General features: G+C 35.0%; 7 protein-coding genes and 2 long non-coding RNA genes across 12 annotated transcripts in view; 2 read left to right on the top strand and 7 right to left on the bottom strand.

Annotated features, from left to right (window-relative positions):
• LOC105217057 (cell cycle checkpoint control protein RAD9A) overlaps positions 1-1124 on the bottom strand; it is a 2433-nt gene extending 1309 nt beyond the window's left edge. The window contains exons 1-3 of the mRNA XM_011191866.3: positions 1014-1124; positions 737-963; positions 266-417 (exon numbers count right to left, since the gene is read on the bottom strand). Coding sequence (XP_011190168.2) covers positions 266-417; positions 737-963; positions 1014-1047 — 413 coding nt within the window. The 5' untranslated portion in view covers positions 1048-1124. The remainder of the gene's footprint in view (positions 1-265; positions 418-736; positions 964-1013) is intronic.
• Positions 1125-1726: 602 nt separating this feature from the next.
• LOC105217054 (UDP-glucose:glycoprotein glucosyltransferase) lies at positions 1727-6662 on the top strand. The gene is made up of 2 exons (XM_011191862.3): positions 1727-2155; positions 2221-6662. Exons 1-2 carry the CDS (start codon positions 1903-1905, stop codon positions 6633-6635), a joined length of 4668 nt encoding a protein of 1555 aa, XP_011190164.2. The 5' UTR covers positions 1727-1902; the 3' UTR covers positions 6636-6662.
• A 91-nt stretch (positions 6663-6753) lies between these two features.
• On the bottom strand, positions 6754-8378 carry Ugt (uncharacterized). The gene is made up of 3 exons (XM_011191863.3): positions 7990-8378; positions 7822-7926; positions 6754-7000 (listed from the first exon to the last, which is right to left on the bottom strand). Exons 1-3 carry the CDS (start codon positions 8140-8142, stop codon positions 6905-6907), a joined length of 354 nt encoding a protein of 117 aa, XP_011190165.1. The 5' UTR covers positions 8143-8378; the 3' UTR covers positions 6754-6904.
• A 3077-nt stretch (positions 8379-11455) lies between these two features.
• On the bottom strand, positions 11456-21800 carry LOC114804554 (uncharacterized). 3 transcript variants are annotated; one of them, XR_008470945.1, is made up of 7 exons: positions 21279-21800; positions 20999-21232; positions 14554-20928; positions 13690-14499; positions 13358-13613; positions 12154-13286; positions 11456-12095 (listed from the first exon to the last, which is right to left on the bottom strand). It is a non-coding gene; the product is annotated as an uncharacterized LOC114804554 (long non-coding RNA). The 3 variants fall into 3 exon arrangements; XR_008470944.1 differs by having other exon boundaries at positions 20999-21223; XR_008470943.1 differs by having other exon boundaries at positions 20999-21800.
• A 3420-nt stretch (positions 21801-25220) lies between these two features.
• LOC105217051 (RNA-binding protein lark) lies at positions 25221-27684 on the top strand. Its single transcript, XM_011191859.3, has 4 exons — positions 25221-25412; positions 25688-26573; positions 26918-27153; positions 27210-27684. The coding sequence occupies exons 2-4, from the start codon at positions 25893-25895 to the stop codon at positions 27307-27309; spliced, it is 1017 nt and encodes a 338-aa protein (XP_011190161.1). The 5' UTR covers positions 25221-25412; positions 25688-25892; the 3' UTR covers positions 27310-27684.
• Positions 27685-30258: 2574 nt separating this feature from the next.
• LOC105217050 (delta-1-pyrroline-5-carboxylate dehydrogenase, mitochondrial) lies at positions 30259-32083 on the bottom strand. The gene has a single exon (XM_011191858.3). It carries the CDS (start codon positions 32081-32083, stop codon positions 30413-30415), a length of 1671 nt encoding a protein of 556 aa, XP_011190160.1. The 3' UTR covers positions 30259-30412.
• An 88-nt stretch (positions 32084-32171) lies between these two features.
• LOC105217049 (N-acetyltransferase eco) lies at positions 32172-36010 on the bottom strand. Its single transcript, XM_011191857.3, has 4 exons — positions 34499-36010; positions 32769-33928; positions 32586-32710; positions 32172-32528 (listed from the first exon to the last, which is right to left on the bottom strand). Exons 1-4 carry the CDS (start codon positions 35886-35888, stop codon positions 32327-32329), a joined length of 2877 nt encoding a protein of 958 aa, XP_011190159.2. The 5' UTR covers positions 35889-36010; the 3' UTR covers positions 32172-32326.
• A 2434-nt stretch (positions 36011-38444) lies between these two features.
• LOC128921596 (uncharacterized) lies at positions 38445-39017 on the bottom strand. The gene is made up of 3 exons (XR_008471027.1): positions 38937-39017; positions 38704-38875; positions 38445-38646 (listed from the first exon to the last, which is right to left on the bottom strand). It is a non-coding gene; the product is annotated as an uncharacterized LOC128921596 (long non-coding RNA).
• Positions 39018-59831: 20814 nt separating this feature from the next.
• Positions 59832-66608, bottom strand: LOC105217048 (trypsin-1). Of its 2 annotated transcripts, XM_054229742.1 has the most exons (5): positions 66344-66608; positions 64420-64529; positions 61107-61448; positions 60742-61040; positions 59832-60652 (listed from the first exon to the last, which is right to left on the bottom strand). In XM_054229742.1, the coding sequence occupies exons 3-5, from the start codon at positions 61369-61371 to the stop codon at positions 60491-60493; spliced, it is 726 nt and encodes a 241-aa protein (XP_054085717.1). In that variant the 5' UTR covers positions 61372-61448; positions 64420-64529; positions 66344-66608; the 3' UTR covers positions 59832-60490. The 2 variants fall into 2 exon arrangements, with proteins under 2 accessions (XP_054085717.1, XP_011190157.1); XM_011191855.2 differs by lacking the exon at positions 64420-64529 and having other exon boundaries at positions 59841-60652.
• Between the last annotated feature and the right edge of the window lie 4945 nt (positions 66609-71553).

Raw genomic sequence — 71553 nt, 5'->3', positions numbered from 1 at the left:
GTTAGTTTAGTTATCAGGGTGTCAAGAAATTATTATATACGGAATTTCATTGAAATTGATCGTGTAGTTCCTAAGTGAGCAACGAAATGCCTATTTTCTGAGTGCAACTTCTTTCTGCCATTTATTCTGTAAAATTTAGTGTTTCTAATGTTTTCCGTTAGAGAGTTAGCGCACTTTTAGCAAATTTCAACCTAAATTTCAACAACTTTGTTGCGAGAGTATAAAAACACGATTGTATTAAATTCAAGTTTTTACTTTAACATACGTGTTGCAACTGTTTTCTGGTGTCATTTCTGCGGTAATATTTTCCTCATCATCAACTGAAATAAACGTATTTTTTAATGTTTCATGTTGACATTTTAATTGTATCTGAAACTTTGTTCTGTCGCATAAAAGAGCCATATCGCATCGTTCCACCTACATTAAAAAAATGCACAAGTGAATTATAAATAAAATTATCACTTTTTGAATACTTAATACATTTATACTATAGTAATAAATAAATTACTAACTATTTATTAACTAAACAAAATATACAAACATTTATCGTACTTCCCTTTCATAAAATTTAAATTTAAATGAAACTTATTCTTTAAAATTTAAATGTAGGCTTTTAATAATTCTTCATAATTCAAGTAACGTTACTGTTCTGTTACTTTCTTTCCAATTTGATACTAAAGCGGAAATTAATTGTTCCTAGTTAACATTATTGCTTTGAAATTAGTTTGAATTATACCTGCTTTGTATTTCGAAATACAGTGAGACAAGCTCGCATATCAAGTTTACAATAACTTTCTTCATTTTGTTGGACTTCGTAACAGTCAAAGAAGCTTCTACTGAAACGATATGTACCAACAGCGGACTTAGTTGGATTTAGCGTGCGCAACTGCATTCCATCACCATCAGCCTCAATGAATAAATCTCCTCCGAACTTTGAAAGTGATTGCACAGCTTTAGCAAAAACTAAAAAATACATATGGTTAGACCAAGAATATCCAATCTTAAGTAAAAACCTTTTGTATTTCCGCCATCTAAAGTGCATTTCATTTGTAAAAACAATTCTCAACACTTTATACATCCAACAAAGTTCATGTAAATATTATTAATCGATAACTCATTATAGCTATTCAAAACTCCGATAGTTCTAACACCGTCGTTGTTCAATCGATTGCGATCGCATATAGTCTAATGCAAGCAACACACCTTGTAACGGTTCGTACGACACGTATATAATTGTCGTAGAACTACAATAAAACCCAAATATATTTTTTTTTTTACAAAATACTTATATAACATCAATAACTTAAGAAAAGTAATAACAAAAGCATTTTTTTTTTTTTTCAATTAAAAATTTTCCAAACTATTTTTAAAGGAATACAAATCTTTATACTTTTTAACAATGTTGTAAAACAGTTATAGGAACACTGTTATATACTCTTTAAATAGTTCTTCGAAAATCTCGGTACGCCCCACATAATAAACTTCTTTCTAAATTAGTTTTCAAAACTCATGTAATTTTTAACATTTAAGACAATAACATATTCATTACGAATATTTTAATGTTTTGAATTTAATCTAATTGAAGTTTTATTATCACCCCAGCTTAAGTGCATTTGTTTAATTATAAAACAAACACTTTCGTTGTTGTTATTCATATACCCTAAAAGAGCTACCCTAATAATCGTTTACTAAAATTATCTGAAGTTTCTACATGGTGGCAACGGTTTTTCATGCCACATCAGTTTTTAATTTACCAAGAAAATGTTGGACCCGGCTTTACGGATGGGCATTAGAATTTATTAAGTAGAGAACATATTTAAAATATTACATCGTTTAATTATTGATATCTAAAGTTTGGTCAAAATATTATGAAGTGCAAGAATTCTTGAAAACAAAACAAAAATGTGGAGACAAACTGCTTGCCGGACGCTGGTGTTTGTATTTATAATTTTTACATCGGTTGCACAGAATATTGCATCGGATCTCCCAAGTTCTCATTCCCAAAGTTACTCAGTTACAACGCTTATTAATGCTAAATGGCAACAAACACCATTGTATTTAGAAATTGCAGAATATTTAGCTGATGAAAATCCTGCTTTGTTCTGGGATTATGTGAATGAAATTTTGACTCAACAAAAGCCAATTAAAGAATATAGTAAATTAAAATTTATATTTCATTATGCAATTATGTACTCATATTTTTTAATCTTATCTTTTCAGCTTCAGATTCGAACCAGTATTTGGCAGCGATTAATGTTGCCCGTAATCGCCTTAATTTACTTCAGTTACCATTGCTTAAATTGGTCGTGTCATTGCACATTTTAACTCCTAGGATACAAACACATTTGCAAATATCGAATGATATATATGCAAAGTCTACATGTAAGGAAGATACCTTTGTCCAACTTGATACTGAAGTCATATGTAGCATTGATAAGTTGATAGAAAAACTCAATTCAAAAACCGAGTTTTTGGAAGAACCTGTTACATACAGTTTTGACCATGTTTATCCCGGATCGGAGAATAATTCACGAACTGTAATTTTGTATGGAGATTTCGCATCAAACAGTTTTCCCGCATTTCACAAAATATTGTCAAAAGAAGCACTTACTGGAAATATACGTTACGTTTTCAGACATTACTTTGCGAATAATACCATAAGTAAACCCGTACGTCTGTCCGGCTATGGTGTCGAGCTTCATCTTAAATCTACTGAATACAAAAGTCAGGATGATGCGCCGAAGACAAATGATGACACGTTCAAAAATGAAACAGATGAAGAATTTGAAGTTAAAGGTTTTGACTTCAAAATTCTCAAGAATAGATTTCCAAGTTTGACTGCCTCTTTAGACCAATTGCGTTACAATCTTTTAAAGGGCAACGAAGAAATCACCCAATTGAAAGCATGGGAGTTTCAAGACTTGGGATTACAAGCCGCCGTAGCTATTTCTGAAGTGCAAGGCGATGAGGCCTTGCAGGTTCTGCAATTTATTGCTCATAATTTCCCAATGCAAGCACATACACTTCTGCATCATAAAGTATCCGATGCATTACGAGCTGAAATTAAACACAATATCGAAGTTTTTGGACGCAGTTTAAATATAATTCCACCAGATGGTGCACTATTCATAAATGGTTTATTTTTTGATGCTGATACATTGGATCTTGGTGCTATAGTTGAAACAGTGCGCGCTGAAGTTCATGTGCTAGAGAGTCTGCATAAGAACAATATACGCGGTCCACTTGCAGCTGCGCTTCTCGCGCTGGATCTTTCTGGAGCAGCGAGCAAAGAATTCGCAATCGATATTAGAGATACAGCAGTAATGTGGATAAATGACATAGAGACCGACGCACAATATCGTCGTTGGCCATCAAGCGTAATGGACTTATTACGACCTGCCTTCCCAGGAATGTTACGAAACATACGTAAAAATATATTTAACTTGGTTTTAGTGGTTGATCCACTAAATTCTGGAAGTAGAAATATTATAAAATTGGCAGAGAGTTTTGTCATCCACCAAGCGCCAGTGAGACTTGGTCTAGTATTTGATATCCGTAGTGCCGAAAAAGATACTGCTAAAGACTATAATTCAATTATTTGTGCATACAATTATGTAACTCAAAATATGGATGGCCGATCAGCGTTAAGTTTTTTGACAGACGTGTTTGCAGCTGCAGATTCTACAGAAAAGGTGCGATACACACATATTCGTAGTCAATTCAAAAAAACCTTTAATAATTTATCTGGCGGCAAAATTGATGATATTTTGGGCGAAGATTCTGATTACGATTATGGAAAACAATTGTCGTTGGAATTCATTGAGCGTTTGGGATTTGCCAATTCCCCACAGGCGTTATTAAATGGTGTACCTATGCAGCAAAGTATATTGAACTCTGATAGTGAATTCGAAGAAGCAATTTTTTCGGAAATTATCCAGCAGACAAGTACTTTTCAGAAAGCAGTATATAAAGGCGATCTAACGGACACTGACTCAGTTATCGATTATCTTATGAATCAGGATCATGTTATGCCACGGTTAAATCAGCGTATTCTCAACACAGATACCTCGAAATTCCTGGACTTTTCCGGAACCGAATATAAGGACTTAATGAATGTTCAAGATCTAGCTCAGCTTTCAAATAGAGACATGACGGCAACTTTATTGTCCAATATAAAATATTTCGCCGCTAAACATGCTACTGAACGCATTGGTAGTTACGAATTAAACTTCTTAACTATCTGGGTTATTGCTGATATTGAACAAGTAGAAGGTCGGGAGCTGTTGGCGAATGCTCTTAAGTATCTTAAGTCTGGAAGTAGTGTGCGAATAGGATTTTTGCCTAATATTGAAGGTTCATCTGCCTCAAATAAAAACAATTTAAATCGTTTAGCGTGGGCTGCTACACAAACACTTCCCTCCGTTGAAGCTACAGACTTAGTTTTAAAATGGATTAAAAATCCCAATTCCATAAGTGAAATTCCAGATGCTATCAACGAAATACTTTCATCAACTGAGTTGCATATGAAAATGCTGCGAGTTTATGTGCAACGAATTTTCGGTTTGCCGAAGTCTGGCCGTTTAGTAGTTGGAAATGGTAAGATATTCGGCCCGTTGACAACAGATGAAAAGTTTAATATCGAAGACTTTGGGCTGGTTGATCGGTTCAATGCATTTCAATATGGCGATAAAATCCGAAATATATTAAAGCAAAGTGTCGAAAGTGACGCAGGTACTACTGATGATAGTGTAATTAATAGTGATACTTTACTGAAATTATATGCCAGCCTTGTGCCCAGACAATCAAAAACTCGTTTTAAGATACCCGATGACATTAAGAAACATAATTCAGTAGTTTCCTTATCACCTAAACAACCACTTATGCCACATTTTGATATATCTGCAGTTGTTGATCCTGCTTCGAGAAGTGCACAAAAGCTCGCTCCAATTCTTATTCTATTACGAAATATCCTCAACTGTGAGATGCATTTATATTTAACCCCCGTTGGGCAGCATAGTGATATGCCTGTTAAGAACTTTTATCGATATGTTGTGGAGTCGGAGGTTCAATTTCAAACGAACGGGAAGTTAGCAGAAGGTCCTATGGCAAAGTTCACAGGCTTACCTGTTAACTCGTTACTTACACAAAATTTACAGGTGCCTGAAAATTGGCTTGTAGAGGCTGTGCATTCTGTATATGACTTGGATAATATCAAATTAAGTGAAATCGGTGGCCCAGTCCATAGCGAATATGAGTTGGAGTATTTGTTATTAGAGGGTCATTGTTTCGATTCGAATTCCGGGGCACCTCCGCGTGGTCTCCAAATTACGCTCGGTACACAGAAATCTCCAGCTATTGTTGATACCATAGTTATGGCTAACCTAGGTTATTTCCAACTCAAAGCTAATCCAGGAGTTTGGGAACTGCGCTTGCGTGATGGTAAATCTGCTGATATCTATGATATTAGCCATGCCGAGGGTCTCAATACAATACATGAAAATCAATTAACAAAAGTGGTTATAAATTCTCTGCGTTCTCATGTGATAAAACTTAGAGTAACAAAGAAACCTGGTAAACAGAATGCTGATTTGCTTGGCGACGACGAAGAAGATGCAAAATCCGGTATCTGGAACTCTATTGCTAGTTCGTTTGGAGGCGGTAATTCACCCACTGCAGCTGGTAAAAATGGCATAGAGGATGCCGAAACAATTAATATATTTTCACTTGCTTCCGGTCATTTATACGAACGCCTTTTGCGCATCATGATGTTATCTGTGTTAAAGCATACAAAATCACCTGTTAAGTTTTGGTTCTTGAAAAACTACTTGTCACCACAATTTACCGATTTGCTACCTCATATGGCACGAGAATATGCTTTTCAATATGAACTTGTACAATATAAATGGCCACGGTGGCTTCATCAACAGACGGAGAAGCAACGCACGATATGGGGATATAAGATACTTTTCCTGGATGTTTTATTCCCCCTTAACGTTCGAAAGATAATTTTCGTAGATGCAGATGCCATTGTACGCACTGATATTAAGGAACTTTATGATATGGATTTAGGAGGGGCACCATATGCATACACACCTTTCTGTGATTCTAGAAAGGAAATGGAAGGATTCAGATTTTGGAAACAAGGTTACTGGCGTAGCCATCTGATGGGTAGACGATACCATATCTCGGCTTTGTATGTTGTTGACCTTAAACGATTCCGCAAAATTGCGGCCGGTGATCGTTTACGTGGCCAATATCAAGCTTTGAGCCAGGACCCAAACAGTCTGTCAAACTTAGATCAGGACTTGCCCAACAACATGATCCATCAGGTGGCCATCAAATCATTACCGGATGAATGGTTGTGGTGTCAAACGTGGTGCAGCGACAGCTCTTTTAAAAAAGCTAAAGTGATTGATTTATGTAACAATCCAATGACCAAGGAAGCTAAACTAACAGCAGCGCAACGTATAGTTCCTGAATGGAAGGATTATGATATGGAAATTAAAAATTTAATGATAAAAATCGAGGATCATGAAAATAGTGATCATTATGCCCAAGCCGGTTCAACAAGCGAAATTCCGAAATCAAGTAATGAAAATAATGATGAAGGAAACACGATACACGAAGAACTGTAATTTTCATTCCCACCCTGTCTTGTGATTGTAGTAGTCACAGCTTTTCAAATATTTTGATTATAAGTGATCCAATTAAGTTTTTATATGTTAGAGTAAATTTACTAAAATCAAATAGAAATAATATTATAAAAACAGAGTTTATTTTACTTCTAAAGGTATAATTTAGCAACAATTAATATGAAAAAACATTGTCTATACATTTTTGTTTACCTAATAAAAAAAAACAATATTACTTAACAAAAAATTTCATGTCTTTGCAACCGTCATTATTAAGTAAAGTACTTTTGAAGAGTTCCTTGCTCGTACATTTTTTTAACATCTGTGCCGCCTCCTATAAACTTTCCATTAATAAAGCACCTCGGCACCTGAAAACGGAAATAATAACGTCTTATTTAACGGTTCTATTTAAAGCAAAAAATACAACATACATCTACATAAATGGATTAAATTTTTGTTTTAATTTTTTGTAATAGAAAGAAAACTTTGTACAATAAACGTATTTTTGTTTGTCCTTCAGAAACTCAAAATGAGACATTCGATATAGTTACAGTTTTAACTACTAGAAATACCTTATAGGTTTCATGGTTGGATACAGCTAAAACCGTTATTTATCTGTACCCTTTAGACATTTGTACAAAGGCTATCACAACTTCCATAATTGAAGTAAATATGGATTACGATATTTGGAAATATTACATGTTATTCCATATAAAAATACCTCGAATTTAAAATAGGACTGTGACCTATGGTTTATTGTGTCCTTCCGATGTCTACATCAGCTCCATCAGTCCCAGCACTCTTACGAATTCCAAAATGGTGCTGGGAGTGAGGGAGTTGATGTGTGTGTGTGGCTAGGTCCCAATATTTTACTCCTGCTCCTTTGAAGCAGGTGTAGGGAAGTTTCCGCCTCCAAGTCACAGAAACGACAAATTTCTGATGAGACTATGCCCAGATTGTATAAATGCCTCCTGAGCTTACCGTGACTTGTATACAATCCCCAAAGAATTCTTAGTTTGTTTTTGGTAGGTTTATTACACACTTAAATCGTTTAGTGTTGTAACTTCCCAAAAGGCGTTTTGTTTGTTCGGGATAGTCTTTTGTGGATTAACATTATTTGTTACATAATTTTTTTTACCCAAAGAAAAAAATATAAATAATAATGATAGCTTGTAGAAGTCCAACTTACTGTTCTACCGCCTGTTAACTCTCCAAGGATGTTTTGAATTTCTTCAGCATCATTACGACTATCTAGTTCAACAACATGTGCGGCAACAGAAAGTTTGCGAAATTGCTGAAATTATTAAAGATGACTTTTTAATACCCAAATTAAGCTAATATAACTATTTTTACTAACCTCTTTGGCCATTGTACAATAAGGGCAGTAGCTCTTAGAAAATATTACAACTTTATTGTTCGCTATTATATCGCGAACCATTTCTGCTTGAGGACTGCTCATATTGACAATTAGTGGTGGTTTTCTTGGTAAAGCAGAAATGACTGAACCCATACATGAGCTGTTTACATCCACGTAAATTGCTTGGAAAATTTTGAAGTGACTAATATCTTCCAGAGAAATATAAATTCTTTGGAATTCCTCAGTATGCTATAACTTATATTGCCATATCCAAAAAAATATACACAAATAATTTGCAAAAAAATTACTTATAACCCTGCAAGACGAGTAGAGTTACTTATCTTATGGTGTAGGTTACCAGTAAAAAATATTGTATTATTTTTGTGGTCTCTCTTGTTCTAGCAGCAGGAAAAAAGTTACCATTTCTCCTCTGTTACGGCATGTCGGTGTGATTATGTTGCTCGCTCTCTCTCATTGATTTTAGTGCAAATTCTGCATATGTCTTTCTGCTCTAATTTTTCATTGTTTTGGAAAGGCATATGTCACTCTGTGGTTGGCAGAGCACTCTGTAGTAGTTTTTTATTTAATCAGCCATCTATCAGTGGAGATTGTTCGATTTATCATTTTCAAGATCACCCCTTAAGTGCCTTGGAGACGATCAAATAATTGCGTCAAACACTTTAAGTGTGTTGGTGTCGTCGGCTCTCGTCGGCTACACGTACGCTACACCGACCTGTTGTCGGTTCTGTTTGATGAAAATCAAAAATTTTTGATATTTCTATTTGACGGACGATAATTTGATCGTCTCCACTCATGTTTGACAAGCATGAGCTCATTTGCAGAGAAGATTTAAAGCTGAGAGGACATAGAAAAGTGAAATGAAGCGAAGCGGAAAAAATAAAATAAAATAAAATAAAATAAAATAAAATAAAATAAATAAATAAATAAATAAATAAATAAATAAATAAATAAATAAAATAAAATAAAATAAAATAAAATAATATAAAATAAAATAAATTAAAATAAAATAATAAAATAAATTAAAATAAAATAATAAAATAAAATAAAGTAAAATCAAAATATAATAAAATAATCTAAATAATATAAAATAATACAAAAATGGAGAATTTTTTTTTCATAAGAATTGCAGCACATGCCAATAACAGATAGTCATCATCCGACGATGACATGATGACCGTTCGTTACGAGCTCAAAACTAAACTGATGTTTGACGTGTTAATTTGAACGTTTGCGGGCAACACACGATTGAACATCACTAACACATATGCACTGTTTGACGCAATTATTTGATCGTCTCCAGGGCACTTTAGTCACAGGTATTGGTCATTTGTTGGGTCACCGTTTCGTTACTTAAATTTGGTTCATTGGTCTCCATGGTTTCATTCTATAGGTCACCAACTTTTTTGTTTAAAAATGAAAAATTGAAATTGTATGAGGTATTAATATTTTTAGTATTTTAATAATTATTATCGACTAGCAGACCCGGCCACACGTTTTTGTGGCTAAGGTATACATTCATTTAGTAAATCCTTCAATGTAGAGAAAAAATTCTTCCGCATAAAGACGAAAACGTTATAGCCGATAAATTTTAAAATGATTGATAGATAGATAGATCTGTGTTAAGCGTAAATCATCAGTATTTGTAAAACTTTGATTCTTTTAATCGTATATTGGAGAAAGTAACAAATGACCAAATTTCACAGTTGGCTTTATCTTGGCTTCGGTGACGATATGGATTACCTTCTTCACACCCAGTCTTGTTCTTTTGCAAATTTTGATGTTGATTTATGTTACGCAGCATGATGACAACTCACACTACTTTTAATTGCAAGTGAGTGGGGATAGTCCAGCAATTTAAAATACACCGTATACATAATTGAATACGTCATCCTGATTTGTAGCTGTGTCAACTCTAATTTAACGAAATTCTAAATTGTCGCATTAAGATCAAAGAGATCCTCGTTTTTTTTCCACTAATATAGGACATTCAAACAGTCATTTATGTTTATTATATTATGGTTTCATGTCAGGAAAAACACGATGAATAAGCTCCCCTTTCGAGGCCATGAAGTGACAGAAACCCGTTAAAAATGTTATTAATCCATCGAGGTGTCAACTGCGGCTACCATTTTCAACAATTTCTACAATCGCAATATGATATTGTTGGAAAAACACTCGTATGTTATTTGTTATTTGGCGATTCTTTATGTGTCGCCACAAATTAGATGATTTTAGGAATGTGATTAGTTCGTCAGCAACAGTTGATCCAGGAATAGTCTGGCGAAAATTACCTGCCAACAGAATCATGGCTTCACCAAAAATATTTTCGTCGTCGCGTAAATATTTTAAAGTCCTGTGCAGTACCTCCAGCGTCTTGAATATCTGGAAAATCTTCTTTATAGCTCTTTTTTTGGGCGATTTTGCAGACTGGTGTTTCGTTGATTTGCAATTTAGGAGTAATTTCTAGGCCGAATTGTCGTTTGTCTGCCAACTAACAGGTGCCAAGTTGATCCTATTCCTATTATAACAGGGCGTTGAAAATGAGTGAAATCGGTTCAGGAATTACCTCAACCCTCATGTACTATATATGCTGATTTCCGTTATTCTATTGGACTTTATTTCAAATTGTGTGTAATAAAATCACATCAATAAATTGCGAGAGTATAAAAGTTCGGTTGTCTTTCCCTACTTGTTAGAAATTGTTTTGGGCTATCGATACAGCCTTATACAATTGAACAATGATAAAAAATATTTTAACAAAGCAAAAATGAAAACTTTCAAAGTATTATTATTTTTATACTCTCGCAACAAAGTTGCTAAGAGAGTATTATAGTTTTGTTCACATAACGGTTGTTTGTAACACCCAAAACTAAAAGTGAAGATATCGGTACAGAACTTTTCACAAATACTATGTTTATAGTGCGGCAGCCCCATTCTAAAAATCGCCGAAATCGGACCATAGGTTTTCAAGGTCCCATATATCGAACACAAGGACCTCGGTGCTTCTAACCTAATATTATGGTTTCCAACTTTCAATGGATTTTATACAATATATATGACGAATATGTGGGTCAAATTGTGTATTATATAATATAAATAAAGTTAAATAAATAAATTGCGAGAGTATAAAATGTTCGGTTACACCCGAACTTAGCCCTTCCTTACTTGTTTGTTTTGTTTTTTTTTTATAATTTTGTTGTCAATTCAAATAAAATCATCTTCTTGTTATCTTCCTCACAATTTTTCGATATATACTTAATTTCTAATCCTTCCTTGGCCTTCCATAAATATTTTAAAACTAAAATTAGCCAGATCGGTTTGGCCCTTCTCGACTTTTTTCGAGACTAACGACACAAATGTTTGTATGGGTGATTTGAAAATTGTGGATTCATGCAATTTTTCTAATTTTTCTCTCCGTAAGAACCATCCCGGTACCTCTAAAAACATTCTAAACAAAGAAGTTGCGAAATCGTTTCAGCGGTTCTCGAGTTATGCGCTTAGCAACACATTTTGCGATTCATTTTTATATTATAGAATTAATTTTTAAATATTAGCATTTCAGTACAAAGTAAACTTTCATTTTTACAAACGTTTTCATCATTTATACATTGACAAAATTTGCATATTTTACATATAATGTTAGTATTAATTATTAAATTTTTATAATTTACAATTTCCCAAAAGTTTTAAGTATTGTTTTTTTGTGTTGTTATACAATACAAATTAAATTTCATTACGATTGTTACAAATATTCGTACATTCATTTGTATATAGATGTTAATTTAACAATATTTCACATTTAGATTAATAAATTTAGTGCTATTTCGAACGTTCAAAATTTATAAATTAACAATCATAATATTAAAAATGATAAACTGTAAGTTCAGCATAGTCAAATCAGAAGCAGGATAAACCACTTCTATTTCTTCATTTTTAGTTTTTTTTTCGAGCTCTGTTATTATGTTAACTACCTATTGTGTAGATCCAAGGGCAATATATGAGACTCTGTGTTTAGCACGTCGAAAATAAGTTGTGAAACTGCTACTCCAAAAGTCCGATGTAATTTGTTGTACATCATCCGATGCCTGAAAAATATTTATAGTTGGTTAGAAATAATTAAAATAGCTATATTCGTAGAACAACCCTTGTTATTTGCCGGTTGCGGTGTGCGATTTTGGCTTTTGTTGGGAATTTGAATATGTATTAATTGTTGAACTACTGATGGTGTTGTTGTCTGAATAGTGATTACTTGCTGGTTGAAGGCATATGTACACATCAGAGAGCAGCTTCGGGTATGTTCAAGTGTGTTCAATCACACTAGCTTAAATTCGGTACGAGTGTGTCGTAACACTCTTCAAACACGTGTTCGATCGAGTTTGGAACCCGAAGCGAAAATAACGCAAACGAACAATCACGACGCTCCTATGTTCGAGTTCAAGCAGCAAACTCGGATTTTATGTATATTATATTTTCGGGTGTGTCGTGCACGTGTTGATTGTGATCAACACACTCGAGTGGCACTCGAAAACCAAAAAATAATAGATAAACATACGTACACACATATGTTGGCGTCGGGATGACGCGTTCTGTCTTAGCTTTTTTGGTTGAATAATTTGAATATTAGACGTACATAGTACATATTATAAAAGAATAATTCAATTTAAGAATAGAATTCACTCAAGACTTATTAATTTATAAATCATAAATAAAAAACATTTCATTGCACTTAAATATTTTAATTTTTTTTAAATCACAAATTTCAGGTGTAGACCAGATAAGGTGTTTGTGCCATTGGAAATGTTCTCACAACAGAAATTTTCTATCGTTGTCATTATGAATTAGAAAAAGTAAACAAAACAAACAAAACCAATAATCGTTGACAATCACTACGCAATAATAGCATGACTGCCAATTACATACATACATATTCTCAAATTTTGTGCACACTCGTGTGTGACTCGATCACATTCAATACGATCGGGTTAGAGTTCCAGCTCGTTCACAAACGAGTGTCAACTCGGCATTCTGTTAAAACAAGCATATATGCTTGTGTTTCGAGTGTCGCGAAAGGCTCGTTCGTTTTGAACATGTCTCCAAGCGATCAATACGTGTATTCATACCGAAAAGTTTGATCAAACAAAATCAGAGTGGACATTCGAGTGTGCACGAAAATGATATACCCGTTGCAGCTCTCTGGTACACATGTTACATTATTTGTCGATTATCCACCATTCTTTATTATAACCATTGGAAGTAATTATACCAATATGCATGCTCTGTTAAATAATAAGATTATCAAAATTATTGGTTTGTTTTTGTTTTGCAATTAAATTCATTTCAATAATACCTGTTGTTGTAGCATATTTTGCGTTGTATTACTAGGTGCATGATTTTTGTTACTTCCTAACACAAAAGACTACGAGTGCTGCTTCCATCATAAGTCGAATTCTAATTCTAATTTGTATTGTACGATTGATGAGCGATTGCCGTTGCATGTCTTGAAGAAATGCTGGTAGGATTCCCCGCACCCATACCAAGTATAGCTACATTCCTTCATGGGAGTAGACTTAAGTTTTAGTTTTTCTTCCGAAGTTTACAAATATCTGAAAAGGATAATAAAAAGATAAAACTATATTCTAACAAAAGATTGCTTCTCTTTTAAGTTTTGCAAGTACGCACCAGATGTACGTTGCAGCTCGCTTTGCCTTCCAAGACCATTTTCTCCAGGTATATTCCGTAAAGAGAAAATTTACTATACATATAAAATAATATCAGTAACAAATTATTAATACGCACTTACATCACCTCACTTCTAATTTTCTTTTCATATGAACGGCGGTCATGTAGTACGTGCATCTCTCTCTTATACATACAAAAATTAGGGCTAATGAATGTTGCCACTCTAACTTCCGAGATTGCCATTTAACTACAAAAAGTTACTATTGTGTCCAAGCAAGTCATGGGTACTGAAACTCCAACACATTCAAAGAAATAATAACACCACTACATACACACATATGCAACAAAGGGCACAATCCCAGCAGATTTTAGGATGATCGTTTGAAACCTCCTGGATTAGGAGATATCCTATACTCCCTATTACTCCTAATACTCGTGTGTAAATACACGTAAAATTGTATACTCGTTTTTAACATTGCATGTCATTGGAACGCGAGTACTCCTTTACCATTACTCCTGTACTGCTATAGGAGATCTCTATGATTACTCCTAAATGAGATCTCTATGATTACTGATATAGGAGATCTCTATGATAAATCCTATATTATTTTCAACCTGCAATTACTTTAACAAAAACAAATTTTTATAATATTATTTTTTATTAAAGTTTTCTAATTAAATGAATGTACATGAAATCTATTGTTTTTTTTATATTATAAGTGTTCCTGTAGAACTGAGCCTTACATTTGAGAAACGCCTTTTTGATCTTTGCCTCAAAATCAGGGTATGAGTAATCATCTTTTAAGGCCTCTAAAAATTAAACTTGTTAAAAAATAGATGACATGAATTGAAATTATGTATTACCGTAAAGAAATTTATTGAAAAGTGCATAATTCTTCAATGCAACTTTTTTTTTGGCTCCATCCCAATTCACTTTTAGGAGCAGGGACTCCGCAATCACTTCATCCAAAATTTTTGATGGGGGTCTCTCTGAAAATTTTTGCTTCAGATACGCCACCTATAATAAACTCAAACTGTTTAGTAACATCTTACAATTTCTTCCTCAGGCTTATTCAAAAGCAAGGACTCTGTAGATGCTAAATCATTCATGTTTTTAATAGGAAATATCATTAATTCAATCTTCTTCGGTTGCAATATGTCAATAATCCGAAGTATAGGAATCCAGGAGTATAGTGTTCTGCGCCGATATTTCCTCTATCTTCCGTATTCTTTGTTCCATGTTTTTCTGCCAGGAGGAGGTGTTTCGGGAAGTATTGGTGGACACATTGATATATTATCCACTTAAAATTGAAGAATTTCCGCATTCTAGGAAAAAAATGTGCTAAAGAGTTATGAAAAAATATTTGCAAGAGATAAACTTAACGAGAGAATTGAATAAAAAGTTATTTTGTGACGCCATTTTATTTATCTATATTTAAGTGTATAATATTATATTATTTTACAAGTATTATGTTATGTTTTTATTATTATTATCTATTAATTTAGTAACAATGATGCAAAATGGGAACAAAATGAAAGTGATCGTCTTCAGCAATTGCAAAAAGCTTGCAGTAAATTATTAAATGGTTGGAAAGATTGTAAGAGCTTATTTTTTGATATAGGCACATTTAAATTTTGTGAGTTTAAAATTGCAAGAAGACTATTACATGCGGCCTTTGTTATTCGATTTTCAATTGCCCAAATGGCTAACTGTTTTGAAATGGCTAACTTCTTCAAAAACTTCTTTAGAGCCTGTATCACTTTCAATTTCATTAACACTTTTCACATCATTTTCATTTTGTGTATTATTTTGTTTTTTATATAAATTAATTAATTTTTTATTCACTAGGCGTTTTAAATGCCTTTTAGAGTACATTTAATTACCAATTTAAAATATTTAATACTCAATAGATATTTATATCACTTACACTTATTTTAACACTTACGTCTGCACGCTTTAAAAAACACAGTAGAAATGAACAATTGCTTGAAGACAAAAATTAACAGTTATTATTTCCCGTTAAATTGTAATTTTTGAAGCAAAAGTACGATTTTTAAGCTACGAAAAATTAAAAAATCTCCTTTATTGCTCCTAAAAGAGGACAAAAGGAGGTTAATACTGAAATGAAGTAAAAAAAATCACAATAGAAGTATAAAATCTCCTTTTTTGATCCTAAAAGATGACAAAATTAGGTCAACACTACAATAAAATATAAAAAAAACACAATATAAGAACAAAATTAAAAAATCTCCCTTACTGCTCCTAAAAGAGGTAAATAGGAGGACTCCTTCATTCCTCATTTCAGGAGATCTCGCTTTTAAATCTGCTGGGATGTGCATAAACATTTACCTCAACTCTTCTCTCCTACAGCACCCTGAAACCACCAAAGTTCTCGTGTTTGAACAAGTTTTGTTTTGAGCTATATCATGGCTGCTTGTGAAGTATTATTTTGTGGGTTTTATTTAAATCAGTGATCTGCAGCCTAATTAAAGTTTAAATTATTGAAGCACGCATTTTTAATTATGTAAAACGTAAAATAAAAATTTTCTAAAGCCAAAATATGGAATTGAAGAGGGTGATACAGTAATTCTTCGCTGCGCTGACAATTCGAAGTACGCAATAGAAGCTACGCCAACAATAGTCAACATCAAAGGCGAAACCATTGAATACGTAAATAATTTTGAATATAATAATATTATCTTGCCTTAAATTCTAATGAATTTTCCATACAGATATTTCAAACCTCATACGGCGCGTTAAAGGTACGCAACCCAATTGGTGCCACTTATGGTAGCTGCGTAGAACTTTCGAATAGATGGAATATGTGCTGCAAGCAAATACAGAACTATGGATGCAAACGCTGCTACATCAAACAGAAATCATTTACACATCAGATATTAGGTTTAATGGCATTTTTTTACGTGCAATTAAACCTTTTGGTCAACACAAGCACGTGAAGAATTGGAATGACATGGTTTAGGTGCTTTTGTAACCGTTTATCATCGTGACGTGTGTCCACTGGATTTTGCCAATGAGCTAGAGGGAAAAGCAGTTGCAGTATTTTTGGACTTATCGGCACCTCAGTTGGCCGTGCCATTAGCAGCTAAAACACAGAAATTAAAGGGTAAATTTAAGTGAATGTTTGTGATCATAAAAATGTAAAAACTTCTTGTATGTTTAATTAGGAGGACTTTTTTGATTCATTTTCTCCTTGTATTCAGGAATCATAACGATGTTGTATCGCTTTACAAGGACATGGATTCATCGAAATTAGTTCAATGGAAATACTACAGCAAGAGCATGGATGTTAAGGCTAGAACGTTGCTCGTGCTAGATTTAGAATCCCTGAAAAATAAAATTTTACTTTATATTTTATGGAAACCCTTCTCCCAGAAATTGGGTGAATCTAGTACTAGTGAAATTAATGAAAGAACAGATATTACAGAATCTTCTAAAGAAACCAAAACAGTCCTCACATAATATGCGCAGCTTACACTTCCAGGACGCACGGGGTATTTGATATTTGCCACTTTTCCTTCAGCCTTTGTCCGATAGCAAAAATTGTACAACTATTCGATACGTTATACATATCCCTGCAAGACGAGTATAGTTATTTATATGGTGTATTGGTTACCAGTAAAGAAAGCTTGTATTATTTTTTTGGTCTCTCTTTTGTTCTAGCAGCAGGAAAAAGTTACCATTTCTCCTCTTTTACGGCATGTCGCATTATCTTGCTCGCTCTCTCCCATTGATTTTGGTGCAAATCCTGCATATGTCTTTCTGCTCTAATTTTTCTATTGTTTTGGAAAGGCATATGTCACTCTGTGGTTAGCAGAGCCCCCTGTAGTAGTTTTTGATTTAATCAGCCACCTATCAGTGGAGACGGTTCGATTTATCATTTTCAGGGTAACAGGTATTGGTCATTTGTTGGGTCATCTTTTCGTTACCTAAATTTAGTTCATTGGTCTACATTGTATAGGTCACCTACTTTTTCGTTTAAAAATGAAAAATTTAAATTATTATTATAGAATATTATAGATTAATTTGTAAATATTAGCATTTCAGTACAAGTGATCTTTCATTTTTACAAACGTTTTTGCAGCTATCATTTATACATTGACAAAATTTACATATTAAAAAAAAAAACTTAGTATTAATTATTAAATTTTTATAATTTAAATTTCTCAAAAGTTTTAAGTATGTTTTTTTTTGTATTATTATACAATACACATTAAAGTTCACTATTATTACGATTGTTACAAATATTCGTACATTCATTTATATATAGATACTAATTTAACAATAGCTGCCATCGATTGGTCACTTATCTGCTCGCTATCTTTGGGCGCTGCTCGCCTGTCAAAAATTTTACATGTGAAGTGCTGAACACAAAGACGACGACACGACACGACGTAGCGACGGCTGATCACAAATGTCGCTTTGAAGCCAGCGTCTCAAATATTTTGAAGACGGCAGCGACATCTCAAACAGCAATTTCATTGTTGCCGTACTAAAATCTTTCACTTCAATAAAATTTACATATTTAGTTTAAAGTGAAATTATTTGCGGAAAAAATGTAAAAATTTACCATTTATTTGTTTTAAAAAATCGATTGTTATTATAAATGGTATATCAAAGCTATTTTATGTTTCTGCTGGCAAAATAACGTCATACATGTGAGAACTTTGAATAATTTTACATTTCACATTTTAGTGGTAGCTCTACAGCGGCCATTGTCGTCGGAAAAATTAGAAACATTTCTAATTTGGCGTCAACGACAACTACAAGCCTGTTGTCGCGTAGCTGTGCTCGTCGCTTGTCGTCTTCTATGCGTTCAGCACATGAAAGCAACAACAAAGATATCTAGTTGAATTCGTGCTGGAGAGTATGCTAATACCTCATTAAAATTACAATCGTCGCTTGCTGAGGGCTACCAAGTTTTGTTTTACACATTTTAGAACCATTTTACTATTGTTAACGGCTTAAAGGACAAATTGCTGTCAAAATTATAAAAATTGTTATACACTAATTTGAAATTGAAAATAGCAGGCGAAGATAAATCGTAAGTATTTTTGTATCGAATTTATTGTATAATAAACTGTAATAAAAATTAATTTTGTTGTAGAAAACGTAAGACATGGACGGTGGTAGAAACCAAGGGGTGGTAAAATGCTACTTAGCCCGAAGAGAAGAATTTCTCTATCAAAGAAAAAATCGCAACGCATACGCTCATGTATTGGAGGACATGCTGGCACAAGGCTTCACCGTAAGTTAAAAGTTTATATATAGCTGTTTGTAAAAACTTTATGTAATTAGAACTCTTCAACAACAGTGATAGCATTGGAAAATAAAATGAGCACTTTGCTATCGGCGTATAAAACGGCCAAAGACAATGCCAGCAGAACGGGTGCGTCTCCATGTATTGCTCCATATATAGAAGAAATTTTCGGAGATAGTGTACTGGCTAGAAACGCTCTCTGTTGGCCTTATAATCAGCCAATCACTTCCCGATACATGTCATGACTATACTACATCTCCCGTTCCGACTACATCTTCGGTCCCACATACCTCAACAACTCCGCTGCAACCAACACAACTAAACCGCCGACGAAAAACAATTCAAGAAAGTTCAACAATTCTGTACTCCAAACTATAAGGGATATAGAAAATGAAAAATTGGCAATCTCAAAAAGATCTTTGTTTAGGTAATAGGTTTTAAAGATTTAAACTTGTGTATATATTATATAAATGAATTTTTAATACTTTGTTAATTTAAATTACTTTTAAGTTTAAGTGAATTTGTGATATTTTTTATAGTTTTTATGTGTATATAGCAATTTTAATGAATTTGTGATGTTTTTTATAGTTTTTATGTGTATATATCAATATTAATGAATTTTTGTTACTTTTTAATGGGTACATAGAAATATGAATATATATATATATAAAGTTTAAATGAATTTGTGATACTTTTTAATATATATATAGAATTTAAATGAATTTTTGATAAATTTTTATAATTTTAAGATAATGAATTCATGAAAGTTTTGTTTGTTGATGATATTCATGGGACTCATCTTGTAAACTGTTTTCTAAATCTTCATCTTGGTCATTTTCAATACTTAAATCATCGAGAGTTATACATATATTATGGAGAACACAAGCACTAACAATTATACTATGTTTACATATAACGAGATTATCTCCATTTACGAGCTTAACTCGATAATCTGTAATTAAGAAACGAGATTTCCCATCAAAATTGCTCTCTGGATAATCCGAGATTATAAAATTATCCCGTTTTATGCAACTAGATTTTCGGTGTTATTCCTAGTTTTATCGATAATTTTGCGAAGAAGAGGAGAAACGTCAAATGAAAATGTAAACAAATATGACCGACAGCGAGAGAAAGATGTGTAATACAACAACAAATACAACACATTTGAGAATTGATAATCTCATTTGGCTATATGTAAAATTAGAACGAGATTATTTTCATATGTAAACATACTATTATATTCACTACAAAACAAATATTTGATTGTTCGGTAAAATGTAATATTCTTCTAAATCTTGTTTTTAACAAACCAAAAGCATTTTCTACAGCTATACTTGTAGATGAGTGCAATTTGTTGAAATTTCGTTGCGACGCGGTCAAGTTTCCATAGTCTTTAAAAGGTGGTACCAACCAATTTGTAGCAGGGTATGCTGAATCGCCCAAAATGAAAGTCTCACTTGGAAATAGTCTCTCTGAATCTGTCTGCGCTAGTGCAAGAAGATGCGATCTACGAAGAACTCTGCTGTTATGAAGAGAAAAAGGGTCACCACAAGTTACATCTTCGAAACTTTTATCAGCATCCACAACTGCTTGAAGCACTATACTATATGTATGCTTTCTATCGAAATAATTTTCTTTATTTTCTCTAGGAGCTTTTATACGGATATGAGTGCAGTCTATAAAACCGATAACATTTGGTAAACCTCAAACTTTCTTTTTCTTGCAACTGCGACAGTACTGTTTAGACACCGAATGTATTCGTGAGAAATCGATATAATTAGTTACACCCGAAACTATACTCCAAGCAGTTGAAGAAGACACTCCAAACAAATTAGCAAGTTGCCGAAAAGTGACGGTGTTTCTCAAGTACCAAATATAAATATATAATTTTTTTCTAGGTGGTACAATTTCTTTTCCACCAGTATTTGTTTTGGGCTCATAGGGATATTTGTATATTTGTCTGAAAGAAAGAATGCCCAAATAAATTTGTTAAGTCAATAAAAAGAAAATATGCGTCCATATATACATACCTATTAAAAATTCCACGGTCGAACGCCGCAATCTCCTGTGCGATTTGAATTTATTCTCACCATAGCCATCAATGACTTCGCCAAATTTTGGCATTTAGAGATTTCCTCCCTTTCCGATTCCTCAGAGCATAATGAAGATTCCGAGCTGGAGCTAGATGGCAATTCATCTAAAAATGCTAGTATACCAGCACTCCCAATCATAAGCTCCTCTTCATTTTGTAAATACTGAGAAACCTGCACAATAATTTATTAGTAAAAACACAATACATTACTTTCTTACCAAATTAAAATACTCGTTGTTTTCCATTTTCGTTTTTAACATAAAATTATTCTATCTCTTTCAACTTTGAAAATTAAATTGTTTTGTTAGCGAACTGTCAAAGACTTCAGTTCGCCCAAGTATAGACAATTCCATTTCAGTGCTGCCAGTTCGTATGAAAATTTGGAAAGTTTGTTCGATTGGCTTGTCAATAGCAGTTGGCCAATCGATGACAGCTAATATTTCACATTTAGATTAATAAATTTAGTGCTCTTGATGAACGTCTAGCCACAATCCGCATAAAAGTGAGGTTCTTCAACATATCGCTTATTTGCGAGAGAAGGACGATGTGACCAAAGATGCTTTCTATGAGCGCTGCCCCCGCCATGATGTCAAAATCGTGCTTGGCGATTTTAACGCCAGGGTGGGTAAAGAAGGTGTCTTTGGCACAACTGTCGGAAAATTCAGCCTCCATGACGAAACATCGCCAAACAGCCTGAGGCTGATCGACTTCGCTGATTCCAGCATAAGAAAATACATCAAGCTACTTGGCTGTCTCCTGATCGAAACACGCGTAACCAAATCGATCTTGTTGTGATAGACGGAAGACATGTCTCCAGTATTTTAGACGTGCGTACGCTCCGAGGACCAAATATAGACTCGGACCATTATCTGGTTGCAGCGGACTGCTGTCTCGCAGCGGAGAGAAAACAGACTGCCTACCTCGCACCGTTGCAAACGACCACAACATGTGCGGGATGGGATAGAGACTGAGAGCTGAAGAGGGAAGCGAGACGCATCTGCAGACAAAAAAGGAAATAGGCCGAAATGCGTGAGTACGAAGAGCTTGAGAAGCTGTCAGACAGAGGGAATACTCGAATATTTTATGAAAAAATGAAGCGACTTAACGAAGGTTTCAAGACCGGAGCATACTCATGTAGAGACCAAGGTGGTAATCTGGTAACCGATGTCCAGGGCATACTGGGATTATGGAGGGAACACTTCTCCGACCTGCAGAATTGCAGTGAAAGTACAACACCAGGAGTTTGCGAACCCGATTTCCCAATCGATGACGATGGAATAGATGTTCCATTACCCGACCATGAAGAAATTCGAATAGCAATTACCCGCCTGAAGAACAACAAAGCGGCAGGGGCCGATAGATTACCGGCTGAGCTATTCAAATTCGGCATGCATCAGCTTCTTTGCAAAATATGGTCGGAAGAAAGCATGCCTGACGATTGGAATCTCAGTGTGCTCTGCCCAATCCATAAAAAAGGAGATCCCACAAACTGTGCCAATTACCGTGGGATAAGCCTCCTAAATATCGCCTATAAGGTTCTATCGAGCGCACTGTGTGAAAGACTTAAACCCACCGTCAACAAACTGACTGGACCTTATCAGTGTGGCTTTAGACATGGAAAGTCCACCATGGACCAGATATTCACCATGCGCCAAATCTTGGAGAAGACCCGTGAAAAGTGGATCGACACACACCACCTTTTTGTCGATTTTAAAGCTGCTTTCGACAGCACGAAAAGGAGCTGCCTTTATGCCGCGAAGTCTGAATTTGGTATCCCCGCAAAACTAATACGGCTGTGTAAGTTGACGTTGAGCAACACCGAAAGCTCCGTCATGATTGGGAAGGACCTCTCCGAGCCGTTCGATACCAAACGAGGTTTCAGACAAAGTGACTCACTATCGTGTGATTTCTTTAACTTGATGCTGGAAAAAATTATACGAGCTGCAGAGCTAAATAGAGAAGGTACAATCTTATACAAGAGTGTACAGCTGCTGGCATACGCCGATGATATTGATATCAGCGGAAGCAACAACCGCGCCGTTTGTTCTGCTTTTTCCCGCATGGATAAGGAAGCGAAGCGAATGGGTCTGGTGGTGAATGAGGACAAGACGAAATATCGCCTGTCATCAAGCAAACAGTCGGCGCATTCGCGTCTTGGCTCCCACGTCACTGTTGACAGTCATAACTGCGAAGTTGTAGATAATTTCGTATACCTGGGAACCAGTATCAACAACACCAACAATGTCAGCCTCGAAAACCAGCGCAGAATCACTCTTGCCAACAGGTGCTACTTTGGACTGAGAAGGCAATTGAACAGCAAAGTCCTCTCTCGACGAACCAAAATCAAACTCTACAAGTCGCTTATCATTCCCGTCCTGCTTAATGGTGCAGAAGCTTGAACGATGTCAACATCAGATGAGACGACACTAGGAGTTTTCGAGAGGAAAATTTTGCGCAAGATTTATAGTCCTCAGAACATTGGCAACGGCGAATACCGCAGACGATGGAACGATGAGCTGTACGAGCTATACGACGATATTGACATAGTTCAGCGAATAAAAAGACAGCGGCTACGCTGGCTAGGTCTTGTTGTCCGAATGGACGAAAACACTCCAGTTCTGAAAGTGTTCGATGCAGTACCCGCCGGAGGAAGCCGAGAAAGGGGAAGGCCTCCACTCCGTTGGAGGGACCAGGTGGAGAGCGACTTGGAATCTCCAACTGGCGATGAACTGCGAAGGAAAGAGAGGAGTGGCGCGCTCTCATCGATTCGGCTATAACCGGCTAAACGGTTGAACGTCAATCACATACATTGCGAGCGTTCAAAATTTATAAATTAACAATCATAATATTGAAAATGATAAATTGTAAGTTCAGCCTAATAATGCCTCCATAATCAAATCAGAAGCAAGATGAACAACTTCGGCGCCTCAATGTTGGTTTTAGGGCTCTGTTAATTATCCATTGTGTAGATCCAAGAGCATCATAGGAGGCACTGTGTTTAGCACGTCGAAAATAAGTGTTAAAAGTGCTACTCCAAAAGTCCGATGTTATTTGTAGTACATCATCCGATGCCTAAAAAATATTTAAAGTTGATTAGAAATAAGTAAAATATCTATATTCGTAGAACAAACCTTATAAGCATGGGAAGTATTAATACCAACTCTGTTAAATAATAAGAATGTCAAAATTATTGTTTTGTCTTAGTTTTGCAATTAAATTCGTTTCAATAATATCTGTTGTTGTAGCATATTTCCTGTTGTATTTCTAGGTGCATGATTTTTGTTACTTCCTGACACAAAGGACTACGAGTGCTTCTTCCATCATACGTCGAATTTGTAATGTACGACTGATGAGCGATTGCCGTTGTATGTCTTGAAGAACTGCTGGTAGGATTCCCCGCACCCATACCAAGTATAGCCACCTTCCTATATGGGAGTATATGGGTGGTATTCAGATTAAGCTTCAGTTTTTCCTCCGAAGTTTGCAAACACATACGTAAGAAAAGGATAATAAAAAGATAAAAGTATATTCTAACAAAACATTTTATGTTTAGTATATACATATATAAGGTTTGATATTATCAACTCACCTATCTGCCTAAAGATTTTAATTTGTTTATTTGTTTTTGTAAGACAGATAGAATACAATGATTTAAACAAAAGAAGGAAAATTTAAACTATAAACAATTAATAAATAAAGAAATATTATTTTTAACAAAAACTTTATATTGCTGCGAAGAAAATGAGCTTTAACAACAGTTAATACACAATGATATAAAGGTGGATGTGTTAACACATCCCAGGGCATAAAAGTTGAGAATATTTATTTAATTTTATTTATTTGTAATAAATTTCTTTTGGCATCTCTACCGTAACAAATTTTTTCCGACTAACCGTCTAATCTATAACCATTTTCATGTACATAAGCTGACATATATTAATTTACTATTTTTAAGTCTCTCTAGAAATTTTTGACATTTTGTTTTGTATCTCACACTAAAATTAATATTTACATGCGAAAAAAGTATGAAAACATCAGTCGCATACATAAGCCGATGGAATATTGGAAATAGACCATATGCATATCAACACAAAAAAATTGTCAAGACAAAATCTTTGTCATCTCGAAATGGTCCCCAAATTTTGAACATAATTGTTATCGATAGTAAGTTATCAAAAACCGAATGGCTTGTACATCGTTGGCTTCCCGAAGAAAATTTTCGTAGTAAATGTAATATTGTAGTGATAGTGGTGTACTGATTTTATTTTCGACAATATATGTCTCTGAAATAAATAGATTGAAGTTAATGTCGAATATCTTTTTTAATATGAACTTATATTATTAAGTTTAAGGTAAGTGAGAATTATTTATTATAATAGTCTACGTATGTGTATACTGAAATTATTTAGCCGCCATCTTTGAGTATCCAACGTGTGCAGTAATTATTGTAGAAAGTATTTGTAAATAATTGCGTTAATCTTCGTGTTATGAAAAATCTGTTACGTCTCGTGTTTTAACGTTTCGTTTTCGTTAAATACCTTATTGGTTTGTAGATTCATATTAAGAATTTATTAAAAGTTATCGGTTATTTTAAATAATACAAAACACATTTAATTTAATAATGTAGAATCTCGGGGAAAATAAAACCGCATCCGTTCCGACAACACTCGCTTGTAGCTGTTTAACCGAAAGTCCACCGTTTCGCCGCGCCCGGCCCGTTCCGGTCAGACCAAATTAACTTAACAATCCTAACGTTTTCGTATAGATCTCCTTTTACAAGGAGCAGATAATTTCAACACAAAAACTCAAGTTACATACGAACAGCAGTTGAAATGCCCGGAGCAGGCACTTTCAAATTATTTATAGGGAATCTTGATGAAAAGACGCAGGCTACTGAACTGCGACCATTATTTGAGAAATACGGTACCGTTGTGGAATGTGATGTCGTGAAAAATTATGGCTTTGTTCATATGGAAACAGAACAGCAGGGACGCGACGCTATCCAAAATTTGAACGGGTACGTTTTGAATGATAATGCTATAAAAGTGGAAGCGGCAAAAAGCCGTCGCGCTCCTAATACGCCAACAACGAAAATCTTCGTGGGAAATTTAACGGATAAAACGCGAGCACCCGAGGTGCGCGAATTATTTCAAAAATATGGAACCGTCGTCGAGTGTGACATCGTTCGTAACTACGGTTTCGTCCACTTGGACTGCATCGGTGACGTGCAAGAAGTCATCAAGGAGTTGAATGGTCGCGTCGTTGACGGTCAACCACTTAAAGTCCAAGTTTCTACTAGCCGTGTTCGCCCTAAACCTGGCATGGGTGATCCGGAGCAGTGCTATCGTTGCGGTCGTTCCGGCCATTGGTCTAAAGAATGTCCACGATTATACGGCGGTGATCGCGGTTTAAGTGCCGGCGGCTATAGAGACCGAATGTACGGTCGTGATCCGTATCCTCCACCACCACCACCACCACCATTCTTACGTGACAGGATCATGGATGGCTTTAGGGTAAATTTTGTATTAATAACAAAATAAGTCTAAGAACACTATTAATGAGGATATTTCATATTTATCCTCCTATATAACTTACATTATTACCTAAAGATAATAGAAAACTATTTTATCGTGTACTACACTTTATTAAAATATTTTGAGTTGAATACATTCAAATTTTAATCTTTCATCGTCATTATAGAATGCGTTTAAGATTTATTTTAGAATTCAGAATAGCAAGAATAATTTTATATTTAAAATAAGTAAATAATATATGGAATGAATTGTTTGATTATATTCGAAACTTAATAAAAAATATTAGCATTTAATTTGACTAATAATGATTGTTGCTGTTTCAGGATTATGATTACTATGATCGTAGGTTTGAAGATACTCGCGACTTATTCGAGAGGCGTTATCAAAGCTCCAGAATGCGTGATTTCCCTCCTCCACCCCTGTCTCGTCGAGAACCCATGCCTCTTCCCCCACCGCTAAGTGGCAGTATAAGGGGAAGCAGTTTGTCCCGTGGTTACGACTCAATGTTTAGTCGTCGGTCTCCACCACCTCGGAGCAGCAATGGTCTTAGCCGCTATGGGTAAATTGTACTTTTAATCGAATGGTAGTCAATTTACTAATTTCTTCATTTTACAGATATGAAGATTTCAGTCGAGATTCATTTGATGATAGAATGATTTCCTCTAGGGGAATGCGCGGACCATCACCGCCTGGCCGTCGCTATGCACCGTACTGAGATGAACTTTACTTCGGCCGCATGACTTATATGAGCGGCAGTTTGTGTTAGGGATAAACACATACAGTTCACAGTCAAATGACAATTCAATTAGATGTACTATTATTAAACACATATTTAATTTTTCAATATTTAAATCAATTTAATGATTTTCAAACCACATTGTATAATATTTACAATTTGAAACACAATTAAGTTACTCGTTTTTGTTTACTTTACGTTTATGTATAATCACAACGTAATAACATGCAACGTATTAAATACATGATTCTAAAATAACTAAATAGCAGTCATTGATAAAGCAATTGCAAAAACATTCTAAAAATATTGTACTATTTCTGGCTCCATCAATAAACACATTGAAATAATTACAAACTTTTATTCTTGATTTCTGCGAAAGCATCCCAACAGAAACTGTTTGGTAAGCATTACGTTATGTTCCTTTATAGGTAGCATACGGGCCTCATTGTGAAGGTGCTCGACCGGAGACATCAAGAGCCAACCTGTGGCTGTCCGGAGGGCGGTATTTTGACAGGTCTAAAAGCTTCTTCATCTGCGTCCTTCTGCATCTAGGGGACCATATTGGGGCTACGTCATTTATGCCCGTGCGACCGATTGCCTGGTAAGTCGCCAAAAACGTTTCTTTGCCTTTTCCTCAGGTGCTGACAGCTAGCGACTTAGGATATTGTTGCGGCTCTGTTCCTTGGTTACAATCCCGGTCGTGTGGAGAGTGAAGGAGGCTATCCAATGTAACACCGAAAATTTTAAGGTTATTAACCGTCCGAATTTTAATACCATCGACTGAAATGTTCAGGTTGTCCAATAAGTTAATAGGTTCGCTGTCGATTTGGTAGGGGAGAGTGTTAGGCCCCTGGTGAGATAGTTTAAACCCGCCGAGCCAAGGTGTTTCAGCATCAGCATGTTTATACCGTCAGGGCCAATGAGCTTACCCACTCCAGTGGAAAGATTACAAGACTTCTGGTGCTCTGCCCACTTCGTCCGATTATATTGATTTACCGTTCAGCGAATCTCCAAATTGAGATCCTTTAGAGGGGGTTAACAGGGATGGACATGGCATAAGGCATCGCGCTCGTTGGCTAAAACTGCGACTTTCGTTGGGAAGTTTGGGCTGGGAAGTCCGCAATGCGTCCAGCAGGAATGAAGCGAGCAGTAGCAGCTTCGATCGCCTTGCGGTAATGACGTTCGCCTGCGAATACGTCCGTAGGAATTGGCAGTGCATTGAAGGTGTTCTCAGTAAATTCTGTAAAGCCGACCCAGCTAGCCTTTCTGAAGTTAACGAAGGTACGGTTGTTCACAGAAATAAAGTCAGGAGGTTTTTCGATCGAGACAATTATAGGCAGATTGTCACCACGAAGCAGCGCACCATGTTCGGGTGATATCCTGTTGGGCAACATGTAACTGGATGTATATATTAAATATTTCGAGCTCGACAGCGCCTGACCGGATAACTCTGCCCTGACATTCTAGGACAGTATCCCTTCGATCGATGTCTCCATCGATTAGAGGATACTGCACTGTGTTGTGCAAGATGAATGCTAAGCCACCACCATTGTCTCGATCGCCATCCTTAACGTTGAAACCGGCACAGCTCAGAAGATCTGAACGGCCATTTAGCTTGGTTTCTTGGACAGCAGCTATCAATACGCCTTCCCGACTCATTAACTCAACTATCTCCTCGATCTTAATCTGGAGTCCGTTGCAGTTAAATTGTAGAAGGTTCGTTTGCTCTTGGGTGTGAGGGAGTGATGTACAGGTGTTGATTGTTGCTGCTGCAAAACACGTAGAGGAAATTTTCGCATTCGGGTGTTGTTTGGCGACTCCGTTTGAGGTTGTTGCGGGGCCGGACTCCTGCAGCATAGGGCAACGAATGAATCACTCCACTTACGATGTGACGTTCCGACGTATTACGGTCTGACACACGAACAGACGATATGAGTGACCAGGAGTTGCGTTGTACTCCTCGTACCAGGATTGGAACGAGTAGAAGGCTGGGGATGGGTCTGATCAGACTGGGAGTCATGCTGCCTGGAGCTCCGGAGGATCATTAAGGTCCTATCTTGGCTACTCGCTATGAGTGGCGACGGAGTGCGTAAACTTGGAGCTAATTGTAATGTCGTAGAGGCGGTTGTGCGTTGGCAGCAACCGATTGGATGAAGCCTTTTGGTGCATATGCAGCAGAAATATTCCCTTGGATCCGGGTTAGGCTCAAAGCTAGCGCGGATCAAAAGGATAGAGAGCAACACTGCTGCAAGGTGTTGCTCAATTTGTCCTCAGAGCCCTATTAAACTTTCTAAGGAAGTTTTTAACTTTATTATGAAAAAATGGTTGCGATATTTTTCAGATCCATTTACCGATCCGAAAACCCACAGAGTTAATCACCTTCAAGCAAAAGGTTTCCGCATGGCCTTAAAAACCTTATTGCAACTCTTCTAAAATATATTTCCCTACGGTCTGATCGCATATTGAAGTCCCTATGGTCTGATCGCTTCAAAATGGTCTTTAAGCAGATGTACTTTAAGGACTTGCTCATTCATTTAAACACGTTAATTTTTAATCTTTTATAAAACTAATGTTTTCATAAATCTTTCTGTATTGGTATGTAAAATTGGCTAATGTTGCACAGGAATCTAGTTATTTCACGATAGTCAATTAATTAAAAAATTGTAAAAAAAGAAAGGTTTTAGAGTTCAATGCTGATTGTTTTAAAGTTATTATTTTTAATCGTCATAAATAAATCAAAATATCGCCATAAATACAAAATACACGAAATTGGACAGTTTTTCGAAATTAACCCGGGTAATCGATTTGTGGAAAACAACATTTAGGGAAGTAGCGACGTTTCTCCAATTCCCAATAGTGAAAGAGCTTGAGACCTATGTAAACTGCATAGTTTCTTCACAACACTTATTAAGACAGAAATAAGATAAGTAGCATATTTATGTACATATTTATTATTACTAGTTCGAATATTGAAGTCCATAATAGAATTTATTTAAATTTGCGTAAATTAATGTGTATGCTCGAGTTGCTAATTAAATAAAAATAAATAAGAAATTAATAAACAATCTCATCTCAAGTACGCTCATAATGGTTTTTTATCTGTCTTTGATTTAGTATCGATAGACTCTTCAATTAATTGTTGACATGTCCAACGCATAAAATAGAATTTTGAACTTTTGTGATCATTAGTACCAGAAAGACGGGTTCCACTGAATCGAGGGTGCCCCATAATATTGCCCGAACAACTTCCATTGATATAAAAATTATTTGATACCGAGCTTAACCGCTCAATCAGTTCATGAGCATTTTTCAAATCCGCAAATACTGACGCTGTATAGGCATATGTAGACTCTTTTATTAACAAGCTAACAATCTTATCTAAGTCGTTATTTTTATATAGATATACACTTAGCACTGGTCCGCAAATATCTTGGGTCATTAAGGGATCCAAAGGGTCGTTGCAAACCACCACTGTTGGTTCTATAAAGTAACCATGAGATTTGCAATAATTCCCACCATATATAATTTTAGATTTGGAATTGTCACTGGCTTTTCTAATATATTTTATTATGCGCTCATAAGCAATTTCGCTGATGACGGCCGACGTTGCTGATGTGAAATCGCATGGGTCTCCTACCTTGACACGTGATATATGGTCTAATAATAAAGGCTTTAATTGGACCCATAACGTTTCTGGCACGTAAATGCACGAACATGCTGAACATTTTTGTCCAGAATATTCAAAGGCTGCTTGGATAGTAGCCTCTGCTACAACATGCACATCCGCACTTTCGTGGACAAAATGGAAGTTTTTCGTACTGCATTCGGCCACCATACGTGGTAAACTTTTAAAATGTTTTAGTCGCAGATAAGCAACATTAAATATGTTATGAAAATTTGACGTCCTACCGGCAAAATTGAGGCCACCAAAATAAGGCGATTTGGTAATTACGTCCACGAATAAGTTGCCATTACAAGGTATGAAGTTTAGCACACCTGGGGGCATACCTGCTTTCTTTGCAGCTTTCCAAATTAAGTAATCAGAATATATACTATTACTAGAAGGCTTCCAAAGCACACAGTTTCCCATTAGGGCGGGGCTTAATGCAAGATGAGCAGAGAAGTTGTTATGATTGAACGGTGAAATAGCTGAAACGAATCCGTTGAGTGGCCGCTGGAAGTATGTTGTTTTGATTCGCTCAGGATTGCTATTGCTTAGATTAATTTGGGATAGACGTAGTATATAATCGGCACTTTTTCGCAACAAATTAATTAACTGGAAAGTGTCTTTCTCAGCTTCTTCCGGGGTTTTAGCTTGTCCCAAAATTATCGCAGCATTCAACATATGATGATCTTCTTCAGCGATAATGTCAGCACATTTACGCCAGATTTCGGCCCTTTCTGACAGATTAGTATTCTGCCAATGTTTTTTACTACACAATGCTGTTTCAATACCAAGCTTAATCTGTTGAGTATTGGCGTAGTAAAATTTTACAAGCGTACGCCTATGATTGTGCGGATGTACTTGACGCTGCTCGTCGCTACCAACAAGAGTATTTTCGCCAATATTTATTGGTACGCGGAAGGCTGTTTTTTGCACAGTATCTAAGGCTTCAAATAGTGCTTTGCTATCCATAGAATTTGCTTTGTAGTCCATCATGTTTTTAAAAAATCGTTTGCCTGCTAAATTCACCATGGCACGGTTGCACATAAAGCTGCCACTATTAGAATGAATACTCAAAATGTGACTCATCTCACTTTAATCATTTTAGTTGATACCTAATTAATTAAAAACCATTTATTAAAAATTAAATTATACAAAATAAAGCAATTTCGAAAAATTGAAACTAAAATATTTTTATATAACGGAAAAAACTCAGCTTCAAACATATTAACAAAATATTGCTATGCATGGTAAAAATATAGGCTGCACAATTAAATTATACAACCACAGCTATAGATTCAAATTCTTCCAATATCTTGACCATGCTTATTTTCACTGGTACACCAAGAAATTATCTGTTTGTGTCACTTTCTGCGCGAGTTTTCGTCCAGCTTCAGTTGGGGCACTGAATGCTATCAAATCCAATGGAATTTCCTCTCCAAATATGGTGTTTTGCTGGACCGCGTTTATTAGTTTTGTTGCTATATGTAGCCGCCTATGTAATGGGGAAACCCATATACGAGATATACCGCATCTAAATTTGGAATATGGAGTATATATTTGAAGTGCTAAAATTTTTTATTTTACTTACTTGGCAGGATATTCTTCTTCAGTGCAACAGTCGATCCCATCTACTTTAATATATTTGTTAGCTTTTTCGAGGGGTACAACTAAACAAAGACCAACAATTTGGTATTTACGGACAGCCAAATACGCCTATAATAAAAACGTACATATCAATACGAGCTGGAAAATTAAGTAAAGACAAACATACAATAAAAGTTGATGGGATAACATAGGAGGCAAATCCCAGTTCCTTATCGACAATTTTCAATACATCAGCTAAACGTTCATGCCGTCTATTGTGTGAGGATTCTGTGATTCGCAAAATACGGCCATCAGCACCCCATTCGGGGTAGATAGCTACGATATCTTCATCGATCCAACCCTTGAATCGCAGTAAATGCAAAGATGCATGATAGTCCCGGTGCAGTTTTTCTTCCTCGGCTTCATGAATGCTGTAAACCAGACCACATTGTTTACATTGGTGAGTACCAAAGTATCTTTGTCCTGCATCGATTTGGTATTGATTAGCTCCCCGGCCCAAATTCAAAGTTCGTGAAAAGTCTCGTTTAGATTGTTGTTGTAATGGTTTCCATGGATTTGAATAAAATATTGGGAAAAGCTTACGCTTGTCGCTTTCGCTAGACCGAGGTAAAGGCAATCGAGGTTCGTCATCACGTTGTTGAACAGAACCTTCCGTTTTATCCGAAGGTTTTGAAGTTTCGGAAATATTGCTCTGTAATTTCACGTCAGTATCGACGTCTTGTAAAGGGGTTAACGAGACATTTTCTTTTTCTGTTTTCTGTAATGTTTGCATTATTTCATCTGCCTCTTTACGTCTCTGATTGTAATTTGCAATAAAAATATCAAACGTTTCTTCCGTACATATATTATTTTCAATTAGAAAGTCCAGCATTCGATGTTGTTGCCCTTCCACTTCAGGGTCATTGGTATTATAGGGCAGACGTTGACGAAAGTATTCTTGCTCATTTACCAATACAAATACTTGGTCAACAATTTTTGCAGCCTCTTCTTTATGGTTGTCTGGATCTGCTATGAAGATAGTAAAGTTTTCTTCTGTGCACATATTGTTATTAATTAGAAAATCAAGTAACAAATGTTGTTGTTCTATTACTGATGGATCAGTCGTATTGTACGGAAGCCGTCTACGAAACTGTAAATAATCCAAATCAGTAGAAAGCTGCATGTCAGGAGTTTGCAATGAATGATTCGGTAAAACTGTCTGTTCACAAATAGATTGATTAGCGACAATGCCTTTAGAATCTTCGTCCATATCCCCATAGGCCGTGTCATCTAAATTTTTTAAAATCGCTTCAACAGTTGCTTGCTCATCGGATATATCATAAGTAGCTGAAATTTAAATATATATATGTACATATTTATATATACAGTGGAACTTCCATCACTCAAACTTCTATAAATCGAAGATCTCCATAACTCAAACATTTGAATTGAAAAGACCGTTTAGAAATCAAATTTCATACAAATTTGCTTCCATAACTCAATATTCTACATAACTCGAACTCTTAAATTGGCAATTAAAGGCAAATTTCAAACAAATTTCCTTCCATAAATCGAACTTTCTACTATCAAGGAACAATTTTAAAGGAGTCCCTATATTCGCATGGAGGCGAACAAAGAATATGATATACACTTATTACAGACATCAAGAGCCAACAATAGCAAACTGCAACAAACAAAATTACAAAATACATGTTTTAATATATTTAAATACAACATGTTCCGAAGTAAATAACTAAAACTGTGGTAAATCTATATTTTACAGCTTTTTGAAGATGAAAATATTCTATAACTCGAAGTCTCTCTAAATCGATTTTTTTTTGTGGATTATGGTGATTTGAGTTAGAGAAGTTCCACTGTATATATAGAGTGCAATATTAATATTAAAAGGGAACTTACTTGACGTTCTTCTTTTTGGTTTCTTTTTTATTTTCTTTTCTTCTTGTATCAAAGATAATTTACCATTGCAAACAGAAGCTCTAATATTATCTGTAATACGAATTTCTTTAGGCGTATTGTTACTTCGACCTGATTTGAAAAACTTTTTTTTCGTTGGAACAGAAGCTGTCTCGGACAGAGAATCGTTTCCAACAATAGCGGCTTCTATCGTGGCTGGTTCATGCGAAATTAAAGGAATAATTTCCTCTGCATTTGATATTTCTTCATATTCATCAAAATTACTATCGATGTCTGAAAAATCTGTATCAATGTCTTCAACCATTTGAATTTCTTGATCGTTTTTACTTGTTGACAAAACATATTCAGATATATTATTGTTAGTATCATCTATTCCTGATATAACTGTGAGGGGCCGAGCCATCTCAATTGGGTTCTTACATGAACGGAAAATATTATGGATCTTTTCTATATTTTGTCGCTCCACTCTTTTAGAGGCGATGCGATTCTTTAGATTTTCGTTGCGTACATTTTTTAATATCGTATCAATATCTACAGAAGAGAGTGAACCTCGAACGCTACTTTTTCCCGATACAATAGTTCGTACCGGTCGTCTAATTTTGTGTTTCACTCCTTTGTTAATATTTATTTGTCCGAAACTCCGCCGACTACGAGTTCGGGGAGAAATATTTTTACTAGTTAGTGGTGGTGATTTTATCACGGCAGACATATTTTTTTGAACTTCCGAACATAGATTTGTTGGACGGGATGTAGAATAAAATTTTGTTGTTGAAATTGTGGCAGATACTTCGTCATATGATGAAATTTTTTGAGTTTTTTTGTGAGGACTTAATCCCAAGTTTTCTTCGGTTGATTCATGAGAGCGTTTGTGTGCTTCGGACCGTAGTACCGGGCACCCATTTATTATTTCCGGAGTACTATTACAGGTTATCGTCATTGAGGATTTAAACATTTTTTGCAGCTGCTCATCAGAACAATCCGCTTGATCAGTATTTGGTGCATTTTCTTTACCACTTGGAATCTTTAAGGCAATGTTCTGCAAATTAATTTTAACACATTTGGTACGAGGACTTCTGCGTAAAGGTGACGTACGCACAGGTTTTTCAGTATCAATAAGAGCATCGTTAAGGAAACTTATGGTACTTGATTTATGATTTGAATCTAAAAGCTTTTCAATATTACGCCTACTCCTTGTATTTATGTTGTTATTTTCGCTTATATGTGAAGAATCTAGTAGTTCAATTCCTTCCAACATATCATTTCCCGCCACTTTAATTTCGCCATCGGAAAATAAACTTTTCTTTCTCTCCGATAATCTTGGTGTTGGATTACGTGTAGTACGTGGTTTTCTTAAACTCTTTGGAGTTTCCATTTATACAGATTAAGTTTAAAAACATGTGAACATTAGAAATTGCTTTTCTATCAGAAATATTAACACAACAGAAACGCGCCAATTGAGTTTGACATACTTATAACTTAAAAACAATAATAACATGGTTGCATTCCGATAGACCGATTGTTAATTTTGACTACAGATTTATTCTAGGTTATAGGGGTCTGTTACACGTTCAATATTTAACGTGATATTAGGATCGCGATCTATATTGAATATTGATGGATTGCGGGTGAATATTTCGCGACTGCTAGACGTTCAATGCATATTCCGTGAATATTTATACGATGCTAGTTGTATTTTCATAAGAAAAACTACTTTAAAAATGTATTTGTTGATTTTTTCGTATATTTTTTTTTAAATTTCGGAAGAAACCCGAAGAAAATCATGTTTGGCTTTTGTTTTTGATCCCACAGCATTTCATTATATGCATCCAATATTTGGACGTTATCTAAAAATCCTTTGACAGATGAGTTGAATAGCTCTGGCAAAGATTCTACTGCAAACATTATAATTCATTTTCATTTTATTAGAATAAAGTTGATTTTAAAACTTTGGCACTATTGTCTTTCACCAATTCGGATTTGTAAATCACAAAATGTGCTACACGTTCAATAATTATCTCGCGATCCACGATCCGCGATATCGATTTTAAAATATTTAAATATTTTGTGATATGGATCGAGATCCATCAATATTGCTTGATAAACGATCAATAAATATAAAGGCGATACAAGAAATATCACGATAAATACTGAACATGTAGCAGACGCCATATGATGTTGATACTAGACATTTCCCTATCTATCCTAATAAAATTATGGTAATGTTTAAGCTATAACTCAGTGGTCGACAATGCTTGGCACAATTATGCCGAGTCAGATCACACGTACGCTTACGCTCTATCGTTCAGTCCAGAGATAAAGAGATGTACAACTCTCGTCTCACTGTAAGTGAGAGCGCAATATCAAACGTCAAGTGACCTGCGCGAAATGCCTTACTGTTTAAAGACAGTAAAGTTAAGACTTTTATGATCTAACATATTTGTTTTAGTAATAAAATAATTAAAATGATTAAATGAATACGAAAAATCATGTGTTTTGAAAAAATGGAAAACATTATCAAAATGGAGGGTTACAGAGTTCTCACTGGGTATCTTTTCTTTAGTGCTCACCTACAAGTCACAATTCGTTTCGTGCCGACCCACTGTTATAAATACATGATAGTAGAGGCACATTTTCAATTATAAGAAATGCGACAATCAAAGGGAGGATTAACCATATTTCAAAATATTTTAATTTAGTGTTAATAATATATGTAAGTTAAGAAAAATATGTGAGTTGGGATTTTAGAAACGCGGTAACATCACATAAATATTTAAATGGGGAAACTTTAGTATTGTAACGGATTTCCAAAATCTGTCGTTTACGCAGAAACTCTACTCTTAGTTTGATCACAGGATTGTCAAATAAATGTCACAATTTAATGGCTTACCATTAATCTTTATTTCTAATTCAAACAACTTAACACTTTATAACTCATTAATCTACTTTCCAACTCTATATTATAGCTACACTTTACTTGACAACTCTCTCCATAGAGTTGTCCTTTACTCGACAACTTTCTTATTAGAACTGTGACTTGCTGGCAGTCCAGCAATACATCGCTACTCGAACTTTAGTATTGTAACGGATTTCCAAAATCTGTCGTTTACGCAGAAACTCTACTCTTAGTTTGATCACAGGATTGTCAAATAAATGTCACAATTTAATGGCTTACCATTAATCTTTATTTCTAATTCAAACAACTTAACACTTTATAACTCATTAATCTACTTTCCAACTCTATATTATAGCTACACTTTACTTGACAACTCTCTCCATAGAGTTGTCCTTTACTCGACAACTTTCTTATTAGAACTGTGTCTTGCTGGCAGTCCAGCAATACATCGCAACTCGAACATTCTGGCAACTACGATTATCGATGTCTGGATAAATCTTGCAAGCTATCAATTTCGAATGTTGAATCTATTCTGCAAGACAGGTACCGGCGAATTCTTCGGTGAAATGCCAGGGAGCGGTACTAGCACTCTCAATGAAAGTTTCTATGCCATTCTTAAGGGCGAATTGCCAAAGTAACCGAAACTATTGTGTACGTGTGATCGTTCATCCCTTTCTTGCACATTACATTCATCATTTAACAATTTATATATACCTCTTGCACAATTCTGTGAATGATCTTGGTACAATCACGGATGAAAGGCCCAAAACAGCGAATCAAAACTACATGTGCACTTTCAGTACTGTTCTTGGTACTATTACGGCTGAAATACCCAAAACTGCGAACCAAAACTCCACGTGCACTTTCAGTACTGCGACCCACGAAAGCCCTGAAACTATACCCGCTAATTTCGGTTAGTTCTACCAAAATCCCAAATGAGAATTTAATAACAAAATCATTAATTATATTTCATATTTATTAAAAATATCATGCCATTTAGGTGTTTATTATTATATATACTTTATAAATGTATTATCGTACATATGTAAAACGTATTGAATAGTTGAACAATTTTTGCTATCTGACAAAGGCTGGAGGAAGAGTGGCAAATGTCAAATACCCCGAGCGGCCTGGAAGTGTAAGCTTCGCACATTATGTGAGGACTCTTTTGGTTTCTTTAGGAGTTTTTGTTAATTTCACTAGTACTAGATTCATCCAATTTCTGGGAGGAGGGTTTCTATAAAATATAAAGTAAAATTTGAATTTTTCCAACATTGAAGTTGGTAATAATTACCTTATGTTTCACGAATTCTAAATATAGCACGGGCAACGTTCTAGTCATAACATCCATGCTCTTGCTGTAGTATTTCCATTGAACTAATTTCAGTGAATCCATGTCCTTGTAAAGCGATACAACATCGTTATGATTCCTGAATACAAGGTGAAAATGAATCAAAAAAGTCCTCCTAATTGAACATAAAAGAAGTTTTTAAATTTCTATGATCACAAACATTCACTTAAATTTACCGTGTAATTTCTGAGTTTTAGCTGCTAATGGCACGGCCAACTGAGAGGCCAGTAATTCTAAAAATACTGCAAATGCTTTGCCCTCTAGCTAATTGGCAAAACCCAGTTTACACACGTCGCGATGATAAACGGTTACAAAAGCACCTAAACCATGTCGTTTCAGTTCTTCCCGGGCTTGTGTTGAGCAAAAGCTTTAATTGCACGTAAAAAAGTGACATTACACCTAATATCTGGTGTGTAAATGATTTGTGTTCGATGTAGCAGCGTTTGCATCCATAGTTCTGGATTTGCTTGCAGCACATATTCCATCGATTCGGAAGTTACCATAAGTGACACCAATTAGGTTGCGTACCTTTAACGCACCGTATGAGGTTTGAAATTTCAGTGTGGAAAATTAATTAGAATTTAAGGCAAGATAATATTATTATATTCAACAATTATTTATGTATTCAATGGTTTCGCCCTTGATGTTGACCATTGTCGGCGTAGCTTCAATTGCGTGCTTCGAATTGACAATGCAATGAAGTATTACTGTATCACCCTCTTCAATTCCATATTTTGGCTTTAGAAAATTTTTATTTTACGTTTTACATAATTAAAAATGCGTGCTTCAATAATTTAAACTTTAATTAGGATGCAGATCACTGATTTAAATAAAACACGCAAAATAATACTTCACAAGCAGCCATGATATAGCTCAAAACAAAATTTGTTTAAACACGAGAACTTTGGTTGTTTCTTTCTATCATTCAGGGAGCTGTACGAAAGAAGAGTTGAGGTAAATGTTTATGAACATTTCGCCCTTTGTTGCATATGTGTGCATGTAGTGGTGTTATTAAAATTTCTTTGAATGTGTTGGAGTTTCAGTACCCATGACTTGCTGGGTAGTTTCTTCTGGTACCCATTTTCGCTACAGTATAGTAACCCACCAAGAATGATAGAATACAAGATTATGACATAGTGACACTCTCACGATCCACGAAAGGGAATAGGCAACATAAGAATTGTCAAGTGGAAAACGGAAATGTGAAACATAGTGAACCAAATTGAATAATGTGCAGATAAAATATCACAATGAACGTGATTCCTAAAATCGTCATCTATAAAATGATCCAATATAATTAGGCATATTTATAATTAAAATTATATGTTTTGTTACAAAAAGTTCGCCATTTTGGGTTGTTGGTTGGAAAAGTAAAAAAAACTCTTTATATACGATTTTTTTGTACTATTGTTGTTTAATTCCGCCATTGCGGACTTCTTTTTAAAGTTAATACATTTTTCACTTAGAATTTTAAATAATAATTAAGCACTAGTCTTGACTTCAGCTCTTTGTTTTGGTTTTATTGTTTTGTACCACTGTGCAATTTGTAAATTTTTCATTTGTTTTTTTTGTTTTGCTCCCTTGTTTGGGGGTCGTGAGAGCGTCACTCAACAGGAAATTAAAACCCAAAAAAGCTAACTGTAAACGAATGGCGTAATCTTGCCTTCTATCATTCTTGTATCCCACGATTTCAGTGTTGAAAAGGGAATGGTTGGAAAGAGGAGGATATCCAGATTACGAATATATAGAATTATTGCCGCCGGAAACTTATAGTTTTCGAGATATTAGCATTTTAAGTCAAGAAGAAGATAATGAGGGTAACTTTGACGAAATTGTTTTCTATATATTGCATGCGATTACAGCTTAGCAAATTTTTGCCAATAAAGAACAAAGTTTAGATTTCATAGTCTCCAAGGAACCTTTCTGAAGCTAAACATAACAACCAACTAAATCAAAATTGCATTCAAAATAGTTTTAAATATATTATAAAGGAAAGGCTCTGGCGACCGCGTAAATGCGGTATAACCTTGTCATCTATATAGAGTAAATGGGGTTGTAAAATCAAACCAAATACTTTGCCTCAAGCCTGAAAGGCTTCAGTCGATATCTCGACATCAAAATCGGATAGATAGGCTAATAACCGGTCAATCGTAAACCAAACTTATCAACGGAGCCACAATGAAGAAGGCTCGGTTAAAACAAACACTCATCCAAATAACGACCTTTTGCATGAAAAATAGGGCTAGATTCGGAGCATGGAATATTTGCGCTCTTTCAGAAACTTCACATCTAGACCAAGAGTAAAGGATTTATTGTGAAATTGAAGTAAAATTATTAACTATTTTGCAACAAATATTGAATACTTGTGAAAACTAACGTTATAAAATAATTCAAATAAATTTTTCAATTTAAATCAATATAATTGGACAGAAATCAGCTGTTTCTGTTTACATTTTTTGTTTCCCACTATGCGTTCTGAAGCTTTTTATACTCTCGCAACCTGTTGCACAGAGTATAATAGTTTTGTTCACCTAACGGTTGTTTGTGTCACCAAGAAATATATTAGAGTTAGATATGGGGTTATATATACATAAATGATCAGGATGACGAGTGGATTTGAAATCCGGATGTCTGTCCGTCCGTCTGTCCTTGATAACTTGAGTAAAAATTAAGATATCTTAATGAAACTTGGAACATATGTTCCTTGGCACCCTGAGAAGGTTGCTTTCGAAAATGGGCAAAATTGGTCCACTACCACGCCCACAAAATGGCGGAAACCGAAAACCTATACAGTGTCATAACTAAGCCATAAATAAAGTTATGAAAATGAAATTTGGAACATAGGATCCCATTAGGGAGGGGCACATTTGGATGTAATTTTTTTGGAAAAGTGGGCGTGACCCCACCCCCAAATAGGTTTTTTATATATAACTCGCAAACAATAAAGCTATATAAACCAAACTTTCTGCAGTCGTTTATTTTAGCCATTTCCTTATACAGTCCAAAAATGAAAGAAACCGGATAATAACCACGCCCACCTCCCATACAAAGGTTAGGTTGAAAATTACTAAAAGTGCGTTAACTCACTAACGAAAAACGCCAGAAACACCAAATTTTACATAAGAAATGGCAGAAGGAAGCTGCACTGAGATTTTTTCACAAAATGGAAAATGGGCGTGGCGTCGCCCACTTATGGGTCAAAAACCATATCTCAGGAACTGCTAGACAGATTTCAATGAAACTTGGTTTGTAATAGTTTCCTTACATCCCAAAGATATGTTGTGAAAATAGGCCAAATCGCTTCAAAACCACGCCTACTTCCTATATACCAGAACTTTGAAGTCGGTCTGAATCGTTTACTTTACAATATACACACACACACACAGGAACCTACCCGAAGCATACACTTCCTGCCTTGAATTTCAAAACATTAACGTAAGAAATTATTCAATCTACGCAAAGAATAGAGGTGGCTCCAATCAAATGCAAAAACACCAAATGAATCAAAAATCAATATTTGTACCAAGGGTATTAAACCCTGCCGAAAAATAATTAATCTATAATAAAAAACTTCCAAAATCAAGCACCGCCACCATTCAGACCAACTAATCCTAAACCACCAGTCTCGATGGAGGTGGACCCTTCAATGCATTCACGAAGAATACGCTTATAATAAGGTCATCCAATTATTCTTCACATATCCCTATGAAAACCCAAAAATTATTTAATGTCCAAACAGAAGATGAGGAAATAAATTTTAGGACAGACGCCTGTCTAGCCTATCTTATTTAGACTAACTTAAAAAAACGGGGATATCGTTAAGTTCTTTATAGATACGGGAGCTAATAAAAGGTTGTCTCCAAAAAACTTTCAAAAAATTCAAATAAACTTGAGTGTCTTTTTAAGGTTCACTCAGCCACAGGTCAAGTAAATATAACCCATAAACTATGTGGACCATTCTTCGGATGTATAGGTATTACAAATAACTTTGATTTTTTATATTACCTAATTTAAAATCCTTTGATGGCATCATTGGCGAAGAATTGGGATCAGTCATAAAACGAAAAAATGACGATAACTCTCAAGGATGTGGTACTGCCTCTAAAACAAAATATCTCTAAACAAGTAAATCATATTCAAGATAACCCCTATAAACATGAAGTTGAGTAAATTATAAATAAATATTCGAAACTTTTCGGACCAGTCTCCGACAGTGGAACAATCGACACAACTGTATTAGCAGAAATTAGAACAACAAGCGAAGAACCGATCTATACAAAATCATATCCTTACCCAACCAACCTACGGGACGTAGTAGAACAACATAAAAAAGAACTTCTAAACAATGGTGTAATAAAGCCTACAAAGAATCCGTAAAACTTCCCATTGAGGGACATAGAAAAGACAGCTTTTTCTACAGTCAATGGAAAATATGAATTTACTAGGTTGCCATTCGGTCTTAAAAATGTCCATTCCATTTTTCAGAGAATGATCAATGATGTTTTCAAAAAATTTATAAGAAAATCCTGCTACGTTTATATCGATGACATTATAATAATGGGAAAAACTAAAGAAGAACACTTACAAAATATTGAAGATGTGTTCATGCTTTTGTATAAAGCAAATTTAGAAGTCAATCTGGAAAGTCTAAATTTTTTAGAACAGAAGTAAATTTTCAAGGTCATATCGTTACTTGTATTTTGACAGATCCTGAAAAAATATCTACTATTAAAAAAATTACTGCACCTGCTAACCTTAAAAAATTAAAAGGTTTCCTAGGTTTAGCATCATATTATAGACGATTTATAAAAGACTTTGCAAAAATTGTCAAGCCACTTACCAATTTAAATAGTGGTGAAAATGCTCTAATAAAAGCAAGTCAATCAAAACGGACACAAATTTCACTAACAGAAGAAGGAAGAAATCATTTAATGATATAAAATATTTACTTACGTCTTCTGAAATTCTGGTATTCCCAGACTTTAATAAACCCTTTATTCCGACAACAGATGCTTCTAATACTGCTATCAGAGCAGTCCTTTCACAAAGTACATTCGTCAAGACAGACCTATAACTTACATATCTAGATCATTCAATAAAACCGAAGAGAATTACTCGACAATAGAGAAAGAAATGCTCGCCATAATATGGTCCCTCGACAAATTATGAAGTTGAAGAAATAAAAATCCTTACTGATTACCAGCCACTGACGTTTGCATTAAGTAACAGTAATAACAATGCCCAGTTAAAAAGCTGGAAAGCAAGGATGAAAGAATATAATTATAAACTCATTTACAAACCAGGAAAAACAAAAGTAATCGCCGATGCATTATCACGGCTACCAATAGAAGTTAATACGCTAACATCCACAGATGAAAATTCACAACATAGCGCAGAAGAAGATAGCTCAAAGCTCATTCCGCACTGTGAAGCACCATTAAACGTATTCAAAAATCAAGTTATATTTATAGAAGGAAAGGAAGAAATTATACTTGAAGAACCTCATCCAAGCTTCCACAGACACCGCATTAAATGTGAAGTTTACGATAGTAGAACAAGCTTTAATTTAATTAATTAAGAAAAATATATCTTTAAAATTTCATTGGAAATCTTACTTATTTCATTGGAATATTACTTATAATAACACTTCTTTTAAACTAACCGGTACTTCTCTTATAAACTTCTTTAACGAAACCATAACCACTTTCGGAGGAATGGTTCATTTAACTCAAAATTTGTTTTAGAAGGTTTTAGAAGTAATGGTCTGCCTAGATGAACGCAATGGGTCATTAAATTAATATTAGACAAGAGGAATGAACTACAAACTAAACCATTCAGAAGTTTTACTACGAATATTATACCTAGCATTTTTCTGCGACTAGTGAGTATAGGTAGATTTATAAATTGTAAACGACTAGTATACGTAGGAAGATTCAATCTTGAATCCCAATGTAAGTGACCTAAAGCAAAAAGTTAAAATAGTTTTTGAACGGACTCTAGCTTACCAGAATTTACCACAAAACCATACTCCAGTATAGGAATTACCAATGTTGTAAAAAGAATTTTAGTAATATACGGATCACGAAATTCTTTAGAACAACGTTTAACAAAGCTAAGAGCACCTTTAGCTTTTAAGATTATTGAATTTACATGACAATTAAAATTTAGTCTATGGTCGATAGTAACTCCTAAATCAACACAGCTAAAAACTTGCTCTAAACTGAAATTATGTATTACATAGGGAGAAGGGTCAATAGATCTACGGGAAAAGCACATCGTTTTACATTCAGTGGCATATCATTTTTGTGACAACAAGTAACTTAATTATTTAAATCCGATTGTAACTCAGTCCTTTCGTTATATGAAATATATGATTTAAAAAGTTTTACATCATCCGCATATAATAAAATTTCTGAAAACTTAATTACGGAAGGTGTATCATTGATGAACAACAAGAACAGAATCAGGCCGAGATGACTACCTTGTGGAACGCCTGAAAGGACACTAATTGAATCGGATAAAGTATTACTAAATAAAACTGGTTGTTTTCTATTAGTAAGATATGAGGATACCCATTCAAGAAGTCTTGGCTGAAAACCAAGAAGATCCAGTTTTTGCAAAAGTATCTGTATATATAACATCAGTATTCTTATTGTCCCTAAAACCCATTGACACATGGTTTACGAATTGAAGCAAGTATGTTGCTGTAGATTTCCCTTTACAAAATCCATGCTGAGAAAATGAAATTAAAGAAGATATCGAGAAAGTTATTTGGTCAGTGACAATAGCTTCAAAAAGTTTGGGTATAGCTGACATTTTAGCTATCCCCCTATAGTTCTCAACAGATGATCTAACTCCACTTTTATGCAAAGGTATTATAAAAGAGTTTTTCCACATTGACGGAAAAATACCTTGTTTAAGAGATATGTAGATAGATATATTTTGCACAATTTTTAAGGAAGCTTGAGGGAATCATATCAGTGCCTTATTTAAACGAATTTTTTAACGTAACTAAATAATTTAAGACATCTATTTCAGAAATAATTGGTGTATTAATTACAGTACTCGGACATAACACTTGATGATATGGCACATTCATAGGGGAGTTTGAACAATAATTGGACTTGAAGAATTCTGCATACATATTAGAAATAATATAATTGTCACATGACATGGTTGATTAATATTTCATAGCGGACGGAAAATTAAATATCATACGCTTGGAGTTAACAAAACCATAAAACAATTTCGGATTATCAATAATATTATTTTTTTACTTTGATTAAGTAGTTTTTATAACATTTTTTGTTAAGTTCCGCAAACTGTTGACGCAATTTAGAATATTTTAAGTAGTCAACAAGAGCTACAGTTTTTTTTATAGAGTTTAAAAGCTCGAGCTTTTCTATTTTTTAATTTAAATAGCTCATTCGAATACCACAAATTCTTTGGGTAACAAAACATTTCGGAACAAATCATTCAAAAATATTAATGTGATACATTTAATTCAATATTACCACTGTAATCTGGCCAAGTCAATTTAGAAAGTTCACAATCAATCTTTTTGAAGTTACCTTTCGCAAAGTTGAACCGAGGTACTGTTTATTGTAAACAAGTAATTCGTCTATGATTTCGATATTAATTTCCAAGGCAGGGTGATAAGAGTCCTCTGGCAAAACTAAAGGATCAGACCGGACAATAGAAAATTTTGAAGTATTATCAACATAGACCAAATCTAAGAATTTACAAAACTTGTTCGGAATTAAGTTAATTTGGTTAAGACCCATCTCAGACATTTCTTCCAAGAACTCATTAAAGCTTAAAGGGGTATTCTGGTCTAGGATTTTTTTGCATATTTTAAAAGTTTAGATTTTCAAAAATATGACCTTGGAAGGATTTTTCAAAATTCGACTTATTTTCGGAGATACAGCCGATTTTGTGACGTGGCGTCCGAGCCGGCCGAGCGGTCTCCTAAACTTTAAACGCGTTTTTCTCGAAACTACTTTTTTGAGGTGGTTTGCATGATATCTCAAGTTCTACTGAGCCGATTTCTTTGAAATTTGTTATATATGTATTTTCTTTATACAATGCTCTATCGTGTCTGCCTGGATTTCCAAAAATTTTGATTTGAAGTAGTTTTAAAAAATTCGAAAAGTCGAAAAAATCGGGAAATTTTTTTTTTTCAAGCCGGCGCCACTTTTTATATATTATCTATTTTTTTTTGAAAATAGTCAACCCGATAACGACATCCTTTCTAATCTTCTTCTTGTCTTTTGTGTTTTAGATCTCTACAAGGCTTGAAATCACGTCAACCAGGACGCACCGTTGTTTTTGAAGCCCCCACTCCACCGGTATCTCGAAGAATTTTGATTTTTTTCTTTAAATTTTTTCTTATATTATTAAAATGTCAATAAAAACCATATAAACAAATGGATAGTAAAAATGTTTTTAATTTTTTTTATCTTAGATTAAAAAATGCCTAAAATTCATCGTCTAGACCAGAATACCCCCTTAAACGAGGGCAAACAGGGGTAATGCAATCGTCAACAGATTTCCAAGATACATACGTTAGCAATTGAAAAAACATTATTTATTAAAGTGGCTTAGTTATGACACTTTATAGGTTTTTGGTTTTCACCATTTTGTGGGCGTGGCAATGGTCCAATTTCGCCCATTTTCGAAAGCAACCCTCTCATGGTCCCAAGCAGTGGCGTAGCTAGGGGAGGGCGGCCCGAGCCCGACTATAACAATCAGATCTACCTATAAAAAATCGTAAATCTGTGGCAGAGAGCATAACCGCCACTAATCAAACAATCTAGGTAACTATAATATCGTACCACGAGCAGAGAACGTATAATATAGAGAAGGTTCATGGTGTGCCGATTGTCACCAGTCTCACCACTGCCTCTAATTGGGTGACGCTGGACTATTTGAAATTCTTTGTGGAATGGGATTTTACAGCATCTCTTCCGAATCTAACGGTCGCACTAAAGTTATTTATGACAATATGTGCATCAGTCGCTTCATGTGAGAGAAGTTTCAGCAAATTAAAATTTATTAAAAATTACTTGCGGTCTACAATGACTGAAACCAGATTAAACAATCTTTTATTTTAACGATAGAGCATGAAGCAACACAAAATATAAATTTTGAAGACGTGATTTCGGAGTTTGCAAGTGTCAAAGCTAGAAGGAAGAAATTTTAATTCTTTCACATAATATACTAATATTTGTAATACTCGTGTTTTAATAAAATGTAAATGATTATTACTTTTTTTATTTTAAAAGTTTTGATTGAGTTTTGGGGTGACACCTTCAAAATCCGCCCCGGTTGTCACCTATGCTAGCAACGCCACTGGTCCCAAGGAATATTTGTGCCAAGTTTCGTCAAGATATCTTAATTTTTACTCAAGTTACAGCTTCCACAGACGGACGGACGGACAGACATCCGGATTTCAAACCTACTCGTCACCCTGATCACTTTGGTATATATGACTCTATATCTAACTCTTTTAGTTTTATGTGAACAAAACTATAATACTCTCTTAACAACTTTTGTTGCGAAGTATAAAAATATGGGGTTTTACCCATGTTTCAGTGAAAGCAATGGTTTTAAAATTACAATTAATGCTGTTTAAATGCAATTCCGTTAATTTTGTATTAAGCCCCCTAACACTTTGATAATAAATATTCAATGAGTTATTATCAATTAGTTTTTTGGAATCGCGGGTATTTTTGGGATTTGAGCAACTACCGTTGGCTTATCTCGTTTATGTTCGAATTCGCGCATAAAGCACCGGATGGCCAAAATGATGAATTAATAAGCATTGGAAAATTATCAGCAGATACGTCAATTTTAAAAGAGGAGATATTCCTTTCGTATTTGAAGTTAAATTTTCGAATGTCAATATCATTCGTTTTTAATCTCAACGAGATGTAATACTTTATATCTTCGACCGTAGTGTCCGAAGCCAATCTAGAAATGAAAATAGATTTCCTTTGTGATATTACGACCAAATTTTTAGCCCCAGACGAAGAGTTATTAGAAGGCGGATCCTGAGTAGTTTTCTGCTTAATATTGTCAGTAATAACTTTCGGTGGATAAAAACTTTTAACGACGAAGGTTTCTCACCTTGAGGGCAAGGAGAAGATAGATTAATACGGTCTATTTTTACAGGGGAGATTCTCTGGACAGAGATTGTGGCAGATTCTTTATCAGGCGGGCGTTTAGGTTTTGATGATGGTTTAGCATTATCATCTATATAATACATTTTATAATATAATACATTTTTCTGTAAGGTTCTGAAGTTCTCGACCGATTTCTTTAAAATTATTGCGCGCCTGTTCAAAAACTTTTAATAATTTAATTTCTCTCGGTCTACACTTTAAGCACGGCCAGCGCAGGCCCTTTCCATCGAGAATAGAATCTAACGGGCAAGCCAGTCACAAAGCCAACAAGAAACAAGACGATCAGAATCGCCTTTAATAGTGCAATTCGGAAAATTGCAAGTCATTATGTATGTATGTGATTGGCGTTGCAACCGTTTAGCCGGTTATAGCCGAATCGACGATAGTGCGCCATCTCTCTCTCTCCTTCGCAGTTCGGCGCCAGTTGGAGATCCCAAGTGTAACCAGGTCGCTCTCCACCTGGTCCCTCCAACGGAGTGGAGGCCTTCCCCTTCCTCGGCTTCCTCCGGCGGGTACTGCATCGAACACTTTCAGGGCTGGAGTGTTTTCGTCCATTCGGACAACATGACCTAGCCAGCGTAGCCGCTGTCTTTTTATTCGCTGAACTATGTCAATGTCGTCGTATAGCTCGTACAGCTCATCGTTCCTTCGTCTGCGGTATTCGCCGTTGCCAATGTTCTTAGGATCATAAATCTTGCGCAAAATTTTCCTCTCGAAAACTCCTAGTGTCGTCTCATCTGATGTTGACATAGTCCAAGCTTCTGCACCGTAAAGCAGGACGGGAATGATAAGCGACTTGTAGAGCTTGATTTTGGTTCGTCGAGAGAGGACTTTACTGTTCAATTGCCTACTCAGTCCAAAGTAGCACCTGTTGGCAAGAGTTATTCTGCGCTGGATTTCGAGGCTGACATTGTTGGTGTTGTTAATGCTGGTTCCCAGATAAACGAAATTTTCTACAACTTCAAAGTTATGACTGTCAACAGTGACGTGGGAGCAAAGACGCGAATGCGCCGACTGTTTGCTTGATGACAGGAGATATTTCGTCTTGTCCTTATTCACCTCTAGACCCATTCGCTTCGCCTCCTTATCCATGCGGGAAAAAGCAGAACAAACGGCGCGGTTGTTGCTTCCGATGATATCAATATCATCGGCGTACGCCAGGAGCTGTACACTCTTGTAGAAGATTGTACCTTCTCGGTTTAGCTCTGCAGCTCTTATAATTTTTTCCAGCATTAGGTTAAAGAAGTCGCACGATAGTGAGTCACCTTGTCTGAAACCTCGTTTGGTATCGAACGGCTCGGAGAGGTCCTTTCCAATCATGACGAAGCTTTTGGTGTTGCTCAACGTCAACTTACACAGCCGTATTAGTTTTGCGGGGATACCAAATTCAGACATCGCGGCGTAAAGGCAGCTCCTTTTCGTGCTGTCGAAAGCAGCTTTAAAATCGACAAAAATGGAAAAATTTAAATTGAAGAAAAAATGAAAATATGTTATAGTAGTAAATAGAGAAATATAATTAAACATAAAATAAACAAAAAAAGAAATATATATATATATATATCTAATAAAATAAATAAATAAATGTAACCTGGTTATAATGAATTAACCGAGATCACAACCAGTATAACAGTGAGCACTTTGAGAAGCACTGAGCAACTTAAAAATAACACGCAAACAGCTTTGAGCAAAAAAGAAAGAAAAACGAATCAAAAGAAAAAGAGCAAAGTAAACAAAAACAATATGCATTCGCACAAACAATTGCAAAGTATGAAAGAAAATTGATAACAACAACAAATGATTTAAAACAAGTAAGGAAAGGCTAAGTTCGGGTGTAACCGAACATTTTATACTCTCGCAATTTATTGAAGAAATTTTATTAAGATAACATACAAATTAACCCATAAATTCGGCATAAAGTTTAATAGAATAACGAAAATCGTCATATATAGATATGAGGGCTGAGGTAATTCCTGAACCGATTTCATTCAATTTCACCAGCAAGATATCCAATACTATACGCTCACTTAATTTTGCTAAGATATATCACATATTAACCAATACGTAATAAAGCCCAACGAATTTTTGAAAAACCTATAATTAAGTAAATGAGAGCTAGAAGATGTTGTGACCCGATTTTAATAATTTTTGGAACAGAGACACATTATTGGAAGAAAACAATTTTCTCTGAATTACATTAAATTAGTTGAGAGATTTACCCATATTTTCGGTTAAAACTTAACCTTAGGCGCTGAGTTCAACATGTTCGATATCTGGGGCCTTGAAAAGTTATAGTCTGTTTTCGACAATTTTTTCACAAGTGATGTCACAGATCATATACTGTATTTGTGTAAAGTTTTATTTCGCTATCATCATTGGTTCCTAATGTATATATTATAAAGTGAAGGATTCAGATGGAATTCAAAATTGAGTTATAAAGAAAGTAGTCGTGGTTGTGAACCGATTTCAACCATTTTCTACACATGTCATCAGGGTGTCAATAAAATATTATATACCGAATTTTATTGAAATCTGTCGAGTGGTTCCTTAGATATGGTTTTTGACCCATAAGTAAAAAGAACAGAAGAAGAGTGCAGCTTCCTTCTGCTATCATTTCTGTGAAATTTTGTGTTTCTGACTTTTCTCGTTTGTGAGTTAACGCACTTTTAGTCATTTTCAACCTAACCTTTGTATGGGAGGTGGGCGTGGTTATTATCCGATTTCTTTCATTTTTGGACTGTATAAGGAAACGGCTAAAAGAAACTACTGCAGAAAGTTTGGTTTATATAGCTTTATTGGTTTGCAAGATATATACAAAAAACCTATTTGGGGGCGGGGTCACGCCCACTTTTCCAAAAAAAAATACATTCAAATTTGCCCCTCCCTAATGCGATCCTATGTTCCAAATTTTATTTTCATAACTTTATTTATGGCTTAGTTATAGCTCTTTATGTGTTTTTGGTTATCGCAATTTTGTGGGCGTGGCAGTAGTCCGATTCCGCCCATCTTCGAACTTAACCTTCTTATGGTGCCAAGGAACACGTGTTCCAAGTTTCATTAGGATATCTCAATTTTTACTCAAGTTACAGCTTGCACGGACGGACAGACGGACAGACGGACGGACAGACAGACATCCGGATTTGAACTTCACTCGTCACCCTGATCACTTTGGTATATATAACCCTATATCTAACTCGTTTAGTTTTAGGACTTACAAACAACCGTTATGTGGACAAAACTATAATACTCTCTTTAGCAACTTTTGTTGCGAGAGTATAAAAATCGGCGCCAGAATTTAAGAAAATAGTTAAAATACAATTAAAATTTAAATATAACACAAAAGTAAATTAGCAGAAATACTTAGCTTTAAAATACACTTATTAAAACTTAACTTTATTTAATAATATTGATAAATTTAAGCACAAATTCAAGAACCGAGAAAAAATGAAACTCCACAGTTTGACGCGCTGCCAGATTATATATATACGTTTACATAATTTGGCTAAGATATTTCACATATTAAACGATTTATAAACTATTAAGCCCATCGTATTTTTTAAAAACCTACTATTAGAAATATGGGAGCTAGGGGAAGTTATGACCCGATTTCAACCATGTTTGGTACAGAGACACATGATTAGAAGAAAAAGATTCTCTCTTAAATAAATAAAAATATCTGAGAGATTTACCGATATTTTCGGCGAAAAATTACCCTTAGACACTGAGTTCTTCATATTCGATATCCGGGATATTGAAAATTTCGCCAATTTTTTAGTGGGCGTGGCCCAGCCCCTAAATAAGTATTTTGTACTTATCTTATAAACCACTAAAGCTATATAAACCAACATTTCTGAAGCCATTTCCCTTACCTCACCCACAAAATGCCGATAACCGAAAACCTATGTCAATGGCGCCGAATAACTCGTACAGCTCTAGCACAAAAATTTCTGCAAGCTTCTGCGCCGTAAAGCAGGACGGGAATGATAAGCGACTTGTAGAGTTTGGTTTAGTTCGATTATATCAATATCATCGGCGTACGCCAGCAGTTGTACACTCTTATAGATGATTGTCCCTTCTCTATTTAGCTCTGCAGCTCGTATAATTTTTTCCAGCATCAAGTTAAAGAAGTCACACGATAGTGAGTCATCTTGTCTGAAATCTCGTTTAGTATCGAACGGCAATGAAGAGAAACATGAAGATACTTATTTTAAAATTAAATTTAAATTTTAAAACAAATAAATTAAGAGTCAAAAGTCAGGCACTACATTTTGGTTAATTTTGGTGAATATAGCAAGAAAACTTTTTTTTAATTGGAGGAGTCTCAGAAGCCTTTCCAGATTCAACATAGAACGTTAATTATCTCAGAAGGCAATCTCCATATAGCAGGGTATTTGTGAAACCCGAAGTCTAAGATATTTCATTCACTTTAAGGAGTGAAACCAACTCCTTCTTCTCACGTAAGGACGATTTTCGACGATCAGGGTAAATACATCGGCCAGGGGAGAGACGTAAGGTTTATGGTAGATAATTATTTTACCAAAAGCAAAAAATTAATTTAAAATAGTATTACAAATTAAAGGTACTCTCTTTCCTAGATAAATAAACCCTAAAATTAAAATAACAAATCAATAAATGCACTCTTTATCATAAATAAACGAAACAAATATTAAATATAAAATCTTAAGATCTTTCAAAAACATTTCTGACTTTTTAAAGATGTAATATAACCTCTGCCCTTTCAAAAGAAGATTTGGTATGGGGAGAGTCTGGCCAACCTGATCTTATTTATATATACATACATATATGTATATATATTTGGCGTATGCACCGCTTATGCGATTATAAGCGAATCTATTTGAAGGCGCTAGTCATCTCTCATTTTTGCTGTTTGGCGCGAATTGGAAATACTAATAGAAACCAGGTTACTTTTAACCTGGTTTTTCCTACGGAATGGAGGGCTTACTGTTCCTCTGCTTCCACCAGCGGGTACTGCATCGAACACTCTCAAAGCTGAAACGCATTCGTCATTCTAACAACATGACGTAGCCTCTGTATTTGTATTCGATGAACTACATATGTCAGTGTCGTTGAGCGGTATTCGCCGTTGTCAATGTTCAAAGGACCATAAATCTCCCACAAAACCTTTTTCTCGAAAACTCCCAGTGCCGTCTCATCGGATGTTGACATCGTCCATGCTTCTGCACCATAAAGCAGAACGGGGATGATAAGGGACTTGTAGAGTTTGGTTTTGGTTCATCGAGAGAGGACTTTAACATTTAAATGTCCACTCAGTCCAAACTAGCATCTGTTGGTAAGAGCGATTTTGCGTTGGATTGTGAGGCTAATATTTTTAGTTTTGTTAATGCTGGTGATGGCTGGAGGTGGGGAAGAGGTCATGTTCAGAAGTTCACGAAAGAAAGTATCAAGACTCAAGCAGCTCACGACTTCCGGTCCGGGTGTCATGATTAATAGTATATCCCCTGGTCTCTAACTTGGCAGCTATTTTGCAAGGGGAAATACGGCAGGGAAGAGACGTTTTCATGAAAAATTTAATTGATTTAATTGACTGAATTAAATTGGGTTAATTATTTATTTCACTTTAATTATCACAGTATTAGTAACTTAGGACAATAAAGGCAAATAAATTAAATCAATAGTATACGTTATATGAATTGCCAGGGGAGAGACAAAATCAGTTTTCGAATCCAGTACACCGCATGATCGGGGCGCAATAACTAAAAAACTACAGCGTTCAAACGGATTTCGCGATTAGTATTGCTAACTTTAGGCTGAACTGAGCCCGTGAGCACTTTTTTCAATGCGATTGTCTTTGTATTTATGTCGTACAAGCGGAACAAAATTTGGCAGGGTAGATACATAAAAAAATCGGGACAAAAGTTATTTTAAAAAATTATATGAAATAAACAAAATAATTTTGTTTTTTATTTAACAATACTTAATTTTAATTATTTTGCTTCCGATTGAACTTAGTTTTGGTTTACCAAAAGTTAAATAAAAAATAGCAAGGGGACAAGCCAGGGGAGAGACTTTGTAAGGAAAAAAATGTTTTGATTATGCAGTAAATTGTAATATTATTTAATACATTATATTAATATGATGTGATTCATTTAAAAAAAAAATAGCAACGTAAAGGACAAAAACAATACTTTAAGCTGATTGCCGCATAAATTACCTCTTATCGTAGAATCACCCATATATTAAATGAAAATAATTTCTTACAGTTTATTATATTGCCAGTGATTAAGTCACGAAAAATTAATTTTGAGTTGTGTCTTTATATTTAATTTGCTCAATTTTATTGAGCGAAACAAATGGTTTATGCTTACTTGTATTAGTGATCTATAAAATCAAATATTTTGAAAAAACTGGAGAAATTCTACAAAAAAAATTACCTATCAAATGACCCATTATAAAGTCAATTGTACCCACATTTGACAATACAATATTTAATACAAAAGTGTTATGTCCATTTTCCTAAGTTTTGTTTTTTAAAACTTAATCTTGAATATACATTTTATCAAAGTAATGCACTGTTTTAAAAAAATACATAAATTTCTCTAATATAGTTGATCTTCTCTAACTCGAATCACTATAATCCACCAAAAAAATTCCGAGTTACTGAAGGCAATTTATATGAAATTTTACTTATATTTCCAATTCATGAGTTCGAGGTATGGAGAACTTTGAGTTATAGAAGTTCGAGTTATCAAATTTTAACTGTATTCATTCACGTTGCCACGTTGATTTTAATATAAATATTTATTATATAAGACAACAACGTTCCGATCTTAAGACACATAGGAAATGGGAACATAACATTTGTGGGATCCAATATCTACTCTGACTGGAGTAGTTTTCGGAAACGTTGGGGACTGCGCAGTTTACGTTTTAGGATTGTTTAATATGTCGCACTGTACAACAAAAGTTTTTCACTGAAAACATTATCAGTTTGCGTTTAATTATATGTTCACTAAGGTTTGTTTTAAGACGGCTTTGTCATCGTGATATTTTTTCTGTGAAATATAATATACGGACGATTTATCTTTATTAGGAAAACCGTGTTTTCACCTTTGTTAATGATAGCAAAGTTTACTGTGTGGTATTTACAATGCTTTTTAAGAACACCTTCGGCGCCCTACCTATTACTACGAACGTTATAGCAGGTGAACATAAATACACTGCCACTATTCGCTCACTTTGGTCCTAATTTATCAGCTGAATCAGTAATTACAACAATTGAGCGACGGTTTTCGCAAGGCTGACATTATTATCGGTGTTGATGCTGGTGCCCAGGTATATGAAATTATCTACTACTTCGAAGTTATGACTGTCAATAGTGACGTTGGAGCCAAGACACGAATGCGCCCGACTGTTTGCTTGATGACAGGAGATATTTCGTCTTGTCCTCATATACCTCCAGACCCATTCGCTTCGCTTACTTATCCATGCCAGCTCCTTTTCGTGCTGTCGAAAGCAGCTTTAAAATCGACAAAAAGGTGGTGTGTGTCGATCCTCTTTCACGGGTCTTCTCCAAGATTTAGCGCATGGTGAATATCTGGTCAGTTGTAGATTTTCCAGGTCTAAAGCCACACTGATAAGGTCCAATCAGTTTGTTGATGGCGGGCTGTAGTTTTTCACACAGTACGCTCGATAGAACCTTATATGCTATATTTAGGAGGCTTATCTCACGGTAATTGGCACAGATTGTGGGATCTCCCTTTTTATAGATTGTTCAGAGCACACTGAGATTCCAATCGTCAGGCATGCTTCCTTCCGACCATATTCTGCAAAGAAGCTGATGCATGTACCTTATCAGTCCTTCACCGCCGTATTTGAATAGGTCGGCCGGTAATCTATCGGCCCCCGCCGCTTTGTTGTTCTTCAGGCGGGTAATTGCTATTCGAATTTCTTCATGGTCGGGTAATGGAACATCTGTTCCATCGTCATCGATTGGAGAATCGGGATCGCCATCTCTTGGTGTTGTACTTTCTTCCGTCTATCACAATATGATCGATTTGTTTCCGCGTGTTTCGATCAGGAGACAGCCATGTTGCTTGATAAAATTTCTTGTGCTGGAATCTGGTACTACACCATATTTCGGGCCCCAGCGAAGTCGATCAGTCTCAGGCCGTTTGGCGATGTTTCGTCATGGAGGCTGAATTTTCCGACAGTGCCAGACTGCCAAAGACACTTTCATTACCCACCCTAGCGTTGAAATCGCCAAGCACGATTTTGGCATCGTGGCGGGGGTGGTACCCAAACCCTACGCACAACTGCAGAAGCGGGTTCGCCTTCTCACTTTAGCTCGCCTCCAAACGGATGTTTGTTGGCTACCCAGAGGATACTTGGTCTAAAACCGGAAGTCGTGAGCTGCTTGAACCATGTGGAGAAGAATCGTTTCGGGCCACTCCCAAGTGAATGACAATCAAAAACTTTCCTCACATACGTGGACTTCCACACATGAATCCGCCTAGAACGCCAGCCTCCATGACGAAACATCGCCAAACGGCCTGAGGCTGATCGACTTCGCTGGGGCCCGAAATATGGTTGTCTGTAGTACCAGATTCAGAATTCACCAAAATTCATCAAGCGACATGGCTGTCCCCTGATCGAAACACGCGCAATCAAATCGATCACGTTGTGATAGACGGAAGACATGTCTCCAGTTTTTTAGACGTGCGTACGCTCCGAGGACCAAACATTGATTCGGACCATTATCTAGTAGCAGCAAAGATACGCACTCGCCTCTGTGCAGCAAAGAACGCCCGTCAACAAACACAAGGAAGGTTCGTCGTCGAAAAGCTGCAATCACAACCGACAGCCGAACGATTTTCTACTCGACTTGCACTCCTGCTCTCTGAGAGCACTCATCGCCAAAAAACCAGTTGGTACGATGAGAATTGTCGTTCCGCAGTGGAGAGAAAACAGACTGCCTACCTCGCAACGTTGCGATCGACCACAACACGTTCGGGGTGGGATAGATATCGAGAACTGAAGAGGGAAGCCAGACGCATTTGCAGACGTAAAAAGAAAGAGGCCGAAATGCGTGAGTATGAAAAGCTTGAAAAGCTGGCCGACATGGGTAATGCTCGAAAATTTTATGAAAAGATGAGGCGATTTACAGAAGGTTTCAAGACCGGAGCATTATCATGTAGGGACCGAGGAGGTAATCTGGTAACGGATGTCCAGAGCATACTGGGATTATGGAGGGAACACTTCTCCGACCTGCTCAATGGCAGTGAAAGTACAACAGCAGGAGATGGCGAACCCGATTCCCCAATCGATGACGATGGAATAGATGTTCCATTACCCGACCATGAAGAAATTCGAATAGCAATTACCCGCTTGAAGAACAACAAAGCAGCGAGGGCCGATGGATTACCGGCCGAGTTATTCAAATACGGCGGCGAAGAACTGATAAGGTGCATGCATCAGCTTCTTTGTATAATATGGTCGGAAGAAAGCATGCCTGACGATTGGAATCTTAGTGTGCTCTGCCCAATCCATAAGAAGGGAGACCCTACAATCTGCGCCAACTACCGTGGTATAAGTCTCCTCAATATCGCATATAAGGTTTTGTCGAGCGTATTGTGTGAAAGACTAAAGCCCACCGTCAACGAACTGATTGGACATTATCAGTGTGGCTTTAGACCTGGAAAATCTACAATGGACCAGATATTCACCATGCGCCAAATCTTGGAAAAGACCCGAGAGAGAAGAATCGATACTCACCATCTTTTTATCGATTTTAAAGCTGCCTTCGATAGCACGAAAAGGAGCTGCCTTTATGCCGCGATGTCTGAATTTGGTATCCCTGCAAAACTAATACGGCTATGTAAGTTGACGTTGAACAACACCAAAAGCTCCGTCAGGATCGGGAAGGACCTCTCCGAGCCGTTCGATACCAAACGAGGCTTCAGACAGGGTGACTCACTATCGTGCGACTTCTTCAATCTATTGCTGGAAAAAATAATACGAGCTGCAGAGCTAAATAGAGAGGGTACAATCTTTTACAAGAGTGTACAGCTCCTGGCGTATGCCGATGATATTGATATCATCGGAAACAACAACCGCGCCGTTTGTTCTGCCTTTTCCAGACTGGATAAAGAAGCGAAGCGTATGGGTCTGGAAAAGGCAGTCAGCGCACTCGCGTCTTGGCTCCCACGTCACTGTTGACAGTCATAACTTTGAAGTTGTAGATAATTTCGGTTATCTGGGAACCAGCATTAACAACACCAACAATGTCAGCCTTGAAATCCAACGCAGAATCACTCTTGCCAACAGGTGCTTCTTTGGACTGAGTAGGCAATTGAAAAGTAAAGTCCTCTCTCGACGAACCAAAATCAAACTCTATAAGTCGCTCATTATTCCCGTCCTGATGTATGGCGCTGAAGCGTGGACGATGACAACATCCGATGAGACGACTCTTGGGGTTTTCGAGAGAAAAGTTTTGCGCAAGATTTATGGTCCTCTAAACATTGGCAACGGCGAATACCGCAGACGATGGAACGATGAGCTGTACGATTTATACGACGACATTGACATAGTTCAGCGAATAAAAAGACAGCGGCTACGCTGGCTAGGTCATGTTGTACGGATGGAAGAAAACACTCCAGCTCTGAAAGTATTCGATGCCGCGGAAGAGGACGATCTCCACTCCGGTGGAAAGACCAAGTGCAAAGTGACCTGGCTTCACTTGGTGTTTCCAGTTGGCGCCAAAAAGCAAAAAGGAGGAATGAGTGGTGCGCTCTGGTGGATTCGGCTATAATCGCTTAAAGCGGTTCCTACGCCAAATATATATATATATATAATGAAAACTTTCTGAAGTCAGTCAGATTCCAGTTCCCTACTTCCCTTTTACCACAATTTTTTCCATCCATCTGAATCGTTTACTTTACAACATATAAATATGCATTTATATTGCAGCAGCGGCTGCCAAAAATTGCCGAAATCGGACTTGAAGTTTTAAGACCCCAGATACCGAACATAGGGACCTTAGAAATATAAGAAAATATAACTAAATCTATCAAATATTCGAAAGATATTCAGAGGCGATGTTTTCATTATAATAGTGTTACTCTGTGCCGAAATTAGGTGAACGTTGGGATACTAAAGGGAACTATGTCCAGTAAGTTTGGTTTATAAAGCTTCAGCAGTTTTGGAGATACATTTATACAAACAACTAATTAGGAGGCGGAGCCCCGTCCAGTTTCCTAAAAATAAATTCCATCAAAATTGTCACATCATACTCTGATTTTATAGCTTAATTTATGGCTTAATTATAGAATTTAATTAGAATTGCAAAAAGAAGAAATTAATGGCGCGTTATTGTTGATTCGGCTATAATTGCGTAAGCGGTGTCTACTCCAATTGCATAAAACATCCCTACACGTTTATATATGTTACTAATTAATTTACACAAATTCTTTTATTACAAAATCAGGTACTATAAATTAAATACTTATTCAAAAATTACTATTACGTGTAAAATACTTATGGTACTGTATGTATAAATATCACAGCAGATTTTAAATAACGTTAGCGTTACTTAAAACTGATTCCATCCAATCAACATATTTGCTGACACGTGTGTATATCCCCGGAAGCCCAGGTCTGGCACATCCGATTCCGGTTGAAACAATTCCAACTAATATTTTATCTTTCATAATAAGTGGACCACCAGAATCAGCCTAAAGTGTTAGTGAATTGCGTTTTTTTCGTTAATACATATATACATATAGTACATACATACATTCGGAACCATATATGTAATACTTACCCAACAAGAATCAGCACCTCCATTTTTTAATCCTGCACATAATTGGGTATCGGAGATTAAACTGCTGGGCTTCCCATTTATTTGATAAGATTTCTCACAACTATGATTATTCCAGATTTTCACGGTCACTTTCTTTAAAATATCTGCTTTCTGACCCTCTTCTTGATTTTCATTTGTCCATCCCCAACCAGATACTATTGCTAATTGATTTTCGTATTCTATAAGTGGATTTTCAACACTTACACATATTGGCTTGACACGTTCGGTAAATTTCAAAGGTTCCTCCAACTGTAGTAAAGCTAAATTATAAAAGAGTTTTCATGACTTTTATTCACGAATAAATTTAAAACACATTTTTAGCATACCAATATCATTTTTTACGTTTGTGCATTCATATTTCGGATGAGGTATAATTCTTTTAAAGTTAATGCGAATAGGAGTAGATTTTTCGGCTGAATTACCGTTAAGATACTGTGAGATACTGTGAAGACCTATAACTCCTTGGATCTGTGATGCATGAAAAATCTTGTTCAATCCATTGCAGACACAATGTCCTGCAGTTACAAGCCACTGCTCATTCAAAATACTAGCTCCACAAAAGTGTCCTCCACGTCGCATTAGGCTTACCATATATGGTAATTCGCTTTTCTCGGCTTCTGAACCTCCTACAATTTTCGGGCTTCGATGGTTACAAGGTAATGAAGAAACTTTCCGATTAAAGAAAAAGAAAAAACTAGTCATTTTTTGTTGAATCGATTGAACAACTCTTGCAACATGTTGAATCCAAACAGACACTTCAAAAACAAAAAATATACTTGCTCGAAGATCCAAGAGTTGGTTAAGAAAAATTGTTAAGAAATACTCCGATTTTTGGAATTCTTGATTCTCTAAATTAGATACAAATTGTGGCAAGGAATGTAAAGCAAAACTGTTAATGAACCGGTCTCAATATATAGAAATAAATTCCTCGAAATTCTGAGGTAATATCTCAAAAATAGTAGTCAAAATGTAGTTGTTTACTACGCAAAACGATTGGAATTGCTGAAATTGAACTGGAATGGAAAATATAACATTGAAGGTTCGGAGTCGCTCATTTCAAAATTATTGAAATCGGACTATACATTTTCGAGATATCGAACATGAAGGCTTCAGTTCGAATTTTGGTCTGTGGCCTTAATAAATATAATTAAATAATTGCGAGAGTATAAAATATTCGTTTACACCCGAAAAAATATCTAAAAATCTTTAAAATATCTGTCTTTGTGCCTCGCAAAAGGCATGTTTGGCTCCTCTCGAATTTTGCCCTTTCTTACATGTTAATTCTTTTAAAAGATAATTTTCGAAAATTTTTATATAAATATTATAATTTAAGCCAAATGTATGATCGCTGTTTAATATCAATATTGAAGTTAAAGAAAAGTATACATATACATATTTTAGATAATATAAACCACCTAAACGTACATACATTTGGTAAATATTTAACAAAAATTATATACCTAATAGACGAGTAAATCAACTGGTATATATATTGTAGACTTAAGGAACGATAGTGTGTATATCGATCATATATTTTATATGAGTGGAAATTTACATACATACTTGTATGATCTTCAGATTTAGCAAAAAAAATTCGAAAAGCGTAAATAAAAAAGGGGTTATATATTTAAAAATCAGTTATAACATTTAATTGGAAATGGATGTAAGAATATTAGGTGCTCAGGCTTAACAGGAATTCTGAAAACATTTTTGTGTCTTCGGATAACATGCAGACTCAATGAATAAATTCATTGTATGGCTTATTGTAAACATTTAATTTTGTAAAGTAATATACCACATACCTATGAATTGCATTGGAGGGCTGGATTACGCGTTCAGGGTAATATCTGATCAAATCTTTCTCTAAATCTCATACAATATTGGCATAATCAACATTTTCTTCATGTTTCAATGGTGTATGCTAGATGCTAAAGCGGTCGAATTTATTTAGGAAAAAATAAAAAAAATTGAATTTAAAAAAACACTGGCACAATTTTTGAAAATTTGGTATTTTACTGTTTTGTTTGTATGTATATTTCTTCTAATTTAAAGGTACATAATTTTTTATTTAAGTTTTTTTCAGGAAGATTTATATTTAAATTATATAAGTATGCATACGCTTAATCAAATTCAAAACCATACAAAATTTGGACCAGCATTTTTTTTTCAAACATCACACATTAACCGCTCATAACATCTATCATATAAAAAATTTTATAAACCTTTCAATTAAGAAGAAAAATTTAGATTATATATATATCCTGCAATTAGTAATAATGTTTTTAATAAGTCGTGTTTTGAACTTCGAATGCAAATATTTCGATTTTGTAGTCTAACATCGAAAAAAAAAGAAGAGCAATTGTTATTTATGACTCAATCTTCCGGAAAATATTAGTTTTGTTTAATACCCAGCCGAGTGTTGTACTGTGTTATTATTATTATTTGTATATTTGGATAAAAAGCGTGGGTGCTTTGTCTTATATTTTCCACATATTGAGCAACACACGATTTTTAACCATTTGACTTAAATCGATTCCATTCAATTAAAAAAATAATGAATTTCTTTTCACTTGTCCTTATATTTGTTTTCATTAATTTTTTGTACGATGATTTCGTATTTTCCTTTACTTCTGAAATTAATAACGACGATACTGACAATACTGACAGACTTTCATCGGTAATATGTGTATAATTAAATTTGGTTTATTAGAATCAGAAAGAAACTAGAAAAAATTAAAAAATATTTGAGAAATTTGGTTGTTAGTTTGCTACATACATACGAGAATATAGTTCAAAAATGGCCCACTTCGAATATAGAAATTATGTTAATCAGTTTTACTAGATTTTAAAAATATATTTTTTAGATAGAATATTAATTATTCTTTTGCTAATAAAGATTTTTATTCGAGCGAAATATGTTGAATGTGCTGTGGGCGATAATTATGAAAAGATGGAGAAGTAGTTACTGCATTACAATTCAGAATAACTTTAATGTCTCTTACAATAATTACACCCGTTTAAGTGCCTTTCCGCCATAAGTGACCATATTTTGCGGAATCGTTGTTTTTCTCTAAATTTACACGCTTAAGAGCCTTTCCCACTTAATTCCTGTAATATTTAAGGCACAAAAATAAAATTGTTTACAATTTTCCTCTTTTAAGTAACTTTTAATATTTTTGACATTGACAGTGCTAAGTATTGTCAAAAGGAAATATATACATACATAGTTTTGTAATGTTTTTTTTTCATATTTATTAATATAAGGAAGTATTTTTGTTATTACTAAGAAAGATATATGACTTTCGTTCTAAAAGAAAAAAATATTAGATCGAAGTATTTGAGAAAAAGCTTGGTAAGTACCAAGTAAGTCGGTGGACACGATTTCTCGAAAAGCGATTTTGTTAAAATTTGGTACGCATCTTTTGAATAACATTTTCTAGTTAATGAACAAAGATTTTTTTATAATTTTGTTGTTACTATTTTTAAAAACCTTAAATTTCTTGGTATAGATGGTACAGAAGGGCTAAAGTCAAATTTCTGTACAAAATTTTAAATTCGGTTCGTAACATTTTCCAATAGCAAAGTTTGCAAATGAGAGAAATCGGTTCACAAAATTGAGCAAATCGGGTTAATACTTACTGTAGCCCCCATATACCTAATATATGGATATTCAGACTTCCGGTGGACTTTATACCACCGTTATAGTGTTGGCAAAAATAGTTGAAATCGGTCCAGGAATTAGCCCAGCCCTATAGTATATGGATATGAATGATTTTCGTTATTCTATTGGGCTTAATGGGTCTATTTGTGTGTTAGTTTAATAACAATAAATAAATAACTTGGCTCGTTTATAATTAAAAAGCACCAGATCACACTTGACATCTAAATCATGTAACTAATAGTGTACTGGCCGAAATTTGGTATGGTAAATGATATGATTTCAATATTTTGTATGTATCAAATTATGTTTTAAAATTATACTATTTATAATTTTACAAATTTAAAAGGATATAACATAAATTAATATTTGTAAATATTATAAATTTTTCAATTTAATTTATGTACGACAACATAGTTGTTTGTATTACCAGTTTTGCTTTAAGCAGCTCCAGTACATAGAAAACCGGTGTCACAACTGTGATCTGGCGACCTTTCGGCATTATTTTGTAATCACGCAACACCTTACGAGTGTAGTTAGTATTGTCTGTCCGTCCATTCAAAGGATATTTTTAAGAAATTTGAACTAATACTCATCCACGGTTTTTAAAATAACGTATTTGGGTTATTAATTAAGTTAAGTTATAATATGTTGCATTACAAATATATGAAATGGAAACCTACCTACTACGTTAAGTACCTATGATAAAGCCCTCGGACAAAAAGATGTGGAACGTATACCAATAATTAGATAACAACCAGGGGAAGCAATATTTCTAAACCACTACTATCCTTTATATAACGAATATATGTACACATATCAATTGTGTTTATATTAAGAATATTAAAGCATGCATACATACTCATATGTATATGTACATATATATCCATATATACATACGAGTATACCGTGGGGAGGTACCAAAAAGTCTCTAGATATATGATCTATTATACATATGTTGTTGTCTAAAAATAATCTTTTTGAAATTAAAAAAGGTGTCTACTGCAGTAGTATCACTTTTGATTTTAAACAAATTCAATTCCATAGGGTTCCATGTAACTATAAAATTTAACAGGTTTCCAGAGCCAATTACTAGAACCTATGTAGCTGATCTTATCTTTTAATATGTTTAAAGTTTTCGTGTAACATATAAATTACTATGCAGAAACATAAAATTTTGTACGAATGATTTGAATTGAGAGTTGCCGCCACTTTTGAATATTATGATTGATTATGAATATTACACATGTCTTACAGGTTACTGAACCGACTTGAACCAAACTTCATAGTTATGTTTTCGGTATTTTCACTATAGGCGCCATATTCTTTGTTTCCTATCAGTAATTAGTATAATCTCACATCTGCCACACAGAATGAGCAGTGGCTTCTCAAGAAAATTAATCACATAAACCAGTACTGTCGAAGAGGAATAGAATATAAGATGTTTTTATATAATCTAATGTGGCAACAAATCAAATTCAAATATTAAGCTCACGTCTTTAGACTCAACAATATTATTTTGCTTGTAAAAATGTATAGCAGTTGTTTACTTTTTAGATAATTATCTTACTTCATGTTATTACCACGACCATACAATGATCAATATGCAGAGAAATATTTAATATAAATTATTGTTTCAAATTAATTGTTTATATTTATTGTATATTTCTACAAATAATGAAAAAATATACAAAACAAGAACTGTTTCCCTCACCATGAAAGGAACAGTATTTTCACCTTTTACTTTAAAAAACTAGGTAACAAAGACCTTTTATTTGAATGATATAAGATTATTTAAAAGCGTACGTGGTGAACTGTTGGTGCACACAACTATTAACTTCTTTTAATATTTTTGTTTTATTTTATTTATTTATTGTTTTCTATCACACTTTTGCAAAAACTTACAGCTGATTTGGCCACCCACACCATTTAATATTAACACAGTTAAGTATATTTTCAACATCACTCTACTATTCTGATGTGGGTTAGCAGTCCAAGAACCTGTTGCCGAACTGTCTCAATATTCTATGATCTACACGGTTATATAACACCGGCGTATTTTGCACTTCCCTATTGAACTACGCTCTTTACTCTACCCGCTGAGCGGAGAGCTACGTGCGTACTTGATTGCTTTCCGTAAATGCGAAAGTTTACGCCGACATAACCACCACCCACGTTGCACCCAAGTTAAAATCTGATAACAGACAAGCGTGCAGCCATGGGCCTGAGCTAAAAGTGCGGGAGCGCGAAAGCACAATTGCCGGTATTTTTTACGGAAGGGCAATGTTTGTTTACAAGCTGAATGAACTTATACGCGTTGACATGTGTTATTCTTTACAAATGTATAGATATGCAGGTACACCATTGGGAGAAACAATAGCTCTGCGGTAACTTCAACGTCGATTTGCAATTCAGTACGTTGCAATAGCGCTTACCTTTTTTACTATCTTGTAAATTTGCTTTTTATATTCTTGCAATATGTCGCACAGGGTTCACCTAATGGTTGGTATAATAAATAGAAAATGGGAGTGACTCCGCCTCCTATGGGTCAAAAACCATATCTCAGAAACAACTTGATCAATTTGAACAAAATTCGGTTCATGAAATTTTTGGCATTCTAGCAATGCCATAATTTGAAAATGGGCAAACTTTTTTAACGACCTCGCCCTTTCCTTATACCACATTTTTGAAGTTCTGATTGGTTTACTTTACAGTACTTAAATTAAGCACTATCGGGACAAAACATTCTACTTCTTCTAATATAGCATAGCCCGTATAAAAATCGCCGGTATCGGACTATAACCTTTCAAGGCCTCAAATGTCTAAAATGAGGACTTCGAGGGTTGTGACTAGTTTTTAACCGCAAATATTCTAAAGAAATCCAGAAAATATGATCTTTTTATTTTATAATAATGTTTCTCTGTGTCTATAATGGGTAAACTCGGGTTAATACTTCTTCTAGCCCCATATACCATAAACGGGTATATATCAGTTAATATGTGAGATAATATGTATGATAATTAAGTGATATAATGTAGCTAGGTGATGAAAATTAGATAAAATTGTCCAGGAATTACACCAGATTCCATATACAGTAATCCCCGCTTAAGTGCCCCTTCTTAACATGAAAGACTTTTGAGACACTTAAGCGGGAAAGGCACTTAAATAAATCCCGCTTATGTGCCTCGAGGTACTTACCAAGCTCTTTCTCAAATATATTTTCGATCTTATATTTTTTCCTTTAGAATGAAAGTCACATTTATTTTTGAGTAATAACAAAATTACTTATTAATAACAATAAATACAAAAAAAACATTACAAACCTATATATATGCTTTCTTTTTGACAATTCTCAGCGCATTAAATGTCAAAAATAAGAAAAGGCACTTAAAAGTGAAAAATTGCAAACAATATTGTATTTGTGGCTCAAATATTACAGGCATATAAGTGGGAAAGGCACTTAAGCGGACGCTCTTAAGCGGGGAATTTTATAAGTAAATTTAGGGAAAAAACAACGATGTCGCATGATGAAATTGTCTTTTATCATAACAAAATTAAATAAATTACGATAGTATAAAATGTTCTGTGACACCCGAAGGCCTTCCTTACTTGTTCTCTTTTATATATTTAGTAATAGTAATAGTAGCTTGCAACAATTAATATACACACTTGTGTATGTATGAACAAATACAAATTTATTGCACCCAAGTGTAGATACTTAACGATCGAAGCTCTTAAAAAGCGGAAACATTTTATAAGTGTAAGCATTGGCGCTTTGATTATTACTTTTCAATAGAAAAATTTCATGTGCGTTGGAAAATGTGCGGGTGTTCCTTGCCCTAAGATATGACGATATGACGCGCTGTTATCCGTCATTGAAAAGTACGGCACAATACAAAAAGTGTCACCATAGTCATTAATATGATAAATATTCGTAAATGCTCTAAGAGTGTATGCAAATGTATATATGTACGTACAAATTCGTCTGTTCACATGTGCATATATTACACTTATTTATGTACATACATATGTACATATATTAGTGCATATGAATACATAAAAGAGTATTTGAACTCTTGTCTTAGCTTTCAATTATAAGCGCACTCATATAGATTTGTATACAAATAAATATGTATGTAAGTACATATTTACGTGATCGCTGGAAACGACCTGTTCACAACGGACGACCTTCACATTGAAGCTCAATTGGGCGCGTTGAACGTTAAGTTGTTGTTTATGTCACTATGTGTCAACGCACTCCAATTACTATTTTGCCACCTATAAACCTACAAATATACATACATATATATTTATGAATATTCACTGTTGGGACGTAGCACATGTCTGAGCATATGTACGTACGAGAGTGTGTTTCCCCGAATGGTAGACAATGTGTGGAGTACATATGAGCCGATCTACCGATTATTCGCATTTTTGAACTTCCAAAAATGAAAATTAACTGAGTGGTTAGTCAGCACCTCGAAGGTGTGAACAAATTGGGAATTGCATTGTTGCATAGTGAGTTCGTAGTAAAATATACTCGTAGAAATTGTCGTTTGACAATGAACTTTTTGCGAGCATCCACAATGTTACATGTACATATGTATGTACGTTTAACACGACTAAAAGTTTAAATGCGTACATAAGAATTTGTGTATGTGCATACAAGTGTCGTCAGTGTTTTCTTTTGTAGGACTTCCTAAATAACACAGCCCCACAAAAAAATGTGTCATGACCTGGGGGTCTTACTATGTGTGCCTTATGTTTTTGAGGTTGCTGAATCCGAATACGAGGTCCATTTAACCCCATCAGATCAGGGTTTGGACATAAGCCTAGTAAACCAATATGGCGGACAGCGTTTTGTGAAATCTGATGTTTTTAATTTCCAATTTACAAATTTTATCACCAAATTATGTTGTCATAAATTTGTAGCAACATTGAGACGAATTATTCCTCCAAATCGTTGTATACATAATGTTAATTCACGTGAAATTTACCTGGTGACTACCAAATATTCAAGCTAGACTTTCCTGTCTGACTTTAATGTGTTTTTATTAGACCAATTGCTTTTGCTCCATTCAAAGAGAAAAGACAATCGTCAGAATAGTTTTAAAGATTTTTATTAAATGGTGGAATTGATTGTGTCATTTCCACTTTAAACCTAACCTGGAGCCTGGTAAGTTATGTAAATGTTGAGAGAATGTAAAAAACTTTGTGTATACTGGTAAACAGAGTTTCTGTCACACGACAGTTTTGATGATTTTTGTTTATGCTTGTGTACCGACAATGAAAACATCTTGAAAACACAATTTGTGTGTTTTCGACGCGTTTTCATTGACAGTTCACAAATGTATTTGCTTCATTAATTTTTGAGCTACGAGAATGGTAGGTTTTAGAATCTTTAATATTTGCTTATAATTATTATTAATGATAGTATTTTATAGAATCACAATAAGAAAATTTAAATACTGAAGGTACTGGCTTCGAAAAGCTAGATAAATATCTTGCGCAACGATGATTCTTCAAGAGAATTGATCGAGACTCTTACTACCCAGTCCCTTGGCCTTGCAAAAAAGATAGAAAGGTGAACAAACAACGTTTAATCCTATTAGGTATAATAATAGTTATGGAACGCCGATTAAATCATGTTTGACTCAAGTTTGTATAGGTTTCTACTGATGTAAAAGTTTTCAATTAAACGTAAGAATAATTTTTGGGAACACGATTGCCAATGAATTTTTTTTTTCCAATATTTGTTTATTTATTGAATCTGCTCTTTGAAGCTTAACAATAAGTTATAAAATCTTAATTCGAATTAAAACTAGACAAGCTCAACCAAGTGATTGAGTTGTTTTGGTGAAACGTTGCTCTTCAGTGTGCTGGCATATCTCTTCTTTTTAGACGTGATTGATTACAAGAATGTACTAAAGCGTTAGCCAATGGGTTTAGGTGATCTCGGAGTTTGGATAAATATTTGTGTCTGCTGTTCTCTACTTCTTTCTTTACCATGAGAATACCAAGATCTTTATGGATATTTTCATTAGCATGTACCATGGTGAGCACGTGATTGTTCTAAGTATTTTTGATTGAAATCTCTGAATTATATCGGTATTGGTTGCACAGGTCGTACCTCACAGTTGAATGCCGTACATCCAAATCGGCTTTATAATCGCGTTATATAACAGAACTTTGTTGTCTAGGCTAAGTTTTGAATTTTTGTTTAGAAGCCAATTTAAATTTTCAGCTCTTATCTTCATGCAGGTTATTTTGCTCGATATTTGTTTTCTCCATGTGAGCCTTCTATCCAAGTGAATACCAAGATATGTTACTTCAGTCGCTTGGGGTACTAAAATATTGTTCGTTTTTGGTCTTAGGGAAAATGTAACATGCTTGCACTTGCACTACGCCAGTTGGCTAGCCATTCTTCGACAAAAATCAAATGCTCTTCTAATACTCTTGATGCTATAATTGGACATTTGTTTCGGCCCACTAAAGCTGTGACATCCGCAAATGTTGATGTCAAAACATTATAACGAAATGGATCTGTGTTTTTTAAAGAAGACTTTCGTTTATTTAATGAATTATGCGACATCCTTCAACCTCTGCAAATTAATTAATTTCGCTCAATGTGAATGACACACCTTGTTGCTGTTGCCTAAAATGTGGCTATTTTTTCTGGGCCCGCGTAGAGGACACACCTTATTTTGCCACAATTAAATTAGGAGCGCTTACTCCCTCTCACCCCACGAATTTCTTTTTTGTACTTTTGTTTTCCTCTAACTTTTGAATATGTAAATAAATATTAACTGACAATTTGGGGATGGCAAAATATGTATGTCTTCCAATTATATCGATAAAACTAGAGCAGGCATCGAATATAATGAGTGGAATGTAAGTTTTCGAGTAGTTTTCAGCGAAAACTGTGATTTCGTTTGACAGATTTTGCATGGATGAAAACACAAGTTTTCGATCTAAAACCCGTTAATCAGCGTTATTGCAAACTTCATGTGAATAAAACAATCCAATGAATTTTATTTCCACACGAAAGAATAATTCGTATCATAAATTTCGTGTGAATGAAAACTTACATACATATGTCACACATTTTTATACTC

The sequence above is a fragment of the Zeugodacus cucurbitae genome, chromosome 4 (assembly GCF_028554725.1).
Source record: "Zeugodacus cucurbitae isolate PBARC_wt_2022May chromosome 4, idZeuCucr1.2, whole genome shotgun sequence".
Taxonomy (NCBI): domain Eukaryota; kingdom Metazoa; phylum Arthropoda; class Insecta; order Diptera; family Tephritidae; genus Zeugodacus; species Zeugodacus cucurbitae.
Note: the sequence above shows the minus strand (reverse complement) of the source record. Positions and strands in the feature narration are given on the sequence as shown.

Bases quoted from the DNA above. Each gene is read 5' to 3' on its own strand.
- LOC105217051 (XM_011191859.3), top strand. From the start codon at position 25,893: ATGCCCGGAGCAGGCACTTTCAAATTATTTATAGGGAATCTTGATGAA. The intron at 26,574-26,917 runs GTAAATTTTGTA...TTGCTGTTTCAG, and splicing joins GGATCATGGATGGCTTTAGG to GATTATGATTACTATGATCG. The intron at 27,154-27,209 runs GTAAATTGTACT...TTCATTTTACAG, and splicing joins AATGGTCTTAGCCGCTATGG to ATATGAAGATTTCAGTCGAG.
- Ugt (XM_011191863.3), bottom strand. From the start codon at position 8,142: ATGGGTTCAGTCATTTCTGCTTTACCAAGAAAACCACCACTAATTGTC. The intron at 7,927-7,989 runs GTTAGTAAAAAT...TAATAATTTCAG, and splicing joins ATTGTACAATGGCCAAAGAG to CAATTTCGCAAACTTTCTGT. The intron at 7,001-7,821 runs GTAAGTTGGACT...TTCCGTTTTCAG, and splicing joins AGTTAACAGGCGGTAGAACA to GTGCCGAGGTGCTTTATTAA.
- LOC105217048 (XM_011191855.2), bottom strand. From the start codon at position 66,401: ATGTTGAAAATATACTTAACTGTGTTAATATTAAATGGTGTGGGTGGC. The intron at 61,041-61,106 runs GTATGCTAAAAA...TTTATAATTTAG, and splicing joins AAACGTAAAAAATGATATTG to CTTTACTACAGTTGGAGGAA. The intron at 60,653-60,741 runs GTAAGTATTACA...CTAACACTTTAG, and splicing joins GAGGTGCTGATTCTTGTTGG to GCTGATTCTGGTGGTCCACT.
- LOC105217050 (XM_011191858.3), bottom strand. From the start codon at position 32,083: ATGAGTCACATTTTGAGTATTCATTCTAATAGTGGCAGCTTTATGTGC.
- LOC105217054 (XM_011191862.3), top strand. From the start codon at position 1,903: ATGTGGAGACAAACTGCTTGCCGGACGCTGGTGTTTGTATTTATAATT. The intron at 2,156-2,220 runs GTAAATTAAAAT...TTATCTTTTCAG, and splicing joins AAAGCCAATTAAAGAATATA to CTTCAGATTCGAACCAGTAT.
- LOC105217049 (XM_011191857.3), bottom strand. From the start codon at position 35,888: ATGGAAACTCCAAAGAGTTTAAGAAAACCACGTACTACACGTAATCCA. The intron at 33,929-34,498 runs GTAAGTTCCCTT...TTTAAATTTCAG, and splicing joins ACCAAAAAGAAGAACGTCAA to CTACTTATGATATATCCGAT. The intron at 32,711-32,768 runs GTATGTTTGTCT...TTTTTATTATAG, and splicing joins TTATCCCATCAACTTTTATT to GCGTATTTGGCTGTCCGTAA.